Source organism: Phragmites australis, chromosome 7 (genome assembly GCF_958298935.1).
Source record: "Phragmites australis chromosome 7, lpPhrAust1.1, whole genome shotgun sequence".
Taxonomy (NCBI): Eukaryota; Viridiplantae; Streptophyta; class Magnoliopsida; order Poales; family Poaceae; genus Phragmites; species Phragmites australis.
The window spans coordinates 20764737-20836825 of NC_084927.1; the positions used below are offsets into that span (position 1 = coordinate 20764737).

Genomic DNA, 72089 nt, shown 5'->3' on the forward strand with positions numbered 1-72089 from the left:
CTCATGTTGCTTACTTGTAGATGGCGAAGTGGGCAAAGGCTTCTTCTTCTTCTCTGGGCTGCCCTCATGTTGCTTAACTGTAGATGGTGAAGTGGGTAAAAGCGACACAACTAGCACATCTCGAGGCTAAGATTGGGGTAGGGAACTTGAACGTCCAGGCGGATCGCTCCTAGATACCGTGTGCACCAATCTCCTCCCTCTTCCATCGGATCCTTTGAAGACGGGCTTGACTCAGTTTTTTTGATCTCATCATTTGGGGGGGGGGGGACGGGCAAATCAGTGTCCACAACATTGGCATGTACAAAATCTACGAATACCATGGCATAGCCAGGACGTATCAGGACCATATGTAACACCTGGACATTTGAATGCACCTGGCCCTTTACAACCTCAATATAGTAGCCTCCAGGTCTTATGACCAGCGAGCATGGCTTGGGCCCATCGAGAAGGTCTATGGTATCGGGCTAAACAGATGGAGAGAAGACAGATTGTTCAACCTCCCTGAAGGCTTGACTACTCTTGTGTACAGCAACAGGGCTACCACACACTAGTGTACTAGTAATTACGACTCCCTGTGCCGCAAACCTTTGCATGATATCTTGATAAATGATCTCCCTGATTGACTGGGTCAATGCTTCCACATCTATTGGGACCGACCTCTTCCTTTTTTTATACATCCCGACGTGTTTGGGGAAACCTAACTTCCAGCCCTGGGAACTAGACGCGCCTTGAACGCGACCTGGTTGCTCAGGGTTTCCCAGCATAGTGGAGAGCACATCATGTTCCCTAACCCCGATGAATGAACCTTCGGAGGAGTAGGTTGCTATTTCTTTCACCTTTTGAGCGACTGTCTCAGTTTCGCTAGATTTGAAGATGATTTCTCCACTATCTGACAGTGTACCCGTTGCGCGCAAATACGATTACGATCATCCCGGGAATTGCAACTAAGAATTCTCGCAGCCTTCGTTGGCTAACTTTACATCCTCCGCTTGCCATTTATCCCTTTTCCCCACGTACCCGCTTGTGCTCAGGTTGTGATTCTGCTTGTTCTTTACCCGAAGCTGCTTCTTTGCTGAACTCTCTATTTGGAACGTCTCAGAGCTCTTCAATGGCACAAAAGTTTCCCAATCCTCTCTTTTAATATATGGGTACTTGCTGAAGGGCTCCAACTCTTTTGCTATATACTTGTTCACAAACTTGCTCTTGTGGCTTTTCCAAAGTTTGACGATCATTTTCATAGCAGTCTTGCAAGCGGTCGTCTTCATGTTCTCTGGGAACTCCAAAAACGTATTGGCACCATCATTGAACAAGACGTTCTTTTGATCCACAGTGAGGTCATTGAACTTCCGAAGGGTCAATGGCACCCTCTCCCAAAGCATTAAGGCCTGCGAGCTTCCGCAACATCTGCAGGGCCTTCTTCTCCGTAGGCATGTCATCATCATCAATTTCCATAACGGTAATGTTTTTAGTTAGCCACTTTGCTTGTACCCTTGCCTTTCGTACTGTTGCTCCACTAGGACCCAGTTGCACAGACGTCTGACTGGGAGCTTGTGCTTTGTCACAGGATCCTGATGACTCGTTGGCAGACATCTAGTAGATCCGAATATGCATATACAATTGTATAAATCTTAGTAAATGTATTCGCTTTTATATGAATTTATGAAAATATGATGTATTTCTTATCTAAAGCGAAGGATCCTACCTAATTTCTAATAGGAAAAGATATGTCCTAATCCTATTAGAGATATGTGGTTCGAGTAGGTTTCCATACTCTTGTACGGTTCTGGAGAAAATTTTGGCACCTCCTCCTCGCTATTCTCCAAATACACGTCTCGACAACGAGCCAAGAGGGTGTGTATCCGAAGAACAATAGGGAGACGCTACTGAAATTTTCTTTAGAACCATACAAGAGCACAGAAACCTACTGCTTGGGCCACATATCCTCGAACTCTCCAAAGTACGTGGACAATTCGGAAGCATCTTCTTATAAATATGACGAGTTGCCAAGTCATATATATAATCAAACACTCCCGAACGGGAGATAACGTAATAGGTTACGCAACCTAAATTCATTTTTGGGATATTCTTATAAATTTAATTTTAACCATCATGAACTTATTATGCAATATGCATACATTAATGACAAGAATATACATCTCTGTCGATCTCCAGCTATCGTGGTAGTCGAGGTGGAGCTCTTCTCTCTCCTCCGGCTTGGGTCTTGCTCCAACGAGGGCAAAACTTGGGACGAGTTTGGGGACGATGTAAGGGACGAGCTCAGGGACGACGTGAGGGACTCGTGGATGACCATCTCCTTCGATCCTCGACCTTCGTTGAGCTCGAGGTGGGGGATCTTTCCTCTTCTCCTCTCTCTCTCACTCGGGTTAGGGAAGAATGAAGGAGTGGGCGAGTGGATAAGAGTTGGTCGATGGCTTTAAGTGGACGTTCTGGGTTCTGGCGATCAGACTGCGAGAAGTCCCAGTCAGACTGCCCAGGAACAGAGGCTCTAGGGGTTCTGCATGCCTCCGATGGTCAGACTGGTACGATTGAACTGCCGGGGGAGGGTCTTTTCCGGTTTCTTTATAAAGGGTTTTGGATCTTCCTAGCTGCTACCAAACCATTTTCACCCAAAGTAAATATGGTGGAACACACATAAACTAAAGACATACATTTGCAAAACGCTTTTGAACACTTAAAATATGATTTTAAGACGCCATGATGCTCATGTACGCTAAATGACTGGATTATGATTTTTATGATGTGACACTAACAGATCTTCCTGGCATCAAAGTGAATGGCAGTAGCATTTTACAACACATATCCACGTTTGTGATGGTATTTTCCAACCCGTGACATTTGTGATGGTATTCTCTAACTCGAGCTCTTTTGCGATGGTATTTTCATAATTTTTCCTTCATTTTTTTAGGAATTCTACATTTCACTAAGTGAACCATTTTCCCTTGGATATAGGAGGATCCATCATGTGTAGTTTGAGGAATATGAAAATTTCACTAGAACATGTAGACACATGATTTATCAAAACTGTTCATTTGCATTGAGATTTGTATTAGAGATGAATATGAAAAAAATATAAGATATATGAGAGAAATAACAGATATATAAATATTAAATAAAAAAATAAACGGCCGAGATAAGCCGCATGTGTCCAAAACATGCGGGGTTGCATTTCCCGCGGTATGAGCTAAAGTAGTAAATGGGTCACAAATGTCGGCTGGTTCATGTGCAGTATGGGCTATACTGGGCCCGATCCAACACAACCGTGCTCCATTCGGTCCATCTTGACCCCAAACACGGGCCGGATGATGGGTATCTTATAATCCATCCTGGCCCCTTCACCTTTTTTTTTGTCTTTGTTTTGCCTTTTTGGCCTTATCGTCTCCGAGAAAAGAAATCCCAAATCCTCCGCCGCCGGTAATCCCAAACTCTCGAAGTCTCGATCAGGAAACCGCAGAGAAAAGCGGAAGCCGAGCGGTGCAAGCAAAGCTTGGCCTCCTCGATTCCCTCCCCACTCATCCCCATCAAATCAAAAATTCGAAAATCAAAAGGACACCCAATCTAATCGCCGGTTCGCCGGCGGAGGAATCCGGAGCCGAGCCTATCCGATCGGAGCGGGACGGAGCGGGGCGGGGCCGGTCCCCTGCGGCATTTCGTCCCCACTTGGGGGACGCTGTGTGGAACCGCGGGTGCGGGGGGCGCCCACGGGCCTGTCGCGCAGCGCGGCGCCTCGTTGCGCGTGCCCGCCCGCAGTCAGCTCCGTAACTCCCGCGTCCGGCGTCCGCTGCAATGCGCGCTAAAGGCTTTCGCTCGCTAAAGGCTTTTCCCTGTGTGCGCTGCGAATTGGCCTGACTGCTTTGAGTTTTGTCCAAGTTTGGATGGGCCAGATGGTGAGTACACATCATACCGCAGCTGCCCTGTCGTATCATACCTTGTCGTGGTGTTGTTGTTTCTTGGCTGATCCGTGAGCTCGGTGCGATGATGCCTCTGAATTCAAATAATGGATTGTGCAGGTTTCGGATGACAATTTCGAAGAACAAGCGGTCCGCGACGGTAAAGGCGTAAAACCTTGCATCGTTCCTTTGTCTATTTTCATGTGAATGATGTGGAACTGTGGAAGTTTGGTGTAGTGTGATGCTGAGTTTGCTGGTTGCTACTTCTAGCTTGTTGCTTTGACTGTTTGATCGAGCTTCTCATGTCTTGTAATTATTTTGACAGGTGGGATCATTAAGAATGGAAGGGAAATCTTATTCCAGGTGAGAATATGTTTGACTATTTAAGCACATCTTCTTGCTATCATGCTCTGGATCAAAGTTAGAGGTCTGAATCTTTAGAAATGCTACTGGATTAGTGATAAGAACAAATATGTGCATCTTTCAATTGATGCTTCAGCACACACTTGTGAAATTGCTTCTGTTCATGTGGAGCAGTAACTAGGTGTGCCACTTGTGCAAGCACTGAGAGAAGTTACTATTTGGTCAGATATAAGTGTGATCATGGTACTTGTGATTTTTCACTTATCCAATCATGACTTGTGTTTACCTGTATATGATTCACTTACCAGTAATGAATCATAGATGCTAGTGTTTCCTGTATGACATTGGCAACACAACTCTGCCTTTGGAACAATCTTAATTCTCTTACATTTTGTGCTGATATCAGTCATCACTTAGGCTTACGGGAATCCCATAAGCTCAACTGGTGGAATAATTTAGAGGATAAAGTTACCGACCTGGCAAAATCTGGGTTTACATCTGCATGACTCCCTCCACCGACACAGTCATTATCTCTGGAAGGTAGGCTAACCAACATTACGTTTTCTTACCCAAAGCATAGTTGCAGAGAGAAGAGGCCTGATATGTCCTTCTAAAGGTTATCTACCGCAGAACCTGTACTGTCTTGACTCTTGTTATGGTTCCCTCCACGAGTTAAAAGTGTTGCTTCAGGAAATGAATGAACACAATGTAAGGGCTATGGCAGATGTTGTTATTAACCATCGAATCGGGACTACTCAAGGATCCAATGGGATGTATAATAGTTATGATGGTATCCCAATATCATGGGATGAAAATGCTGCTACATCTTGTTCTGGTGGCAAGGTAACTAAATTGTCTTGTTTTATGCAAGATATTTAGGTTTTAATCTTCTACTTGCCACCATATCTTGTTGGATCAGTTCTACTATTAAGCTGTACTGAACTTGCCTGCAACTTAATTGTCTGGGAAATAAAAGCACTGGGGATAACTTCGATGGGGTTCCCAACATAGATCATACACAGCTATTTGTACAGAAAGATATTATTGAATGGCTGATCTAGCTTTGAGAAACTGTTGGTTTCCAAGATTTCCGCTTTGATTTCACGAAAGGGTAAATGGTCAATTGGCTAGACCGCTAGACTAATATCACACTATGAAACAATGGAATTTACTACAGACCTGATATTTTGTATTGCTGACATGCTGGTTTGTCAATCTTTTGGTTATTGCAGTTACGCAGCAAAGTTTGTGAAGGAATACATTGAAGAATCAAAACCTCGTTTTGCGGTGGGGGAATACTGGGATAACTGTGAATATAGCCCCCCTGATTACCGTCTAAACTACAATCAGAGTAAGAGATTTGTAATAACATCCTTACTGACTACTTACACCATAATGATGTAATTTCTGGCCTAAGTACTCTAAAGTCAATTCTTAGATTGATTGACAATCACTAACAAGGTTGAATTTTAAATAATCCTGTAATTTGAAATTTTTGCCTCAATGAAATTTAATCAATTTTAGATTATTATCCCTTGTCAGGGTTGCCTCTTCAACTACTCTACTCCTACTCTAGGAACTATGCCTGACATGTTGGGATTTATTTACTATTGTAAGTTCAAGGCACTTAATATGATTGTCCTTTTGGATACGGATATGGATGCAACCAAATAAAATGTTAAAACTACATCCTCAAATATGTACATCCTTCCTACTCTTTGAGACAGTAATACAGTCTATGTCTATTTGTTTGGTAAACTCAAGGAATTTCTTTGGCAGATAACCATAGGCAGAGAATTATTAATTGGATAGATAGCACTGGAGGACTTTGTGCTGCGATTGATTTCACAAGAAAGGGCATCCTTCAGGTTAGAAATCAGCTTTATTCTACAGGAGCAAATTGTTTTAAGTCATTCGTTTGAGCATCTAGTATTTTTAATCAGGAAGCTGTCAAAGGTGAGTTGTGGCGTTTGCGAGACCCTGAAGGAAAGCCACCTGGTGTGATGGGATGGCGGTCTTCAAGATCAGTTACGTTTATTGAAAATCATGACACAGGGTCAACCCAGGTATACTAGAGTTATTTTTCTGTTCCTTTGGTTGAGGTAAAGCTTAACTGTGTAAATATTTGCCTGGGAGTGTTCAGAATGTGCTAAGAGGAAAATCTAATAGAAAAGGTTCACAATTTCAGGGTCATTGACCTTTTACATCTGACCATGTTATGGAGGTAAGGTATGCTTTATGGACTTTGTATTGCTTCATTTCTTCACAGTCCTCGTTTCATCAGAATCCAATAATATGTATTTATGAAACTGAATTACCAAAATAGTTACCATTGTGATCTTGAAAAGGGTAATTTCCTTTGCAACGGCTGTAGCAGGTTTTAACTCTTAAAAAGGTTCAGAGTCGCTGGTTCAGTCAATAATCCTGAACCGTGAAGACATGATACTCTCATCAATTGATCATTAAAAGATGAACTTCCTATTAACCTTTTCACTCCCTGAATCATTTGGTTTAGAGTTAGCTTGCTGTTCTTTTTTGGACATCTAATAGTTGATTGACACATGCATAATCTGATTGTCCTCACCCACCCCAGGATCCCCTCTGTGTTCTATGATCACTTTTATGACCAGGGAGTTTCCTTCCATGACGAAATTGCTAAACTGGTACGCTACTATATTCCAACCCTTCCCTTCCCTAGCTGCCTTCTCTAACTTCCAATGCTTTTTACTCAGATGGAAATCAGGAAAGTCAGATATACACAGCCGATCCACAGTCAAAATTTTGGAGGCGAGGTCAGACCTGTACTCCACAATCATAGATGATAAGTTGTGCATGAAGATCGGGGATGGCTCGTGGTGCCCAAGCGACACTCAGTGGAGATAGATATGCTGTGTGGCACAATCCTGAACACGAGTAATTAGCCTTTTAATGAATTGAAGACGTCAAGGGGCCCTTGTGCCATAGCCAGGTTTGAACCTCATAAAGAGTCCTCTTAACTGAACCACACCACGGTAGACATGTTAGAATAAGGCGCTTGTAGTTGTAGGTTCACCTGTGCAACAGAAAGAGTGGCTCCTGTGGTTGTCAGTGGAGCGGGTAGTTGCGTAATGTGAGCTAGAAACAATTGATACGTGGCTGCACCAGAGATGAGGAAAATAGCACTAATTGTAGTTAGTCGGGATCACTTGTATAAGAATGTACATAGGATAATAAGGTATGTAATCACGTCTATGTGCATTATTTTATTGTAAACTGGAAATTTGAATGTTTATCAGAAAACACAGTCCCTTGGAATTTGCACTTCGCATATGGCTGTTTGTTTACACACAGTGCTTAATCCTGACGAGCTGTGAAAGTAGTCAAATATGATCTGTATAGTCCTGAGTGCTTTTGGAATTTAATCTTGTGCGACGTGACAACCTTCAAAACCTGACAATCTTCGAGGTATTTTTTTTAAATAACCATTTTTTAGGAATTGCATGAATAATACGTGTTTAAAAAAAAAGAATAATAAAAAATCCCAAGGGACTTAGTTTTGTAGGGACACGTATCTTTGTTGCTCTGTGGTACCACGACAATTCTTCTATAGTAGTGTGACAATAATAATGTTGTTGTACCGTGCCTCAAAACTTGTTATTGCTCTACCATAATGTGACATGTGCTATTGTCGCGGCACGGTAGCATGACAATGGGTCGGTTTTAACCCGAGCGCCATTGGCCCTTCTCTCTCCCTGGCCATTTGTTTGGTTGCCGTTGCCACGCATGCGAGAGAGAGGAAGGCCAGTGCACTTGGTCGCGGGAGAGAGGGGAGAGGAAGATGGAGGCTAGGTGGAGGAGAGGGAGGCCGGGTGGAGGAGGAGAGGGAGGAGGTTGGGTGGAGGAGAGAGGAGGAAGAGTGAAGAAAAGAAAGGGAGGAGGAAGGAGGAGAAAAAAGTATGTAGTTTTTTTTCGTTCTAAAATTTGATTTGATGGAAATATGGTAGGTTATTTAGGGTTAGAATCTTAGTTAGGTTAGGGTTTGAAATAGGGTTAGAATTTAGGGATGTGTTAGGCTTAGAATTTAGGGGTAGGTGAAGGTAAGAATTTAGGTTAGGGTTAGAATTAGATTCACTGTTTATTATTGAATTTTATTTTAATAAATGTACATTTTTTTATTGTTTGTGGTTAGGGTTAATGATGTACTAAATGTTTAGTTTTTTTTCAATGTACTAAAATTTGTGTCACGTTACAGATATGTTAAGTCCTACAATACTTAAGGTTTTTATGGTCATGGTGAAGTTTGTAATGGTGTTGACTTGAGCAACTTTCCTATTATTCTGAACGAGCATCCGATCCTGAGGGTACAAGGATGAAGGGTATGATGAAATGGTTCACCTGCCATTTTTGGTTGGACCCCTAAATACCTTTGTTAAGGTGCAATGCTTGTTGACTCGATTGTTAGATCCAATTGTTTGGGAGTTAAAGCATGTGTACCAGATAGACAAGCATGCTAAATGGTTGGAGTGGTGCAGCCGATGTGAGGTTAAGTTTATTATGCTAGTGTAACCATGTTCAAGAGAACTGTGTGATGACAGTCACGTGGGATAAGTCAGCGCAACAAGATCGATAGAAGTAGATGGCCGGGCTGACGAAGGGGAGGAAAATGAAGCAACTATTGCTATTCTGGATTTAGTGCACCGCAACGCGATGCGTGAGGAATAAGCTTTGGAGGAGTCTGAAATCGGGGAAGGATGAGGAGGAGGAAGCTGAGGAAGAAAGGGAAGAAGGTGACGAGGAGTGTTCTACCATTGTAGTAGGTTGCAAAGATCATATGCCTGGTGAATGGAACAAGCGTAATAAAGCGACGATGGATGTTATGGAGAAGCATCATTTCCCTTGAGAGTATGATTCAAATAGGGTCTGTCTTAATCATGTGTTCCTAAATAAGCTTGAGTTGCAGGATGTAGTGAAGCTATACGTGTTATCATCACAGAGGGAGTTCTGGGTTGCTTGCTCAAGCCAAGAAAAGTACATTATGAAGTGCAGAACTCAGGGATGCCAATTTTGTATTCACGCGTACAAGCTCAAGCATGTGGCACATTTGAAGGCGTCAAGAGTGGTGGATCATAACTACAAGATAGAAAATGTACTTGCAATGCACCACAACCTCACTTTTGCACTAATTGCAAATGTAATGTTCAATGGGATCATTGAGAAGAGGGATCTCGAATATTCATATATTGTGTAGGAAATCTTAAGACAATTCTAGTACAAGATTAGTTATCTAAAAGCTTGGCAGGCAAAGCAGGAGGGCTTGGACAAGTGGTTTGGTACTTTGAGCATACATATTACAACCTACCTTGTGTGCTTGGGGCTATGAAGAGAAACAACTCTGGCACATACACCGCTTTCAAGGAGAGCGAACAAGATGACAATGAGTTTACAATCTTTTGTAGGGTTTTACGTTCTTTGGGTCCATGCATTTAAGCCTTTTGCCACTATCGCCCTTTGCTTTGTGTGGATGGTACATACTTGTTAGGAAAAGTATAAAGAGTAAGTTCTCAAGGTAGTCGGCGTTGATGCAAACAACCATATTATTCCAGTTGCCTTTGCATTTGTTGAGAATGAGAATAGGATGAGTTGGCTATGATTTTTAAGGCATATGAAGTATGGGGTGGTTGGTGATTAGCCCAACGTTTGTATCATATATGACCGTTATAAAGGGATCTTGTATGCTATAAAGAGTCTGCAATAAAATCCAAATGTAGCATACCATATGTACCAGGACCTATAATATATGGGCGGGAAGAGGGAGATAGATGTCGCAAAGAATTCCCCACATTTGCACTTTTGAAGAATTGTTTCACAACTAACTTAAGGTAAAGCCTCCACTTTCCCCATCGGGCAACAGAAGGAAGCCCAAGTTGGACGTGTAGAACTAGCTTGACGATGACTACTTTGGTAACAAAGGGAAGGCCTTCGAGGAGTAGAGACTTTAATGTACCTTGGCAATCTACTTTGTCTAAGGCATGTCTATATATTAATTGTAGTTCTGGTACATAGTTAGGTTAGTCATGATGTGTACCGTAAATGCAATTATAACTTGTGTTACCTTGTTTAGGGTTAGCGTAAATAATTAATGCATGTTGCCACTTGTACCATAGGAGTAGATAGACAAACATTTGCGCTCATCTACTAATGCTAATGCTGAGGCTATCAACCTTCATGTTCTCACTTACGGATTTTTATTTTACAAACTGATTAAAGCATTAAAAAAACAAATAATGGAAAAAAGAGAAAAAGTAGTCCATTGTCGGTATGCAGTAGCGCAACATCATATTGTTGCGCTATGGAGTAGCGACAAAATGTTGTCATGCTTCGGTGAAGTGACCACACTATTGTTGTGTTGCAGCAAAGCGACAATAGCTTGAATAATGGCATAGTCGCTCTACTGTAGTGCGACAAATCCTATTTTTGCTCTACATTGGCGTGATAACTTAGGGACTATTTGGTAGGGCTCTAGCTCTAGATTTGCTCAACAGATCCATAGTGGAGCAGATCCATCAGTGGACTGATGGCACAAATGGGTAATATCCCTTCAACTCGGTGGGCTGGTTGGTTTCCACAGGGACGGATCTATATTTGGGGCAATGCTTTAATCGCTCCGCATAATTGCACATGAAAATGGGGAGATCCATAGATCAGACTACCAGAAAATTGAGTCGCTCCGTTTGGCAGGGCTTTACCCAGATCCATCGTGGATCTTGAATTTGGAGCCCTACCGAACATCCCCTTATTTTCACGCTACCATAGAGCAAGTTATTATTTCTGCAATTCTTTCAATTCTTATATTATTTATGCAATTACTAAAAAATATATTATTTAAAAAACATCCTCCGAGGGAAGGAGGAAATGAAATATTGACCGAAAGGTATAAGTGGCCTAGTGGATATTGGATAAGCTGCCTCCCTGCCTTCTTCCCTCACAAGGAGCCATTCTTGCAACTAAGTCCCTCCATTATCTCACATTTGCTCCATTCTTATCTCCACTACAATAAAAAAAATCCCTTGTCTTCTCTAGCACGTCGTGTTGCACAAGCATAATTCGATCTTTTATCGGGAAGAGAAACATACATTTTACCTAGTCCTACAAAAATACATGGTGGATCAGATACAAACCTTCCCGCACCTTGACTCCTCTCCTGATCCCCTCCCCTCCAATATCGCCGTTGCCGCTATAGCCCAACCACCCCTCCACCTTCTGCAGCCTGGTCTACTTCCACCTCCGCCTCATGGGATTTTCAAGCTTGGGTGCAAATGAAACGGCCCTGCGTGCTGGAGGTGGTCGGTGTGCAATTGCGTTACGCCACGGTGAGGGATGCCGTCGTCGCCTACCCCAACCTCATCAACCTGGCGCTGCTTGGCTGCGATTGCTCCAACGCGTGTTAGATTCTCGGTTTTGTAGTCACCATTTATGTGCAAGTCTTCTAATTCTCGGTTTTGTAGCCCTTTGCAGTGCTTATTGCATTTGACTTTTGTAATAAGGATTAGAGAAACAAATATTACATCTTTATTTGTCCTCCCTACCCTAAGGATCTAGGATAACGACTAGGGGGTGTGAATAGACGATTTTAAAACTTACTGCTAAGCGATCGATTCTAATTGCAGAATTATATCAATTGACCACTAAACAAGATAAATAGGGCTAGACCTAAGTTGATACAAGTCAAAGTTTTGCAATCCTAGGGTGACATGCAACAATTCAATTTGAATGTAAATAGTAAGAATGTAAATTTCACAAATATGAATTGAACTTAAAAGATACCACACAAAAGAGACAATGAATTTTTCCCCATGGTATCGATGATTAGCCGGTCACCCCTAATCCATGTTAAGGCAGGTTCAAGTCTCTAACACTTCTTTACCAAACAACAAATTCTCACAAATAGATGGACTTAATCTTTGAGCCGGATTAGTCCAATGAACCACTCAACATCTTAATTTCACTAGAGTTGCACTTGACTGCTTTGGTGAGGCATGCACAAGACCTCTCACAATCACAAGTGGGGCACCTTCACAAGCTTCTTAGGGCTTACCGATTCTACCACCTCCAAGCCGTCTAGGTGGAGGCAACCTCCAAGAGTAACAAATCGATAACACTTGCTTAAAGGATCACTAGTGCCACACAGCTCAAACTCTTAATGCAAAGCACTAGAATGCTCTCACTTTCACAAAGAATGTACAACTAAGCAATGAGAGGGACAAATGGATTCAAGGTTCTCAAGTATGCAATTTCAATGGTCAAGAGAGTCCCCTTGCACTTGGTTAGGGACTATTTATAGTCTACACCTTGAAAAATAGCTGTTACACAAGGGTTCATGAGTCTCTCTATTCCTAGCAGTCAGATCGCCACCAAGCCCAACGGCTAGTAAGTGCTTTAAATGCACTTATTTTTGAATCATTGCACATGCTGGAGATCAGATCGTGAGACCCCATGGCTAGACCGTGAATCAGTCTAGAGACCACCCTTGCTCTGGATTCATGGGCGGTCAGACCACACCATTTGGAGGTTAGACTGCCAGACCTTTAATTAAGGAAAACATCGTGTTCAAGCTCCAGTAGTCAGACCACCCACTTTGGCGGTCAGACCGCCCAAGGATTTACTGACTTTGCCTTATCTACGCAAATGATGGTCAAACCGCCACCTCTGGCATTCAGATTGCCAAACACTGATCACTTGGAATTTTCTAGGGCAAAGTTTCTCACTCTCTCAAACTAATCTTTCATCTAGAAATGACAACTATAGATACCTCAAGTAAATGTACACCAACCCCTCTTAATAGTACGACATCTCTTCTTAACAATCTGGTCATTTTCTCCTCTAATCACCATTGACAAGCAAAAAGAAAATGCCTGATTTTATACTTTTGTCTTGAGCTAGACATCTTCATATGTACTTCACACATGCATATTCTATCTCTTTCACCATTTCTAGGGCTAACCTTTCTCATATCCCAATTAAACAAGTTAGTTCACAAATAAGTGTTGTCATTAATTACCAAAACACCAATTAGGGGTCTAGATGCTTCAATCTCTCACTTTTTGGTAATTGATAGACAACCACGATAAGAAGTGATGCAATAGAATTTTGAGTTCACTTTTAGCATAAAGCATAAGGAAGACTTGAGGGTGAGTTTTGATGGTAATTAATCTATATGAGAGAAAACATGAATATAGAATGGATAAATACTATTAAATCTCAAGGTATAAGATAAGCTCCTTCTAAATATGTGCATATATGATTTGAATTTGAGACCATGCACATATATAAAAAATGAAAAATTTTGGACCTGAGGAGGCAAGAGTGTTAATGATTCCACAATTAAGCATATCTTTATGTCATTCACACATGCATCTTCTAGCTCTTTCATCAATTCTGGGACTAACCTTTTTCATATCTCAATTAAACAAGTTAGTCCATAAAAATAGTTTCATTACTTACTAAAACACCAATAAGGGCCCTGGATGCTTCACCTCCCCCCCGGTATATGGACACGCAATGCAATATGGTGCTCATAGTTTCTAAGGCTCTGCTTGGAATGGAAGAATTTCACAGAAACAATTCAATTTCCACAGGGATTGAGGAAGATTCCCGCATTCCAGTCAGGGCCTAAAACAGAAATAGAACAAAAATTTCATCGGAATCAAATAAGCTTTTACACATATTGCATGTTGATTTTATCAGTTTGGGTTCTTGGTTTACACTTTCTAAGTTGGTGCATGACTGTTCAGTTGATAGTGTTAATTTAGTCCATACCCCTCTTCTGTCTACTGATATTAACCAAGTTTTGGTAACTGTAATTACATTGATTTTAAATAGGTGTTGTCAAACATTAAGTGGCCTGAAACACTTGAGAGTGATTTTATCTACAGTGAGAAAAACAATCATACTTTCATTACTGAAATTAGTTATTACATTGAAGTTTCTTACTTCGGATTTTGAATTATTTAACAGGTGCTTCATCCATTGGGACGTCAATTAATCCACATTTCATTGCAAGCTTTGCTTCTGCCGCTGTTAAAGGATGACATCAGGATTTTGACTCTCAAGAGTTTGATCCGGAGGTAACTCTTAACTGTTTCTTGAAGCTTACAATATTCTAGCAAATTACTGGAATCTTTTTATCTATTCTTGATTGATATAATCGTTGTGTTACTTAATTTTCCTAGTGGGGTTGCTGGACAGCAAACATGAGCTAAAGAAGTCATCAATCCGTCTGTTGTTTCCAACAATTGACACGGTGAAAAAAGGGGCTTGCGGAATTCAGTTGTGTAGGCATTTGCTTTCTCTACCTGAGGTGGATTCTCTTTTGACGACTCTGATTTTTTTGAACAATTTAACAATAAGTGTTCATGATATATTTGCACTATATTCAATCTGGAAAGTTCTGCACACTGAAATAGACAGGGCATACTTTTCTAGTTAGAGAAGTAAGTGCTAAAAACATTGTTAATTTGGGGACGACCCTTGTATAGCAGCTCTAAGGCGTAGGATTTATTTCTTCTGCCCATCTCACATGCTTTCTTTTGTCAGAAAACATGGCAAAGATTGAGATCTACCGGCACGATGCAATCCTGCAACCATATGCCAGGATATGGCATCCTATGCATGTTATGGTATGATCTTTTGGGGAATGTCATAGATTTAAACATTCTTAGCCTTCTTTGGTTATTGTAAAGTATTGCTATGATGTTGAACGATGGTTCAAGGTAAACAATGGCAAAGAAGTGATATTTACAATGACAATTCTCTCAGACTATTATGGTTGGTAAGGACATGGATAACATGTTAGAAATAGCCGATGATTCTGTGTGTGAGCTGTCGAGTGAAGATGTTAGTGAGAAAGAGTCCAATTATGGTTTTGCCTATTGTCTAAAACAAAACCTTAGTTGATATTAACTCTTGCCTACTAAGTCTTCAACTGATGGATAATACTCTTAATTAAAAGTCACCTATTTTGGATAAGCTGTCTACCATCAGCTTGTATAGACCGTGATGATTGCGTCCTATATGACTTCCTTGCCGCTATTCACCTTGACTCATCATTGCCTAATACAAATATTGCCTGAAAAGCTACATGTTCTGGAGAACAGTTTAGTCCATAAACTTCAGCTATGATAGTGACACTATCCTCTATACCAGGTTGCTCAAAGAGCTTTGAGTCTCATCTTGGTGGACATTATTTCGGCTGGACTTACTATGGGTCTCACAATTTCAGTCCAGCTGCATGGGGACAACTTCTACCTCCAGCCTCCTCCCTCCAAAGCTAATCCTACTGAAGCCAGAGAGTAGTTCCTTGTGGTCCAAAGCTACACATTTGCAACTATGAGCTCGACATCATACTCATTGTTCCACCACTAGGTATGTCAAAGAATGCAAGTGAAAGGAGGCCCGAGATCAATGACGTTGCCCTGCCATTTGTCGTCCCTCCACCATGATATAAGCAGAGTGATAGACTAACGAATCGGTTTGCCATGCGCGAGACCATGTCTAAAGCTTGTGGGCTGCAGAGCAACGATCCAGTAAACTTGTCAGAAGAGATCAACAAGGATATACCAGATAAAGATGATGAGCATGTGGTTGAGCTATCTGATTGTTATCAAGAAGAGAAGAGGAGAATATTTACGCAGAGGCGCTATGGGGGCAGGTAGACTCTTCTCAGAGCCAGGAAAAGGATTAGTGAAGCTGTGAATCTAGTTGGCCGTAGTCGTACTGGAGGTTGACATGACAATATGTTCCAAAAATTGTTCTTGGAAGCTTCGGATTCGCATATTTCAGTGAATTGAACTTTCTGAAGGAGAGAAAGAAGTTGTATTGAAGTCTGATTTCTGGAGCAGGCATTGTGTGAAGAGAACGGCCGCCTCACGATTCTTTCTTACTGAAGCTGATTCCATTAACATATGTCAGATTAGATTCATAGTTCGTACATATCCTGTGGTCATTCTTTTTTGTATTGAAAAAACCGGTGTTGTTTGCATGTTTTCTGAAGAAATAGCTGAAGATTTTAGCCTGAACTTCACAACGTGTGTGATCATCTTCGTCAGTCTATTACTCTACCATCTGTTATTATGCTCTGATCCCAAAATCATCACACTATTTTATAGCTAAAATCATTACAGACCCTATCCATAGTCCCACCCCACCCGTCCATATCTTGACCCCGCCGCCACCTCCTGCCCCTATCCCCTCCTTGCATGCCACTTCCCGACCCCTTGCCGTGGCCGTCCTTGGCGCCAGCGTGGCCTGTTGGCTACTGCCACCTATGTCCTCCACGCAAATTGGCTTCCTAAACAATAACAAATTCGTCCATGCACCCTCACTGTCAATGCCACCCCAATTGGCTATGACGGTGCCACCACACCGAAGCCGTTGTCTTCGACCACTGTTCTCCACTAACCTCTACGAGTGCCATGTCCCGCCACCATCACCGCCCACCAGCAGTTCTTCACCACCGCGGTTGATGTTGTCTCTGCCAGGGGCGGAGTCAGGGCCAGCGCGTCAAACCCCAGGTACCCCTATGTAGTTTAGCCCATGAGAAATGAGTAAGCCTAATAAAAATAAAATCCATCATAGCTGTTGCATTCCTAGCTTGCAATAACGCTAAAGGCAACCATTCGTTTCTTAATGTGCGTTCCATTTTCAAGCGGCACTTATGCAAAGCTTTTCACTCTTCATTCTTATCTTCATCATCTCACCGTCCTCTTAGCCACCACCGCTAGGTCAGCTGGCCTCCCCAACTATCTAAGTTTGGTGTCCTCTAAATCTTAAATCTTAATATTGTTAGAGAAGATGATAATATTGTTGAAGTAGACGGCTACTTGCCTTTGAGCACAAATCTCCTAACAAATTATATGGCTACAAATTCTAAGATTTTTTTTAATTTTCTTTCGCATGTCATTTAGCCTTTCCGTTAATTTTTTTAACATCCGTTAGCTGCAAATTAACAGCATGAAAAATACTATTTTTAGTTTTGTTTCCAACTGAAGCCACCGTGTCACCCGTCTTACGGCACACACTGGCCACAGCCAGCCACAGGAAAACAGGGCACACAGCCACACCTCCAACTCCGGCAGCCCCACAACTACACCACAAGACACAACCCACGCGGCCGCGCCCCGAGCCACCTACCCGCCGTTTCCGACGCTGCGCCGCCATCCACCGCCGCTGCCGCCGCCGACGTCGCCGTTCCCGGGTCTATCGAGCGACGGAGCTCATGTTCCCCTCGCCGCTGCTCGTCCGGCCGCCGACGCCGGCGAACCCTTCCCTTCCGTCTTGCCGTTGCGCGCCCGCTGTAGCGGCGGCGGTCATCACTACCCACGCCTCCGCCGTAGTGTCCCCATTCTCTAGGTTATCTCTCGAGCCCCCTCCCTCCCCTCTACCCGCCGTCCCCGGTGCATGATCTTCTCGTTTTCTGCAGATTTTGTCTTAACAATTGCGGTGACATGGTTCCTCTTGATCGCGCAGGCTGCGTACCAAGTGTAGGTTCGCCGCGTCGGATGTGAGAGAGGACTACTCTTCCACTCCGATAGATATTGTCGCTGATGTGAAAACCGAGAAGGCATGGATTTGAGCTGCTGAAGTTCAATAGTACCATTCAGTACTTGTTAGGTTAGGCTGATTTCACCCAGAGTTCTGAACTGCTTCTCAACGGTTGTAGATTGTGGTGTTGGGAGGAAATGGATTCGTTGGTTCTGCAATTTGCAGAGCTGCTGTCTCTAAGGGCATGGAAGTTGTGAGCATAAGCAGGTATACATCGTTTTCTCTTGTATGTTACGAACGCTTTTGTGCTGTATGATTGTGGAAACAATTTGGTGATTTCTAAATCAATTCACTATTCAGAAACAGAAATTTTCAACATTTTCCTTCATATTTTCAATAATTGTTCTGTCTAAATTCCCCATTTATTGATTTTTTTAATCAGCCCCCTTATTTTACTATAAACTGAGTCAATCAACCATGTCTTACAATGAAAAATGAAAAGTTACCCATACAGTATTCCTGGGTACCAAACCTGCATTGTGTCAACATTTACACATTCTGCTTCATTATGCATTGATGGCAGGTCAGGAAGACCATCTTACTCTGATCCCTGGGTTGATCAAGTCACTTGGCTGGCAGGTATGCTTTTGGAATTAGGTTGTTACCAGCTTGGCTATTAGATTGAGCTCTCTCATATTAGTTAACAACTTAACTCCCTAACTTGTAATTTCTAGTTTTTACCGTTGATTTAAAATGAGTTGATGCTTTGACTTGCAAATTATGACTTATCAAGTGGTTGGGGATACAGCTGAAAGGAGAATGACAATAATAAGATTCTCATCCAGAGTAATAGCTTTTCTGTAAGAAGTATGTTATATATAATATCTATTGTACTCAACAAACAAAATTTTACATTGACATCATTCTGTCTTGCTTCGTTTGGAGAGTTTTGGATAGATTCTAGATGAAAATTTCTGTAAGTTTATATAATCTTTTATTGTTGGCTGATAAAACCTGCAACAATACATTGCTGACCTGTTGCTTCTGAGACAGATGTATATTGTTGATTACAAAATAATCTCTTTATTTTGGCATTGCTCACTGGCATATTACTCATCTTTTTATTCGTGAAATATATATATTTTTACAAAGTGCAATACAGACTAAACTGGATTTCCTTTTACCAACTTGTTCCTATAAATATGTGGCATACCCACATGGTGATCTTTGATTTTCAGGAGTTTGTCATTTACATGTTGTGTGGAACTCTCGTATTCAGTTAAGCATCTTAATGTGATGTAGGGGATGTTTTCTATGCAAGATGGGATGAAGTATTGGTTGGGGCTACTGCTGTTGTGTCTACCATTGGAGGATTTGGCAATGAAGAACAGATGAAAAGGATAAATGGTGAGGCGAATGTCATAGCAGTAGATGCTGCAAAAGAATATGGTAAGTACTATGTAATGCACTATGACAGCAACATGCCAATTTGTATGCAACTATGTTCTATATTGATAAATTTTCGGGAGATTGATGTGACTGAACTAAGACTGTTTAAGCAGCCACATAGAAAGACATTTTGGTTTGCTTTCATGGGCCTATGCATTTGGCACCAATAGGATTTTGACTTGTGAGTTTTCCCAAATGGTCCCATAAACCCTTCAATTGAAAACTCTTTGTAATATTATTTGGTGGTAATATTGATTTCTCTGTGTTAGCAATAAAGTTATAGGAGCCTAAAGGAAAATTTTAACAGACCTACTTGCCCTTAAATAATGTCCATTTAATGCAACTAGCACATCTACTTTTAATTTCATTGGAACCTGAACTATAGGAATCTGGTAGTCTGGAACTTTGAAAATCTCAGGTATGTCCAGTACAATATCAAAATTTAAGTTATATTTAGTAATGGAAATTGTTATCTTGATTTAATTGTCTCAGGGAATGATATTAGACCATTCTTTCTTTCTTCTTTTGGTTGGGGGAGGGGGGGGGGGGGGATGCGACGAACAATTGGATTGTTGTTTTATCTTACCCTTTCTGTTTGGATTGAAATAAATACAAGAGCACATAATAAACTCTTCCTGTGTTTTTTTTTGCAGGAGTCCAAAAATTCATTTTAATCTCTGTTCACGATTACAATCTTCCATCCTTTCTTCTTGCCTCGGGTTATTTCACTGGCAAGAGAAAGGCTGAGTCTGAAGTCCTCTCCAAATACCCAGCCTCAGGTTAGAAATACTTAGCACCATTTATGCACAGATTTTCTTTCAATGTTCAATATATTATTGTCATGTATTGAATCTACCTTTTCCTTTACAGGTGTTGTATTGAGGCCAGGCTTCATTTATGGTAAAAGGAATGTAAATGGGTTTGAGATACCACTCGATATCGTAGGCCAACCAGTAGAGAAGTTACTTTCCTCTGTTGAAAATTTCACCAAACCGTTGAGCTCATTGCCTGCCTCCGACCTAATCCTTGCACCCCCTGTGAGTGTGGATGATGTTGCCTATGCTGTAATCAACGCAATCATAGATGACAGCTTCTTTGGGGTGTTCACAATTGAGCAAATCAAGGAAGCAGCAGCCAAGGTACGAGTGTGAACCTGGGATCTTGTTTCCCTCTTGTCAGTGAAGGTATTATAAATGGAAGGTTTCTAATCTCAGCAGTATCTTTCAAATGCTCACCTTTTCTCTTTCTGAATCTTGGATCATAGTCAATAGTTCGAAGTTGATACAACTTAGTGCTTTCCGTATCCCCTTCCTGATAGAAAGAACATGGTCTAAAGAGTGACATATTTTCCCTGTAAGGCTGAAATTGCCACTATGATGAAGGTTATCTCTGCCTCACCTCAAGTAACACACTTGAACTAGCAAATCTGGGAACGTCATAGGGCACATCGGTTTGAACAGCCTGCACTTCAAATCATGTTTCAGTCGGGAAATGCAAAACATAAACTATAGTTGACTTGGCCGTACAATGACATCCGCTGACCAATTTAAATGAGTTCGAAGACCTAAACACAAAGTTTGCGAGTTTGATGACCTATTTGATCTGATACAAACTTTTATTACTGTAAATAGATCGTTCCTCAATGCCTCCTGGACTCCTAAGTTAGGCCTTGCATTGCATATGCCTTGCCTCCACGCCCTTTCAACCAGTGGGGAATTGGGGATTACTCTAAAAGTCTATATCGCAGTCCTGGTTCAGTCAATTAATGAAGGTCTTGGCTTCCCTAATGAAAAAGACAAGCATGCATGTGTTGATCTGTTGATACGTGGAATCACAAGTTCATTAAACTGGACTGCAGATCTACATTCCGGGGGACCAGCTTTGTGTAATTCATCCACTTCACAACGTAAATGGTTAAGGTTTGTCACGTGAATAAGCTACCAAATAGATCATATGGTCTCAGAATATCATCCCTCTACTTTCCTCTCACTTGAGAAGGCTCCTCTCCCCTTCCTCCAGCCCGGCCATGATGTCGTACATGGGCCTGTTCATCGTCAGGTATGAAACCGTATGAAACCAGCAGCGCGGCGACGATGCCTGACGCGCCAAACACCGCAAACGGCGGACCGAAGATACCCACCACCCTGCACGCCATCATCACCACCCTGAATTCCATGAAGAAGATGCTAGTCCACGTCAATGGCAATTGGTAGGACGTACCACGTCAAATGGAGAATCGAGGGTTACGTTACCTCATGACGCCTACGCCGGCGATGAGTCTTCTGGTGATGCAGATGATGCCACTGAACAGCATCGTGCCAATGCCGGGCCTCTGGCCCAAACGGTTAAGGAGAAGCTACCGGGACTGATTCAAAAAATAAACCAATCTCATCTATGTATTGTGCACAGAAATCAATTTTAACATATAGTGATTGTATTAATAATAATCATTACAATATCTAAATTTAATCGAATAAATCGTCTTACAAAAGTGACATTCGAGTATCAAAAAGTCAATTAAACTCTATAACAGAACTAAACAAACTATTAAGACTTTAATCCTTTACGATTCTTTTACAGGCATCGTCGACGTAGAAAACATCTTATAACGATCCATCTTCAGTGTACTCTTCAATACCTTCTTTAATAGAGTGTTTGATGATAGAAAGAGTGAGCATTTATCGTACTCAGTAAGTTATATAGAAAATAGTATACATATGAAGGCTTGACAAGAATAAGGCTAATATGACTCACTTGCATAATCAACATTTAAGTAAAAATATTTGAAAAATAATAGTAATTAAGTAAATAACAAACCATCTTAACATTCCCTCCATCTTGACTTAACCAACTAACCAATACCTTAACCCAAAGTTCTATTTACTAAGGTTAAACCCTCAATCATAGTTCCCACCACTATGACTGACCTTCCTTATGATTCTCACCATCACAGTTGACCCTACTAACCAAAATATCAAGTTATAATCATGGTAGGTTTTCAATACTGCTCATAACCGTAAGCACGACTGAATATTCAGTTTTAACTCTGTAGAGGTTGTACTTTATCCACAAGACGTTTCATCCAAATTTGCTAAGCATCCGTTGGCCAACGAAGAACTCTTACACACTACCAAAGTGTACGCTAGGAATTCACTACAAAGCCTTTACAATGCCCCCTCTCAGCACATATCTACCCACTAAGGTTTCACTGCCGCGTGATCCCACCTCAACAATGGAAGCCCCTATTGCACATTTTGGATCCCAAGATATCGTTCATTCACCGTTCTTCTGTCTGGTCTATACTATGCTGAGAGTAAGCAAATTACTTGGCTAGATCCGTCCCATATTAAGCTTGTGGTTGTATTATAAATACGGAAAGGTCATCCCATGAACCGGTCCTTAGATTTGAGCAAGACTACTACTTTTTCAACCATACATCTTATCATACCACCTGCTAAATCATTATACCATGTTGCTACAAAAATTATTTCATCATATTTCATCATTGTTGCATAAGACCATTATCAAGTTTGTGAAACGATTATCATGATTACCATTCAAAGCAAAGCTAAGCATCATCTGCCCATCTATAACCTAAAATCATATTATGGCGACAAGGATGATAGACGAAAACTAGGGTAAAGTCTAACTCTTGGGATTTCTATAAATTATTAGCATGCATGTTTATAAAATCAAATATTTCTAAAACTAGGATAAACATGATAATAATACAACTTGCCTTCACTGAACTTAGTTGGTTCTTCAAAATCTTGATCCTGCAGATCTTCTAGCTCCTCCTAAATATTGGCTTCTACTCGTAACATACGTGTAAAAATAACAACACATAAATACCAAGATCCAAAAAGAATCAAACATCACACAACAAACATCATTATCATCATAAGATTACACTATTCTAGGCAATTCGGCGAAAGAACAGGTCAGAACGGAGCTACGGTTGATAATTTATGATTTTCTAAAGATTAAAACATGACTAAAAAGATTATTTACAGATAAAATTATGTTGTTAGGAATTTTCTAGAATTTTTTCAAAGCCATCTTTGATTTTCTAGGATTTTTTGGAATTTTGTAGCATTTATTTAAATTATAAACTATTTAAAACTATTAAACATAATTAAATATACCTATAAACATTATTAAACATTTTTAGTACCTATAAAACATTATTAAACATTTTCAGAAATCAATTTCCTAATTATTATGTTTTTCAAAATTATTTTTAAATTAGAAACCTATTTATTGCGCAATATTTACTATTTTTTTATGTCAGCAAAATAGATAAAACAATTAAACAGAAAAATAAAAGCTGACTGAGTTGCTAACGCTGATGTGGCTTGACACGTAAGCAAAAATGCTGATGTGGTTGGGTGACTGGGCAAGTGAGGTGGCGGACCGGCAGACTGGGATTATGTAAGCCATGTGTCGCGCTTGGGTTGGTCGGCGAAGGGGTACGAGGGGTTCTAATCTGTACCGTTGGCTTCGGATCGGATGACTATCATGCCTTGGCGCTCGGCTCCAGTGGAACAGAGGGCGGCGATGTCTCTCCCACGGCGGCTCACGGCTGGAAACTCGCTGGAACGACCCTTTGATGCTCCAACTACTCTGGCGAGCGGCGGAGAAGGGAAGTATGGAGATCATACCTAGGGGACACATCGACATCAGAGAGGCTCCAGGGAGGCGGGCGATGGCGCACAGCGGCTTGAAGCTTCGGTTCCTGAGGGCGATTAGCTTTGGCGACGATTTCGTCTCGGTGAGTTGGGTAAAGGCTTCCGGATGATCTAGGGAGGCTCTATAGTCGCATATATATAGGCGGGAGGCTACCTAATCTCTAAATCGAATCAGATATGAAAAGAGATGGTGGCGGTGGCTCAAACTCGAATTCGACGATTCAACCGTGCTCGAGACTCTTATTTCTTGGGCAAAAACTCACACATAGCACCTAGATTCTTTCCCCTTTTGATCTATTGCTCGCCTCTAACTCTATCTCATGAATTTGGTTTGGATTTTGGGTGACCGACGGACTCCCATGCATGTTCATCTTAGATTTGGCTCGGGCTTAGGCAAAAACAACGCGGGTTTGAGCTTCTAGATGCTTAGGTGAACTCGTTTGGTGGTTGGGTGCTTGCTCTTCGGCTCGGACATGACAACGGCAGCGCACGCTTGCGGTGGTGTCGGCTGCTACTACTGCGCTACGCTGAGCTGAAGCAAAGAGGGAGAGAAGAGAAGAGAGAGCAGTCTAGGCTGGCTTGGTTGAATGGGCCGAGAGAGAAGAGAGAAAGATGGGAGGTGAGAGCTGGACTTTGGATCTAAAACATTCAAAAGTTTTTCTTCTCTTTTTTTCTTCTATCATGTATATTCATATGTATTGTTATACTTATACAGTGTATATACCATATATAGACTCACCTAAACAAGCAATCGAGCAAGCATTCAAATATATACACTTAAGAATTATTTAGCTTAGTAAATTATTTTATATCCTTGAATTTTTTTTTATTTTTTCTTGGTTTTAGGATTTTAGGCTGTTACGGAAGCGTGGTGAGTAGGGAGGCCGGCACTCGGCGATCGAGTTGAAGAGAACACTGACGTAGGGGTTGGTCTTGAGGTTGACCACGTTGAGGCTCAGGCCGTAGTACACCACCAAGTACAGGAGGTTAATGAGCACAGAGAACACGAGCCGGACCTACGTTGTCGGTGACCGGAGCACGTCAACTATGGAGGCCAACGACGACTCTTCGACGTTCTTGCCTACCTCATCTTCGTTGTCTAGATTGATGGTGACATCATGGGGGACGTGTCAGCCGTTGGTGGATGCGATGTCGCGCACCACGCGCATGGCGTCGTTGACCCGCCCGCGCATGAGGTACCACCGCGGCGACTCGGAGACGAACGACATGACGGTGATGAGCACGAAGAGGAGGGAGGTGGCCACGTAGAGCAGGCGCCAGGTGGAAGGGAAGAGCGCGGCGAGGCCCAAGCACGCGGCGATACTGGCGGAGAAGAAGTAGAAGGTGGACATGCCGGCGGGCTCGCGGCGGGATGGGCCGATGAGCTCGGTAGCGAGGCAGAAGGCCAGGATACTGACGCTGCCGATGATGAAGCCAGTGAGGAGGCGCAGTGCGGCATAGGCCCAGTAGTTGGTGTAGGGATCGGTGATATTCTAAGGGGTGGGTGATTTAGAATATTTAAAACTATTTTGGCTTTAAAAATAACACAAGATAAACCTATATCAAATTCTATCTAAATGTGCTTTAGGTTTATCTTGTGTATCTACTCTACTGATCAAAACATTTGCAATCTATCTAAGAAGGTAAATTGCAAGTAAATAAATACGGAAACGTAAATAAGGTAGATATAGCAAACTTGACACAAGAATTTTTTTTCGTAGTATCGATGGCATGAATGCCACCTCTAGTCCACGTTGGAGCTCCACAAAGAATATGCTCCCTGTCGGTACTCGGTCACGGCCTTTGAGTCACCAAGTTACAAAGATAAGGCCTCCACTCGGATGAGCTACCAAGCCACCAAGCCAAGATCTCACCACTAGCTTCTCTTCCAGTTCCTCACCGCCGTAATCACTTCAGAGCTTGAGCCACAAAGGTAAGAGTCTCCGTGTCCTTGCACAATCGCCTTGCCGTCGCTCCACACCAAGTCAGAGGGTCAACAAGCTTACCGGCGAGTCACCAAGACGCCAAGGTGTCAGCGTACCAAGAGGTACACTGTTGGATCACTCATTGATCCACTCTCTAGGCAGCAATCACCTAGCAACTCACTCTTTAGGCCTATAAGCACTAATCACTCACTAATCTTGTGCTTAATCATCTTGGATGATCATTTTAAGCACTTTGGTGTCTTGTATGTCTTCTCAGGTGTACATGAACTTCTCTGAACTGTAGCGTGCTCAAATGACTGAGTGGAGGGGTTTTTATAGCTTCAAACTCGCGCACTAGCCGTTAACCCAACGGCTCTGAAAAGTTGTTAACACCGGATGATCAGATGAGAATAATAGTACTAACACCGGATCATCCGGTTAGTACTTCCTTAGAAACTAGCCGTTGGAACCCCACTCAAGCCTCTGTGAACACCGGATACTCCAGTGTGTACTCCATCTTCATCACCGGACTTTCTAGTGAGTATACCTTAGCCATCCGAGCCAACATCTTCTCTGTGTAACTTGCTTCGGTGTATTCTCTGATGCACATCACTTCATCACCGGACCATCCGGTGCGTTATCCTCAGCCAGCCGAGCCAATGCAACCGTCTCTAGAAAATATGCTCCGGTGTACATATCTTCAGAGCATCGGACCTTCCGGTAAGATACTGCATTCTCCCCTTTGTCAACAATGCTTCGGTGTGTTCAAATCAATCACCAGACAATCCGGTGAGGTCTTCTGCTTTTTTTTTTCATCTTTGCACTGTTCATTATCTAGTGTATTATCCGGTGTTGTCTTGCTTCATCACCGGATTATCCGGTGAGGCTTTCATGCCTCTTTCCCCCTTTGACAGAGATACTCCGGTGAGTAAAAATACCTAGAGTACCGGACCATTCGGTGTAGTCATTTCTCCTGGGACTTTTTTAATTCAACCAAACTTTGTCCTGGCTTCGGTGATTTCTTCATATATTGCATCTATGAGACCTACTAACATATATTCTTGACAAACATGTTAGTCCCAATGACTATATTGCCATTAATCACCAAAATCACAATCATGGTCTAAAAGGGCTTTTTCGCTATAATCTCCTCCTTTTGGTGATTGATGATAACACAACCAAAGTAAGTGGCAAATAACACATAATTCCAAATGTAAAGATCATAAATGAGCATAAAGTCTTACTACATTGCTTGGATGCATGTTCTTACCACTTAGTCCCCTTTTGTTGTGGCTCCCCCTTTCTCCATTGCCACTATCTCCTTTAATTTGACATAAGCAAAAGCTTCTCCCCCTTTGTTAACCTTCATGTATCTTACACTTACTACAGTCTTCCCACATTGTTCATCTTGCATTCCTTGCTTTGGTTGTCAAACTTCTCCCCCTTTGTCAATAATCTCCCAAAAAGGACTATATACACATGTTGAACTTAAAGGAAAAATATTAGAGCATATGAGAGAGAGCTTCATAAATCATGATCCAATTAAAAATGATATCACTTGTAATGATACCAATTGTAGGAATCTCACTACAAAAGAATAATACCAATTGAAAGCTTGAAAGTACATGGATCATAATTCATGAAACTCACATAATATAGTCTAAACTCCTCCTATATGTATGCATACATATGATAAGAAAGAAACATATACACAACTAGATAATATGTCAAGATAGGAAGTTTAAGCTATATTATACACGGAGGTAACTTAAATGAACAAATATTTGACAATGATATCAATTGAAGTATTTGAGTATTGCATACCTTTGGGGATATGTTGATTGCTCTATGAGACTACAAAAGCTGCAACTTGAAAACATGTTAATCTCAAAATCACAACCTATAGGATATACTTCCCCTAAATATGTGTATACAAGTGTTGAATACTTGTGAGATATATGTATTTATTATTGATAACAATGGAGACTTATCCTATAGATTAGATCATGTCACATAACAGATATCAATTGAAAAACTAGTGCCATGTAAGGGACCTACAACTAATAAACCATGTAGGTTGCTCATGGATAAGAGAGAAATACAAGCAACATACCATATGAGATTTACACTAGGCATTGCAATAAATTGAAATAAGCACATGGAATCTTAGACAAGGCAAATGAGCTAGAAGCAAAACAAAATGCATTGAACAAGAATCTAGCTACACTTACCTCTTTTACCTTTGGATGGGGATTTGGGTATGTGATGATCATAATCTTAAACAATATGTCCATCTTGTACACTTGGCTTCTTTGCTTGAATCTTCACTTCATCTTGTAAGCCAAGCCTCCAAATCCCCATAGCCGTCTTAGGCTTCAAGTCTTCTTTGGAACCCAAACCGATTAAGGCCCTTCATGTTGGTGATGACTTTCTTGGCACCCAAATGGGTTGGTTTCACCTCCGATCCTTCTTTCCTACCATGTGTGCAACCACCTTACCATTTTCCTTCTTCTTGAGCTATTAGTGGTTGCTCTTTATCTTGTTCTTATAGTTGGGCATGGTGTAGAGGTTGGAAGTCTTGTTGGAGAGATTTACCATCTTCTTCTTCTCCTTGGTCTCCTTTTTTACTTGCTTGCATTAGAAGGACTTGTGGCCTTTTTGATGGTATTTGAAGAATGTCACAGTTGACCTCTTCTCAAACTTCTTTACCATGAAAGCACACCTATCATGAGGAGGTTGGACATGTCCTTTGCTCTTCAATCTCGTCAAGTCCTCCTTGAGCTTCTTCACTTCTTGCTTGAGCTCATCATTCTCTTGTGCAATGAGTTCATTAGATTTTCTACAAGAATACTCTAAACACAAATTTCATTACAAATGGGTGAGCTAGATAAGGCATATAAATCACCACAAGAAGTGGAAGTATCTACCTTAAGATTGAAATTAAATAGAGAGATAAATTGCTTCAAAGGGACCTTAGTTTGAGATTTAATGCACTTAAATTTAGTCTTACGCTTTTCATGCTCCTTGTTTAGCAAATTGAATTTGCATAGTAATTGTTCATAATTAGAAACAAAGATAGCATGAATGTCATTAAGTGTATTGAATTTCTTAAGCTCTTTTGATTGTTTCTTAAGAGCCCTTTGTTGTTCATTGATCAAATGAAGGAGTTTATCATAGGAAGGAAAATCCTCATCGGATTCATCATCACTTACATTGCTATCCATACCTTTGGCCATAAGACACTTGTGAGATAGTTTGCGAGACGAGTTGTGTGATGATGACCTTGAGGAAGAGCTTTTCTTGGATGGGAGGATGGTGAAGCTTTCATCACTTGAGTTTGATTCTTCACTGCTGCTCACCCATCTTCCTATGTTTGCAAATGACTTGGCTCTTCCCCTTGTCTCCATCTTGTTCTTGGTCTTTTTCTTCTCCTTTTTGATATGATCAATTGTTTTGACCAAGTCCTTCATGGAGATTGGGTGATCAATCTTTGCATTGATCTTCTTGATGTTCTTCTCCACTTGTGAGATGAGCATGACGACTTCAGGATCCATCTCTTCATTGTTTAAGGTGCTTTGCTCATCTTCTTCATAGCTCTCTTCATCTTCATCTTCATCATCTTCACTTGAGCTTGACTCTTACTCTTGTCTCCTCATCTTTGCCTTTATGTGTTGACATTTAGCTTGCTTGCTTGTGAGAGCAAGGTTCTTGGTGTCGGATGAGGAAGAAGCTTTCACCCCCATGTTCATTGTCATCTCATGGGCAGTGATCTTGCCGAGCACTGGACTTGGAGTCATTTTCTTGATGTCATTGTTGTCGTAGATGATGGAGACGATTAACGTGTACTTTAGAAGAAGAGCTTGAAGTATTCTTCTCACCACTTGATCATCTTCAATTGACGTCAAACCTAACCTATTGATCTCATTGATAAGAATATTCAAACGTGAGTATATGTCATTAGCACTTTCATGGGGTAGTTACTTGATGCCATTAAGCTTAGTAACAAGCACATGATATTTCTCATTACGCACATCCTTTGTGCCTTCATGTATTTCAATTAGACTATTCCAAATATCATGTGCATTGGTGAGAAAATAAACACGATTGAATGCATCAATACATATAGATGATAAAAGATACTCTTTGCCAATGCATCTAATTGCATCTCCTTGTTGGTGATGTGAGGTTTCATTCCTTCCTCGGTGACTCTCCAAACATCTAAGCCTCTAGCCTGCAAATAACAAGACATTAGAATTTTCCAACACGGAAAATTTGTGTCATCGAAAAGTGGAGCACTATGAGAATCCATCCCAACCTCAGACGTCAAAACTCTAGGATTTTATGCCTATGAAGAGCACAAGGCTTTGATACCAATTGTAGAGATCGGTCACATCCTAAGAGGGGAAGGGGGAAGGGGGTGAATTAGGACACTTAGAACTATTTCGGTTCCAAAAACAACACAAGATAAACCTATATCAAATTCTATCTAAATATGCTCTAGGTTTATCTAGTGTGACTACTCTACCAATCAAAGAGCTTGCAACCTATCTAAGAAGGTAAATTGAAAATAAATAAATACGAAAATGTAAATAAGGTAGAGAGAGTAAACACGACACAAGGATTTTTTCCCGTGATATTGATGGCATGAATGCCACCCTTAGTCCACATTGGAGCTCTACAAAGGATACGCTCCCGATCGGCACCCGGTCACGACCTTTGAGCCACCAAGTCACAAAGACAAGGCCTCCACCCGGATGATCCACCAAGCCACCAAGTTAAGATCTCACCACTAGCCTCTCTTCTGATTCCTCACCGCTGTGATCACTTTGGAGCTTGAGTCACAAAGGCAAGGGTATCTACGTCTCCGCACAATCGCCTTGCCGTCGCTCTATACCAAGTCGGAGGGTCAACAAACTTACCGGCGAGTCACCAAGACTCCAAGGTGCCAACATATCAAGAGGTACGCTGTTGGTCACTCCTTGATCCACTCTCTAGGCAGCAATCACCTAGCAACTCACTCTCTAGGCTTATAAGCACTAATCACTCACTAATCTTATGCTTAATCGCCTTGGATGATCACTTTAAGCATTTTGATGGCTTGTATGTCTTCTCAAGTGTACATGAACTTTTCTGGACTGCAACACGCTCAAATGACTGAGTGGAGGGGTTTTCATAGCTTCAAACTCGCGCACTAGCCATTAACCCAATGGCTCTGAAAAATTGTTAACACCGGATGACCCAGTGAGAATAATAGTATGAACACCGGATCATCCGGTGAGTACTTCTTTGGAAAATAGCCGTTGGAACCCCACTCAAGCGTCTGTGAACATCGGATACTCTGGTGTGTACTCCATCTTCATCACCGGACTTTCGGTGAGTATACCTTAGCCATCCGAGCCAACATCTTCTCTGTGTAAATTGCTCCTGTGTATTCTCTGGTGCACATCACTTCATCACCGGATCATTCAGTGCGTTATCCTCAGCCAACCGAGCCAATACAACACTCTGGAAAATATACTCCGTTGTACACATTTTCAGAGCACCGGACTGTCCAGTGAGGTCACTGTATTATCCCCTTTGTCAACAATGCTCTGATGCATTTCTCCGGTGTATTCAAATCAATCATTGGACTATCTGGTTAGGTCTTCTGCTTCTTTTTATCTTTGCGCTGTTCATTGTCCGGTGTATTATCCGGTGTTGCCTTGCTTCGTCACCGGACTATCTAGTGAGGCTTTCATGCCTCTATCCCCCTTTGATAGAGATGTTCTAGTGAGTGCAAATACCTGGAGCACCGGACCATTCGGTGTAGTCATTTCTCCTGGGACTTTTTTCAATGCAACCAAATTTTGTCTCAGCTTTGATGGCTTCTTCATGTATTGCATCCATGAGACCTACTAACATATGTTCTTGATAAACATGTTAGTCCCAATGACTATATTGGCATTAATCACCAAAATCACAATCATGGCCTAAAAGGGGAATTTTTGCTACAGTTGGGCGAGAGCGCAGTGAGGAGGCCGCAGGCGGCGTTGAGGACGCAGACCACCTGGAGGAAGCCCTTCCAGCCCAGAAACGAGGTGCCCGAACACGCCGGCACCGACCATGCACCTGACGAAGAAGATGGCCTGGACAATGCCGACCTTGTACCGCTCGCCACACACAAGGCCCCACTTGGCCATCGTCTACGAGGCAGCGCCACCAGCCCACTCAAAGCCAACCGTGGTGCCGGCGCAGCGGTCCCCGCACCAGCCGTCTCCCGCGGGGCACACCATGACCGGTTCCTGGTGGGTGAAGACGATCACCGTAGTGTGCAGCGTCTCCAGCGCCCATGCTGCTGAGACTAGCACGAACTGCCGCAACTGCCACTGCTCAAACTCCCTCGCATGGCACTCTAGCACGTCGTCCATAGTCACGCACTGGCTCTTCATGACCCCACCGACACGGCGACACCATCGATGGAGGGGAGCGCCTCTGTGGACATGTTTGGCCACAGCACGCACGCAAGTTGGTGTGACTCTAGGCACTTTTGTGGCGGGATGTGAGTGTTTTTGGGCAATGCATGCAATCGCTTGACGCTATTTGTAGGCAGAGCGAAGCATACGTGTGTGTTTTGAGACTGATCGAGCATGTGCAATCGTTCGTGTTTGAACTTTAACCCTTCAGCACAATTTACAAAGTCTATAAATCTCAAGGTTGTTAACATAGAAACCAATTATCTATTTGTTTAAAATGTTTATAGCATATGTTTGCTAGATTGTCGAGAAATTTGATGTGTTCAACCTTGACTCAGTTTCTATTTCACATATTTAGAGATCACATGCATGCTGCATATGTTTATGCAATAACAATATAGTATAGCATGCAAGATTCCGAGTGTTTGTTAAGAATCAACCAGGATTTAGGAAGTTTATTCTGACTATGTATTCTAGCTCTAAAAGTAAAAACAAAAACAAACGATCACAATATAAAAACCGATTACCATACTTGAAAGTGTGATAGATGAGATGCAAAACACGCCATAATCATTCATTTGGCCGGGATCGGCATATAAAGGATTACACGGTTACAACCGAACCAAAAAAATCAGGGATACATGCAAGGAAGTTTAGCTATAGATGGAAAACATCCGATATATGCTGGTGGTTATTGCCGTGTATAGCTTGGGTGCGATCCTTGGCATGCTTGCATGGCGCTGCTGCGCATGGGCATGCAAGCCGTGATGAACGCATAGATAGGTGCAGCCGTATACGCGTAGATGAGCGAACAGAGATGCATCACGTAGATGTATCGTCTAACAACCCCCCTCCCCCCCCCGTAATCGGAGCGGGAGCGTCACAGATGCTCAGGCTGTAGCGAAACTCACCAAAGGTAGCCGCTGGTAACCCCTTTGTAAAGATGTCTGCCAACTGCTGAGTGGTCAGGACATGAAGCACCTAGATGTCACCCAGTCCGACACGCTCACGCACAAAGTTAAGATCAATTTCGATGTGCTTCGTGTGTTGGTGCTGGACCGAGTTGTTGGAAAGGTACATGGCAGAGACGTTGTCGCAGTAGACAACGGTGACGTGACGAAGAGGGTGGTGTAACTCATGCAGGAGTTGGAGAAGCCAGCATGATTCCGAAATAGCATTGGCAAATAGCTCGGTATTCTGCCTCAGCATTGGAGCGCAACACCGTATGCTGCTGCTTGGAGGACCAGGAGACGAGGCTGTCGCCGAGGAACACTGCATAGCCAGAAGTAGACTTGCGATTGTCCGAGCAGCCAGCCCAGTCAGCATCCGAGTAGGCCACAAAGGAGGTTGGATCCGTGCGGTGAAGACACAGACCGAAGGACATTGTGCCCTTGAGATAGCGGAGAATGCGCTTCACCAAGTTCAGATGAGGCTCTCAGGGGTCATGCATATGAAGGCACACTACTGAAAAGCATAAGCAATATCTGGTCAAGTGAAAATCAAGTACTGGACAGCACCTGCAATGCTATGGTACTGAGTGGGGTTCGCAACAGGAGTGTTAGACGATACATTTACGTGATGCCCCTCCGTCCACCCTTCTACATGTATACAGCTGCGCCTATCTACGCGTTCATCACCGCTTGCATGCCCATGCACAGCAGCGCCATGCAATGATGCCAGGGATCACGTCCAAGCTATACACGGCAACAACCACCAGTGTATACCGGATGTTTTCCACCTATAGCTCAACTGCCTTGCATGTATCCCTGATTTTTTTCAACAATCTATCTACTCAGCACGCCAATTGTTATTATCCTCATTACTAGACTATTCATAGATACTGTCTTTGGAACCCATACCGTATTTCCGCTATAATTGACTTCAACAAGAACACCAAGAAAGAAAAAAGACTGAACTGAAAACATCCTCTATTATCCTACATGGATCCCCCAAAACACAGCACAAAACTCGCCGCACTTTTCTACAATCTTCCTTCACTTCAATCGCTTCAGAAAAAAATATCAATTTTCATGGTATCAATTAGCAGGTTAATCCTTCAGCTTCTGCCCATGTAAATTGATTGCAGGATTCCCCCTGTTGATCGCCACCTCCATGGCCAGTTCGACACCTTAAGAGCTCGCTGCCACCGCCAAAGTCGATGCAGCCACCCAAGTTGGTGCCAAAGCCAAGGCCATCCTTTGTGCGCAGGCGGTGGCCGTCGTGAACATCAAGACGCTCCTTCCGATGACCCTCGATCTCCATGCTGCAAATTTCTTGAAGTGGCACGGTCTTTTCTGTCTTACGCTTTGCAAATATGCCCTGGATGATCATATCCAGGGAGCTCCCTCCGCGCTCGATGCGACATGGTCTCACCTCGACGCCACGGTTGTCTCATGGCTATACAATTCCATCTCCCTGGAGATCCTTGAGATTGTGATGGTCAACGACAACCCCAACGCTGCAACCATCTGGGCAAGCATCGTTGAGCTGTTTCAAAACAACAAGGAGAGCCGCGCACTTTACCTTGAGGCCGAGTTCAAAAACTTCGTCCAAGGTGATCTCTCTATGTCTGATTATTACCACAAGATGAAGACTTCTGCTGATGCACTGGCCAACGTCAACCAACCCATCACCTACAAGAGCCTTATCCTCAATACCCTTTATGGTTTGAATGACAAGTTCGCTTATCTCCATCTCATCTTCGGCGCCCAACGTCTGTTCCTATCGTTCCTCAATATACAAACCACTCTGCTGTTGGAAGAGATTCAAAAGAATGCTGACGCGTCTCGCCCCACAGCCCACCTCTCTGGGACATTTGGGACAAAGGGCTCCGGTAGTAGCCAACAGTCCCCCACCTCCGGCAGGTTTGGTTCTGGTGCGCGCATGTTTGGTAATTCGGGCTCCAGCTCATACGGCGGATCTTCCTCCAGCTCCTACGACAGCAACAACCGGTGTCATCGCAACCGTAGCTACCAGAACAATGGTGCCTAGTGCTCCAACAATCGGGATGACAGCGGCCAGAAAAATCATGGTCCACAAGCTTCCTGGCCCACGATCTTCAATCCTTGGACCGGAACACTGCAACTATGGTCTGAGCTTTCCCAAGGTCAGGTGGCCCAAGCTGGCCTTCTTGGCCCACGACCCACACAATAGCAGCAGCATCATGCGCTTCATGAGCAGGACACTGCACCATTGGTGGCGCTGGTCCCTGCTCTGGCCGTTCAGCCTCCCTGGACCCCGTGGCAGCAGTGGCCGACCACGCCCACGGTGTCCTCGCCATCATGGGATCAACAATCCCTCATTAACGCCTTCAACACCATGACGATGGCTCCACTGGAAAAATCCAACTGGTTCATAGACTCGGGTGCCACCGCTCACATGACCTCTGATGCCGGTACACTCTCCTCCTCCTCCCCCCCCCCTCTAGTCATACACCCACAAATGTCATCGTCTGTAATGGGTCTCTGCTACCTGTTGCCTCCACCGGTCATAAATCTTTTCCCACTTCTGTGTATTCATTTCATCTCCACAATGTTCTTGTCGCACCCCATATTGTCAAAAACTTGATCCTTGTCCACAAGTTTACAACTGATAATCATTTTTCTATCGAATTTGATCCTTTTAGTATTTCCATGAAGGATCTTTGCACCAAGAACCTGATGATCAGGTGCAATAGCTCGGGGTATCTCTACCCTTTCCGGCCTTCGGCAGCCCCATCTCCTTGCGCTCTTGCGACCTCCACCTCCGCAACATTGTGGCACTGCCGTCTGGGACATCTTGGCCATCAGGGCCTCTCCCATTTAGCCTCCCTTCCGCCATGTAATAAAATTGTGCACGATGATGCTATTTGCCATGCTTGTCAACTCGGCCGTCATGTTTGTCTTTCGTTTTTGGATTCCATTTCTAAAACAACCAGTTTGTTTGATCTCCTACATTGTGACTTGTGGACGTCCCCTGTTCTAAGTGTCTCAGGTTTTAAGTATTATCTTATCATCCTTGATGATTTTACTCATTACCTGTCCGCCTCAAGTCCAATGTGTTTCCCACTCTCACATAGCTCTTTGCATATGCCAACACGCAGCTTAACACTTGCATTAAAGGCATCCAGTGCAACAATGACCGTGAGTTTGATAATGCCTCATCCCGCACATTCTTTCTTACAAATGGGGTCACTCTTCGCCTCTCTTGTCCCTACACATCCCAGCAAAATGGCAAGGTTGAATGTGTCATCCGTTCCACAAACGACATCGTTCGGTCCCTTCTATTCCAGGCTAGAATACCTCCCTCCTATTGGGTCGAGGCACTCCACACAACCACATACCTTCTCAGTAGCCACCCTAGTAGAGCTCTTTTGTCCTGCACATTGTTCACTGCCCTTTATGGTCGACCACCCCCTCTTGATCACCTCCGACTCTTTGGGTGTCTTTGTTTTCCTAACCTATCTGCCACTGCCTCTCACAAACTTGCTCCCTGCTCCACTCCTCGCATCTTCCTTGGCTATCCAGCAAACCACAAAGGCTACCGCTGCCTAGATCTCTCTATATAGCGTGTCATCATCTCTCGTCACGTCATTTTTGACGAGACATCCTTTCCATTTGCCTCACGCCAATTGGCTCTGCATGCGCACGAACTTGATTTTCTCTCTCCACCTGACTTAGAAAATCCCACTGCCCCGCCCATACCATTGCCCACTGCCACAACCACTTTCCATGCCGTGCAACAGCCTGTGCCTATGCCTCAGGTGCTCGTGCCCCCAACCGACACCACAACCGCTACGCCACTGCAGCTCACGCCTCTGCCCAGTGTGCCAGCCACGCCCACTCCACAACTTGTTGCGCATGCGCCTGCACACGTTGCGCCGCCTACCGCACCAGCGCCTGTTGCACCCGTGCCTGCACCAATGCTTGCCTCATTGCCTCCCGCAGCTGTGCTCATTCCATCGGTGGACAACGACCATGCTATGGGCACCCGCGGTAAAAGCTGGTTCCGATAGCCGTTGCACTGCATGAACCTCCATGTTGAGCCTATCTCCCCCATCCCAAAGACGTACCGCTCCGCATTTCATGATCCGCATTGGCACGAAGCTATGCACTCCAACTACGATGCTCTTCGTGCCAATCGCACCTGAGATCTTGTGCCTCGTCCTCCTGGTGCAAATGTTGTGACTGTCAAGTGGATCTTTCGCTACAAACTCAAGCCAGATGGCTCTTTGGACTGGTATAAGGCTCATTGGGTTCTCTGCGGTTTCACCCAACAAGGCATTGATTTCTCTGAAACTTTCAGTCCTATTTTTTAAACTGGCCACCATTCACACTGTTCTCACGTTGGCCATTTCCAGTGATTGGCCGATTCACGAACTCGATGTAAAAAATGCATTCCTCCATGGTTCTTTGGCTGAGACTATCTATTCTCTGTAGCCTGCTGGTTTCCTTAACTCTGTGCATCCCGACTACGTGTGTCGCTTAAACCGATCACTCTATGGTCTTAACTAGGCACCACACGCTTGGTTCAGTCGCTTTGCCACATTCTTGCTCTCTCTTGGCTTTGTCGGATCAAAGGCAGACACATAACTTTTCAGTTATAAAAGAGGTTCAGATGTTGTTTACCTTCTTTTGTATGTCGATGACATTATTTTGACTGCCTCCACATATGCTCTTCCTCGCTGGACCATCTCCTCTCCCCATCAAGAATTTTCCATGACCGACATGAGTGCTCTCCATTTTTTTCTCAGCATGACTGTCACTCATGATGCCACTGGCATGTTTCTCTCTCAACGCCACTATGTCACTGAAATTCTTGATCGTGCGGGCATATCTTCATGTAACCCGTGCGCCACCCTAGTCAACACTCATGCTAAGCTCCCGGCATCTGGTCCTCCTTGAAAACAGTGATGTGCATGGTTTTGATTTTGAAAGTTGCAGTAGGACGGCATGCAGATATGTTCAAAGCTGATAAGATTGCACAATGGTACATTTTAGAATGGAACAAGAACACAGGTAATAAAACCATAGATGATAATATAGTACCAACATAAACATCCTACATGACATGCGAGTCACATAATAAAAATAATATAAATATATACAAGTACTGTCTAATGGCACAGTCAAGAGGCATCGCCATGGCCACGAGCGCACTTGATGTGCACAGCCGCCACCCTCCATCTACCAGCTGCTCTGTGATGCACCTAGTCGGTGGAGAATATAAAGGGGTCGCACGGAGGGTGTTGAGGTCGTGCAACATTGGCAGGGGTGGCAGGGTTGGTCTACGACGACTGTGTCGGTGGAGGTGCCACCGCTGTCTGCGACGGGCCCTCCTCGTCGGTTGGCTCTGTCAACAAGTTGTCCGTCATGGAGTTAGACAAGCCGGATGTTGTATCGAAGGAGGGTGGAACTATTGCATGGTACAACTATGTCAAATGCCATGCATCACAATATAGTTGACTTGAAAGATACAATCCCGAGTGATACCATTAGTAGTGATGAACCTGAAACAGAAGCACCCGAGCGGAACCAGGAGACGACATGTACCGTAGTCATGGTGGCCGTTACGACGAGGCTAGTTCCATGTGGAAGTGTGGTTGTCTAGCCCAAGCGCGTGATGGTGACCTCTTCTGTGTGGTAGGATCGACGACGTCTGGTACCCTCTGGCACGAAGCACATTGAAACCCATCGAGGCAATGCCGTGCCAGCTGATGTAGACCGACCATCAGCTCGCCCGGGTCAACCCGCGATGGGACCAACTCTCAGTAGTCCACGAAGTCTAGTAGCTCTGTGCCGATGTCCCTACACGTATCCGCCTGCAATGCCTGAGAGAACACATTTAATAATAAGAATGAAAGTCAATACAATGAAACATCATCACGTACAATTGTGTGGTATGCCACTGTTGGCTCCATAGAGAACGTGTCAGTGACCTCAAGCTCGTGCTACGGTGGCTCCGGAGGCACTAGGAGGCACCTAACCCGCATCACCTTGTGCAACCAATGCAAGTACGCGTCTTTCGTCCTAGGGTCGTAAGACTTGCTGGAGACGTAGATGTGTGCAGCCGCGTCCGCCTACTCGTCCACCCACGCCTACAACTTACCCCTCCAAGTTGCATCATATGCGATGCTCTGACCCTTTCATGTCATCCTGCAAGACGAAGTTATGATTATGGAACTTCAAACATGAATAGTGTAGAACCTGTAACAACAAATACTTACAAGTGAGTGTTGTCCGTCGGTCGTCATGGTAGGGGAAAGTGCTGGTGATACCCAAACTACCTGAACACTCTGTCTGGGTAGTAGAGCTCGACTGTGATGTCGAACACCAACCATCGCCGTGTAAGCCAGAAAGCCTGGTCCTTGTGGCAGAAGTCGAAGAGGCCAAGAGGCGCACACGTCGTGACCACCTTGTGATCGTATGGTGTCCAGTGCACCCTGTTCATCTGCAACTGGTTGAATGCGGCAACGAATTGAGGGTACAAAGATTGTGTCGTCGCCGTCGCCCACCTCGACTACATGAAAAAGAAAAGTGTCAGGCCTATAAGCGTCATGAAACAACAACTTGTATTACTTACATTGCGCTTGTACAAGAGCGAAACCATCATAGGGCCGTCCACTGTGTCGTGCAGGCCAAACTCATCAGGGAAGTAGAAAGACTTGTCGTATGCGTCATACGAGCTCAGGTGCATGCACCCAATGTCAAAGCACTTGTACGACCACAGGGTAAGTAGCAAAGGACAACCTGTGATCGACCCGGAATCACTCCTCCTGCTATAGTCCTCGCACAATGCCTGGTACGTCAGTGCTAGGACTGCAGAGCCCCAACTATACTGAGGGACCTGCTCCAAAGGGCCATCTGCAATCTGCTGCGTGAAGAAGATGAACTGCCTGTCGACGGTGTTCGTGTGTGTGATGGTGAAGAGGACCCACCCGAACAACCACATTAGGTACGCCTCCACACATTAGGCTTGTTACCAACAACACCTCTCATAACCCACTGCAAGAGCCACATCCAATTGTTCGTAGATTCGCGTTCGACGAATGCAAAAGCCAAAGGCACAACCTAGTTCTCACCATCTACCCGGTAGCTGTGAGTATTTGCCTGTGAGGAATGTCTCGTCCACGCACATCACCGGCTGGCAATGTCAGAATGCCTCGATCATACAGCTGAACGACCAGAATGCCCGCTGAAGGACTTGAGCTCCATCCTGATTGAAAAAATCTTGAACAGCAATGCAGGTGTCCATGTTCCTGCCCTAGATAACATTTAGCTGTGAAAGTAAATGTGGTATGAGTCCTTATAAGTGCCAAACTTCTTCTCTAACATCTTCTGTTTTGCTCTCCATGACATGTCTTATGAAATCTCGTATCCAAATCTGGTGTTGATAGCATGCATAACTCCAAAAGGAGACATATTAGTCTTCTTCACAATCTCTGGGTACATCACATTTGCAACATAATCAGTGTTCATGTTCCTATGTGTGTGTAGAGGTCGGGTCAAGTTGCAAGTATGTGTCTCAACATAGACGCTAACCATACTGTGTCACACATCGGCAAGAATCCATGAACTCGCCAAGTGCAACCTTGAGCTAAACATTTGATGTCGTATGTTTGAGGTTTTTAGATATAACCACCTTGAACTCCCTCGCCTTTGAGAAACACTATCTCTTCACTGTATGTTGCAGATAGACCTTGTCATGAAACATCTGGCCTTTGGTCACCATGATGGAACCATACTCTCATACCGACTCGTGTCCATCGTTCACCGTCAACTTCTTCAAAGCAAAATTCGACCATTCTTCCGGGATTCTTGCACCTGAGTCCACAAATATGCAAAACTCATCATTATCTACCTCCATCTGGTCCACTAATGCCTTGTCCTGCTCTCCCTGATCAGCACGCATCATGGCCTAAATTTCTTCCCCGTCATTACATTCTTCTCTTGCAGTCTGTATCTCAACCGATGCACTAGTCTGCAGGTGTACCTTCGGAACCACACTCTCTTGCACCTCCTCATGGATAACATTTTCACCAATAACTTCTACGGTGCTAGATCCAGCTTCTGTGGACCCAACATCGGTCGCTTCTACAAGGATACAGTGGGAAAAACCCTGTCTCAACCCTAGTGGCACAAATTGATGCCATGGCTTCGAACATGTAACCTCGAAGATAATTATCAAATTACCAAAATAACATATTTTAGCTCTACATTACCAAAATATTTGAACTTTTCAACTACTCTACATTTCCTAACTAACTATACTATATTTTCTATATATAGCTAATTTCTGAACCATACCTACTCTACTCTAAATTTTATATCCTTATTCTCCTAAATTATCTACTCTACCTGATATTTCTCTAACTATTTTCCTACTATTTTTCTAATTAATTTCTAACACTAAATTATCTAAATATTCAAACTTTTCATGAAGTTTCAGAGTTCAAAATGGCCTCAAATGCAAAATTTGAAAATATCAAAGTTGTAAGTCTCGTCGAGAGCTTTGATTTGAACCTATGGAAGTCCCCTTTTGGATAATGGAGCTAGGAGTTATGGCCCCCGAAATCAGTGCTACGCAGATAAGTTTGAGTTCAAATAGTTTATCTTGCGGTGTATTTTTTAAAATCAAGATGGTATTTTCAGAAGTTGTAGATCTTTTCAAGTACTATAATTTATAGTCCAGAAACATCTAATTTGGAGTCCGGACGATGGAGATATCATCCTCGGAATAGAGAGTAACGAAAAAGAAAATCCTAACCGACTCGAACTCGAACCCGCTTCGTGTTTGGCTTGGACTCCTCCTTAACCAGCCGCCCATAGACCTATAAATAGGACTTGCACACCCTCTCCTATCCTATTACATGCCCCTAAACCCTAGATGCCATTGCTGCCCTGTTTGTGCGTCGCTCTTCGCTAGAGCCGTCGCTGCCGCCACCCGTGATGCGCTACCTCGTCGTCTCCGTGAATCCTCCTTCCTCGACCATCGAAGCAAAGTGAGGACCCTTTCTTCTCCTCCTTTAGTACTGTTTTACCATCATACTAAGTCCCTAGCCAAGCCCTAGCCCCGGCCAAGCCTGATCTACGCCGCCACGAACAGCCGCGCCATCACCAATTGGCATCGACGTCCCCAGCTGACCAGAGGTCAAATCGCCAAGCCCATTCACCAGTGAATGACCCATGATGTTCACCACACCCTCACCAACTAGGTCGGCCAATAGAGCAGCCAAACCATTGGAATCAAGATCGACATGCCCACTGTCCGGTTTCTGGACAAGTTCTACCAGCGCACCGGATTTGCATTCGCGTTCCCTGTCAATCCGAAAGCCGTATTGATACACCAACCACGTCACAGCATGTCCCATTAAGTCTTCTACGTGACCCTAGGAGTTCATCTCCATTTGTACAGCGATACGACCGGAACATGATTGCCAACTACAGCATGTCACAGCCATCACCCGTCTCATCTCTGCAGATCGTTCTTCCTCTCAGTGGATGATCTACCAAAACCCATGTTGTAGCATTGTGTTCCCAGGAAATATGAACATCTTTGTTTAAACGGTTTCTTAAATTTTATAGCCAATCTCCTATAACGCGAGAGTCTTCATTGCTGCGTCTGTTCGCGGTCACCACCAAACCTAGCAGCAGTCATCGCTATGTTTCCGCTACCTCGGATGACCTCTTCCAAAACCAACCATACCGCTGAGTTAGTATTTTCATGTTCTACGCTATGCTTCCCTCATTTCACTGAAACACCATCGAAGCCCACATCGATGTCAGTGGCTATGCGCCCGATCGCTATCTCTGACGAAACCCGAACCACTGTCACTACATAGAGTCACCAGTAGTATCCTTAACCTAGAAGCGCAACCTCTGGCTATTTGATCCATCATATATGGTCAAGACTGGACCTTAATGTATCCCTTCTTTAATCCAAGACGGTACTTGCATAGCATGCCAAGTCAATACCACATCATTCTTCTTAGCCTAATCAGTGAAGTCTGGTCTGCCCTACACTTCTTGAATCCTGTGCAATGATGTTGTCAAGCCTGACGCAGTGATTGTGCAATAAAGCCTTTTCCCATAGGAAGATAGTTCCGGTAAATCAGCATTTCCTTTTCAGTCTAATCCATCTCCTAAAAGATGTTCTCTTTTCATCTTAACTCCGATTTAGGCGATTCATGCATCTAAATGTTCCTAAATTCATACCCATCCAACCATAGTATTTTCAAAGTATTTTAATGATGTTTGGAATGTTGTTCTTAGTGTTTTCCTTTGTTTTGTTTGTCGGTAGTTCTCGCAATTAGTCGATAACATTCTAGAGCAGTTCGAGAGATTTCAAGACCAAGATTTCGACAACATTGAGAAACCTTGGGTAAAAGACAAGTGTCCTTGATCATCTTGAACCTATGATTTAAATTGTTTTGTTTTACAAAGTTGCATGCATTGTCTGTCAATATGATGGGTAGTCACCTGTGTTAAGGTTTTTCCTAAATTTTTTCTTATCATCCCTTGGAACCTTAATGGTTTATGGTTAGGTATCTTTGGTAGGTAGCTTGTTTAGCCATGCTTTTAGGATATTGGGAAGTGTTATAATCTTGACTAATAAACATATGTAACAATGGTGGTTAATTTGTTAATAGTTTAGCAACATGGAACGTTAGACCTTGAACAAAGTAGTTTTGGTGATTATCATGGTTATGTTGTTGGTTTAGTGTTTGCTCAAGTAACCTAACTAATGACCGGTTTGTGGAGCGATAACCCAAGAAATATCGTACCAACAACAAGACCTGGTATGTGACAGGCTTGGCCTATTAATTAGTGGATTCCAGTTTTTGTGCATGCCAAACAGAAGAGTGGACGTGTGGGGATGGCTAAGGCTAGAATTATTTGGTTAGTGGTATCAGATGTGTAGTGGAAGGGAAGGGTGAAAACTTACTGGAACTACAAGGCGCAAAAGTGGCTTTTGGGTGGCGTGAATACCACTTTGATGGCGGTGAAAGCTAGAGGGCATGCACATACTGGATGAAACTTTGTAACGGCCTTGTAGTGACTTTCCGGGCGACACACCGTTGATGTGTGTTAAGTGTTTCGTGGACATGACAACAAGGAAAATCACGACTCGTGGGGAAAGATGGACAACCTCTGCAGAGTGTAAAAAGTGTTATAACAGTCATGCTCATGGTTATGGGAGACTTGGATCCTCACATAATTAGTGGGTGTGGTTATGGGTTTGGTTGTGATTTTGGTTATAATATAGGGAGTACTAGACGGTAATGATATGCAAGATGGAGAGCCTTGTATACTGGGTGTTGGACTATATGGGTTACATCCACTTAATAATTGTTTAATATTTTTTAAGTCCAAATATCTTTTCATTACTCGTATTTACGCAAATATATCATGTGTTAGCCTATTCTGTTGAAAGCCTACATATCATTATCTTTTCCATATTTGTTGAGCGCGTCATGTGCTCACACTTGCTCTTTTCCTATGACATGTGACATGTATGGTGCTGCTCAATGAGTGAAGATGTTGAGGACTATCAAGACGATGTTGTGACGTTCTAGACGTGTATCTCCTGGTCGGTTGCATGTGGTGTTGTTGGGCACCAGTGCTTCTGTTCCGCTGCAGGAATCTACATAGAAAACAATATATATCAATTGATGTAAGAGTTAATATTAATTTAATAAAAGTATTACTTTTATTATTTCACCTGTGATATCCTTATGTGTATTGAACATTCTGGGCACACATAAGCTGCATTTGGTTTTATCTGTTAAAACTGGGTGTGACACTTTTTTCTAATTTTCTACTCTATTCTAGATTTTTTTCTACTCTATTCTAAATATTGTATACTATTTTTTCCTACCCTATTCTAACTATTTATTATTATTTCTTATAAAAAATACAAGATCCTCACCATCGCCGCCGGGTTGCTTCTCACCGGTCAAGGTCGCCGTGCGTCGCCAACCATTGAAGCTAGGTCGTCGCTCGCCGGTCCGCTCCCACCCGTCACCGCCTCACTCTTGCGCATAGTCGCCATTGCTCTCGCTCGTCGCCGCCGCTCTCTGCTCGACCGCGTGTGTGGAAGACGAGGAACAAAAGTGGAATTAACGGCCAGACTATGCCGATAGACCTAACGTGGCACCTGTCGACGTTCTATGTGCCGATAGGTCATGACGTGTCACCTGTCAGCACGCGAAATGCTGACAGGCTGGTACGCTACACGAACATCCTACGTGGCACACTGCTTTAGCTAGGTCTACAACCTGTCGGCATTCCATGTGCCAACAGGCCCTTAAGCCCAGTGCTACATAGGCTATCGGCATACGGAATACCGATATCCCGTATATGTATTCCGCGTGTTGACATGTACCTATTTTTACAATTTTTTAAATTTAACTATTATTTTTACAATTTTCTAATAAAATAATATTATTAAAAAAATTCTCACCCTTCTGTCTAGTACGGCTTGAGGCAGTCGAAGAGGTGATGCTCCGCCGCCCAAGCGGCAGCCTCCTCCGCCGCCGCAGTCGGCGACGCGCTCGCCGCGGGGGACCTGACGCTGAACGACGACACGCCGGTCGGCGTCAGGCACTGAGCTGGCACCCTCGGGCTCTCTCGGCGCGTCGGCGCCGGCCGGGACGCGTCGGGGTCGCCCTCCACCTGCAGCACGCGCAGCTGCTGCCTCCTCTGCTCCCTCCTCACCTCGTTGCGCTTGTTCACGTAGTCCTCGTGGATGAACACGTCCATCCTCTCCTCTATGTCACTAGGACCAGTCTGAATTACACTGCTCTTGAAGACTCATCAAGAACTTCTAAGGTCCTAATGAAATGACACTTAGAACTGAAATTACTACTAGTACTAACAGCAACACAAGGACAGAGGAGGAAGAGGCGGTTGCACTGAAGAAGCTGCACTTGTATATATGGGGACTCATTCAGGTGTCAAACCATGGAGGTCACTGTCAGTCGCTTTTACCCTTTAACCAATGCCACAAGGCAGCCGCAGCTGCTGCTATTAGTCTATGCCAAGTGTGAAGTCCACAATGCTACAAAAAAGAAAAACGCATGGTTTCACCAGAAAGGTGTAAGCATGCATGGCTGCTTCTGGAAAATAAAATGAGAACTTTGTAATGCCATTACCCATGGCGGTTCCTTGGTCACATCTACTAGGAGCCTTGCTATTTTTTGTCTGCACTGTTATGGTAGTTTAACCAGGACGTTGCTGTCATGCTTGATGTGCCAAAACACAAGAACTCGTGGTGTACAACGGTGTGTTCCAGGTTAGACTTGGACGCCGGTTGCTGTCCCAATCTTGGGAATTTTCCCTGCAGAGAATGGGCAGGTGGTTGCCTGCCTGCTTGCAGCGACATGGAATTATGGATCAGAAAGCACAAAGAGAATTAGAGATGTGGAAAGTTTGGTATGTGGAATGTGCGATGGATGGTACCAAGATTCATCACCCACCACATAATATCTTCTTCAGATTAGGGCCGATGGTATCAACAAATCCTCCACATTGGACTGGCTTTTGCATGGATCCACTCCACATTTAGATGTATTTTCTTCTCTTTTTTTTTGGTAAACGACCACATTTCGATGATATATTAGATTAATAACCAATAACCAGAGACTTCGATTCAAGCATGCCACTCTAGGATTGACAAACACCAATTGTTTTCCAAAGAAAGATTAGCAAATGAAAGCTGGAAGGGTTTACGATTCCACTCATGGAGTCCACAATTTCAAAGAAGAGCATTTATGTTTGAGTCATGTGCAAACATAAGACAAACAAATCTACGTGCACCTTTTGATTTGACAAAAGGTTTCGTTCACTCCCAAAATTCCAAACGAATATATACAGATTTTAGGTTTATTGACTACTACACCACACTCATAAAAAACATCACTGGAAATGGTCGTACGCGAACACCCACAAAATTTTACCAGCTAATAGCTCGTCTGTCTAGCTCTCCATTCCTTCACAAGGAAGTTGATGCAGTCATTGTCCTCTGCGCATTTCCAAGGGTGATAACAATGATGGTCACATCATCGTGGTACTTTCTCCTACTCCCAACAGGTATCCTCATCAACTCTTCAGCTGTTAAAGCTGGCAACACATAAGAATAAAGTGTAATTAGGAGTTAGCTTGAATGCACGCTAATCACAATGTATCGCTCAAAGGATTTCAAAGATGATAATTGTAGGAGAAAAAAAATACAAAATTACGAATTGTCAATGTAGCAGGTTCCTCCTCCAGAAATCCTACATGTTTCTACAAGCTACAAGTCCTTAAGTGCGATCAAAGACTGATGGCTATGATACCTGTTTAGAATTTGTGGTATCTTTCGAGTTTTGAGGCCTAGATCACAAGGAACTACTTACAGAAATAGATAAAAAATCAAGTCGAAATCAACTCCAATCTTTCTATTCTAACATAATATGAAAAATACATTTGCGCATTTAGGCTATAAAATTACAGGTCTGCAGGGCAAAAGTGTCTAACCACTCATTATTTGATATTTTAATCATTCAAATTCATAATATATTTTGGAGGATACCTGCTTCTTTGGCCGCTTTGAGTAAAAGTTGTTCGATGAGATATTTTGCAGGATCCCCAATTGGATTATCATGCATAAATCGATAAACCAACTGAACAACTTCATCGTTGCTGAAGAAATCAAATAAGCCATCACTACCAAGCACAACAAACAAATCATCATCTGTAACTTTGTGGCTCAATGTGTGTGGATTTGTATTAACGTAAGGTGGGCTGCACAAATCGCGAACTCGGAGAATTCCCATGAGTGCATCATTTAACTTTTTCTGCAAATTGACAAAAAAAAGGTATTAGTTACAACTGTAAGAATGATATAAAATTTATTCGCTTATCTAAGTTTAATATGTTACCTGTTTTAGGTAGCCAACTCCAAAAGCACGAGTAACCTTCAGCTTTCCTTTTATTTTGTTACCCCTTACAACAGAAGAATCGTTGGGATGATCTGCTAAAAGTTTTTGGTACTCCAATGGATTTTCGAGTGAGTGGATCTCCGTCAATTGAATGGCCTTTAAGGTACCATTTTCTGCATATGGCATGGAAGCCAGCACAGCTCTACTATCCCCAAGATTTAGTATGCACAGATCTTTTCCATGAAGAAGTACAACAAGAACACAAGACCCTACTGAAACTAAATCTGGTCTATCATCCATCTCTTGTTCAACCATGCATAAGAAGTCATTCTCAGCTTGCTCAACAGCAGTAGCAAGGCAATTAAGCACACCAGCCCGAAATGTTTCAGAATATTTCATGTCCTCATTTTCTGCAATTCTCATGGTTAGCGTCAACTCACTTTTAACACCATTAAGAGAGCTTTCTGATGAATTATCCCAACCATTTTGTTGCTTAATCCTTGACTCCAACAAGTATAAGTAATATACTATGTTATCATATAGTGTTACTGCTAGAAAATCAGCAGCATCTCTCCCATTAAATCCATCATATATTCCACAAATCAACCATCCATTTTTCTCAGAGCACACAGCTTGGACTCTATCCTCTCCAGCAGCTCCACCAGCCATTTTCACCTCTGTACTGGTTAGAAAATTAGATGATACAGTTGTTGGAGCGCTGGACCTCCAAAGATTTTTACTGATTTCAAATATAGAGCTCTCAGTTGATACAGGGCTGCCTTGTGAGGTGGATAACAAGTCCAATCTTGACATTGATGGAGACGAAACAATTTTTCTGAAAGAGTTTGGAGAATCTAGTTCTGGTAAAATTTCTTCACCAATAAGACCCTTGCAAATATTTGTATTGGCCAGTGTGAAATTTGCACTAATTGCGGCACCAGATAAACAAGTAAATGAGCCATTTCGTGACTCCATCATGGCATTAGTTCCAAATTTCTTCTTAAGAGAGACATAATCATTTTCAGGAGAAAAGCTCTGATACGAATCACAATGGTATCCAAAGCTGACATTGAGATTGCTACAACTCCTTACAAGCATATCTTCTTCATCAGAGCTGATGTGATCATTAGTGCTCTTATAAAACAATTCTTCATCCACCATCTTTTCTATATAACACCAATATAATGTGATATTGCAGCAACACTTTGTTTTCAAGGTTCTGATGCTATTCAAGTGTCATGTAAAATAGAGCTCCTTTTATACTTGAATGGGAATGCAAACCAAACCTGCAATACTAAGCTCAAAATATTGTCCAAGTACTGTATCGGAAAATACATTATTGATTTAGTGATGAAACCGATGCAAAAAAATCTTTAATCTCATGTTCTGAGATAATGGAAGATGTGATTGTCAATCTACTATATTCTAGCCTACTAACAACATAGGAATATAGATGTGGACACGAGTTGTAACTGATGGCATGTAAACAAGGCTGCTTCTCTAATCTGGTGATAGCACGTTTGTGTAACTGGTAAGTTGGTTTGACTATGCTTTCAAACATGTAAGCAGGAAAAAATTGCATATCCCGTTACATGCCAATCGCCATGAAAAAAAAATGAGAAACCTCGAGTTTGACTTGTGCAGGTTGTATTACTAGCCTGTTTTCCAATCCCATGAAATTTTCTTCGAGAAAACAAAGCCCGTGAATATTTATATGACTACTTGAATTGTACAACCATACTTTCTTACCAAAAATAGATGCACTCATTTTATACTCGCTAGTTCCTGCTGTTACGCTACCAGACATGACACAGGACATCTCACACGCCATCAAGTTCCACAAGATCCACTCTAACAAAAAAATATTCTCCCACCAAAGCAATCAAGATTCAAGAACACACACTCCGGACTCATGAGGGGAACATAAGGGTAACACTCTTGATTCTTGAACAAGACAAGTACGCGCAGGAGGGGCACAGAACAATAACCTGAAGTGAGAAGGGGTTGCTTCGCATACGACAGGAGCACACAGGCGCTAGATAAACTTCACCACAGCGGCTATGACCCGTGCTTCCACTACAAAAACTAACCTCCTTTGCGTTCACCTACGCTCCACAACACCATAGAACCACATGAGAAGAACGATCGAAGAAACCAACCGGAAAAGAAAAGAGGCACATATAATTCATCATACGTACATATGCATCCATCTAAGTTCAGATAGATGGGAATCGAGCCTGGTGAAGTAGCCCCTCCTGTCCCCCCATCCCTGAAGGCCTGAACCCACCCCCAATGCGCAGAAAGGTAAAAGAAAAAAAGAAGAAGACAATTTGGCTCGGAGAAATCCCGTTCTTGAAGGCCCTATAACAGAACACGAATCAAGAATCAGCATACCGGGAAAGGGAGAACAAGTGAGCCTACATGTACAGACCACGGAGGAGGGATGATTCGTTTACCTCTCCGGCGATGATCGACTGCGGGAAACTAAACAAGAAGAGCCGAGCAGGTGGAGGAGTGGCAGGAGGATTGGGAGAGGAGGAGACGGCTGCGGTGCGCAGGAGACGGGGGAAATCTGGAGGAAGGTGTGGCCTGCGGCGAATATATTGGGTGGTGGGAAGGAGAGAGAGAGGGAAGCAACAGATTCACCGAGAGTTTTTCTTTGTTTGTTCTTGTTCTCAAGCTGAGATCTGACTTCTTCCTGTAACCTGATTGGATATGCGAGATCCAACCATGTCATTCGCCACCTCGCAATCACTTCACCCTTTTATGCGGGGGGAAAGCGTGTGGCCAGAGGATGGCCCTTTCATACGAGCGCGGAGAGCAAGGAAATCTGACGGCCTGGGAATGGCCACGCCGGTGCTGTAGCCGTCGCCACACCCCCGCCCCGAGCATGATAGCAATCAGGTGCAGCGGTTAGGGATAGCTCTGGTTCCTATTTGTACTTACCAGTTTTTATTCGGTCATAGATATATCTACTAACACTTACGGATGAAAATAGGCATCAATTCTGTCACTATGGGTATCCGTCACCCGTAGGTATACCCACATATATGATTGGATGGATGGACGGGGTGGCATGGGGCATGACGGGATGAGGCGGCGTAGGGCGTGTCAGGGGCTTGGGGCACCACAATGCGAGGCAGGGTGGCATAGGGTGGAGCGGGGTGGTATGGGCGTAGGGTGGTGAGGTATGCTCGGAGCTCTGTAGAGGAAGTGGTGCGCTAGGAAAAGAATCGAGATTTAGAGGATTGGATTGGCCCATTTGTTAAACTTGTTTCACGGGTATGAGTATGTCTTATTCATACCCGTACTTGTTTACTCGTCAGGTTATATTTTTTATCCACAAATGTCTCGTACCCATACCCGTTTACTCGTCAGGTTATATTTTCTATCCACAAACGTACCTATAGGTAGCGAATACTATCCATATCTTACCATATTCAAGTATTTATTTCTTGCGGGTAAACGAATAATCGAAATAAATTACCATCCCTAGTCCCGAGTGTTCGCTTAAGTCGTGGAACGTCTACCGATAGACATATCAATATTTTAACAATGAATATACATAGTTAATTTTTTAATAATTATAAAATTTTCACAATAACAAGTTCAAAGTACAAATTGTCTTCGCAGTTGTACCTCATATTGTTTTCAAACCAATAGTCTTTCTCTTGATTTTTGAGTTCTGCACAATTTGCATAACATTTATTTTCCAAAATAGACCATAAGTATATAGATCAAGTATTTGCGCAAAGAACTTGTGCTATGTATTGAATCAGGAGATGCTCTGCATTGAAGTATATAGGTCTTTGAAAATAATGATGTGCATTGAATCATGGGATCTCTATGTGAGGTCGTCCGCTGAACAAAGAATCAAGAGATCTCTAATTCACTATGTGCGCTGGGGCCAAGAAAGAACGGAGCAACCGTCGGCGTCACCGACTCACCGCGCAACAGATTCAGTCATTCAAATGTTCTGTACCAAAGAAAGAAGATGATGCTCATTTGTGTCACCGCGCAGCCGCGGTGCCCCGCCGCGATCTCGGTCGAGCCCGAGCTGCCGCGCCCCGCCGGCGTTGCTGCCTCCATGCTCGGATTCCATCTCGAGACTCGCGTGAACACGTGGGAGCTACTGAACTCTTCTGGGCCAAGTCAGGACTTGCCGATTCGGTCGTTGGGCTAGCCTTGGGCCGTCCGGCGGTAGGGCCACCAAGAATATGATATATAGTTAATTCTTTTAAAAAAAATAGATGTACATATGTATACCTATGACATCAAATCACATCACATATATAAAAATTGTCCAGCCAGTTGACCTAAACTCATCATAAACTATATTGTGCTTGCAAGTGTCACAAATTATTGATCAACCAAGTGATCGACTTGAAAGCGATACGTGGGGCTTGAAGCCTTGAATTCAGTCGGCTCAATTATTCTTGGCGTCATTCAGAAAAACTAAGAACTAAATTATGCTTTTGAATCATTCATGACAAGGCTGAAGTGGCTAACGTGCCAGTAAACAGTATACTACATGCATGTCTGCATCTGGCCAATATTTTCTCCCCTGCCTACGCCATCATATAAGGACTACACCAAAGCTGGTAAAAATAAAAAAATAGACAACATACATCTAAAATAGATAATAGATTGGCGTATTTGTAAATCTAGCACATGTATTCGGTACCTCAAAATCCAAAAATCTGATTTTGGGACCTGAAACACCCAAAAAAGACTAGCCCTCTCGTATTCGGTACATGAGTGCCGAATATGCGCAACAGTACCGTATTCGACACCTCAGCCTGTGCCAGCGCCGTGCTTGGGGCCGAAGCTTAATTCATGATTTTTAGTAAAAAATAGTCCAAAAATTGTAAACATTTTCACGAGAAAACTAGAGATCACTAGTAACACATTTTAATTGGTTTGATCCAAAAAGATCTAGAAAAATGTACTAATATTCTTCTCATGTGATTTACTAATTTATAAAAAAAATTCAACCCTATGTTATTTAGTGAAAAATGAATTCCTTTGTAATGCTCTATTTATATGTATTTTTATCATTTCATGTGATATTCTCTTCTTAATTCAATTTGAATAAAAATAATTTAACACGCACAAATCCTTGGTTATCATATTAATATTAAGCCTTTGTAGTGTTCCATTTATATGTATTTTTATCATTTCATATTAATATTAAACCTTGTTGGAAAGAATTCTGATAAACCTTACATTTGATATGAGGTTTTTCGTTGGTGCGTGAATGGATAGTAACCATAAAGAGATAATGACAATAAATATTGGCATGTATGGTACGTCTAACGGCTAACTTAATAGAGTGCCACTGCTAAACCTAACATGCCTTAGAGAATGAAAATAATCCGGGTTACAAAAGATGGTCTCTACTGAGTGCACCTAGGATATTTACCCTTCCTTAGAGCATTGGGGCCCGAAACCTTAACGCGACAGGCCCTCTCCTACTTCCTTTCCCTCTCATCCTCACGAGCTTCAGCCGCGGCGCGCTCCTCCACTTCCCTCCTCATGCATTCCCCCTCCTAACGCTTAAGCTGTAGTTCCTCCTATTGTTGCTCGTACTCTCGGCGTTCGTACACTTCTCTCCTCCACCGCATGCTCATTTGAACCCACTGCTTCTGGTTGTCACTTTGCTCCATATCTAGCCATTCCACGAAGTCTCATAGAGGTGGAGGAAACTAGACAAATGAAAGAAGATGAGAGATTAGTAAGATAGTGCATAAAATCATAGGGAAAGTGCCACATTAGTGATGTATGTCGCTATACCAGTGGGTACTCATACGGTCTATGTCGAGGCTTATCGTACTGGTAGTTGGCACATATGAAGAAGCGTAGACCATAGGTGTATGAGATGTCCTGGGACTCACGAAGCCTACAAAGGTCGCCACAGAAACATATCGGTGGTTTGACCCCCTGTGGGATGAAAATCCCCCAATATTTCTTGGGTGGGCTTGGTGGAGCTGAGTAAGGCATTGCAGTTGAGAGAGCTGAGGATGGACTGGTCTATCCACGGATGAGTGTGGGGTTATTTATAGTGGCTGGGGGCTGGTGCATGGATTGAGTACATGGGCATGGCTGGGGGCTAGAGCATAGGATTCCATGTGAAAGCTGGAAAAGTTTCGGCACTGATGCTTTGTAGAGATTCCCTACAAAAGCTGTTGTTTGGTGTGGTCATTTCATTCTGCAAAAGTTCAAGATGAGTTATTGTTGCCTCTGCATGGAGGTATGGATTCCTATGAAAGCTGAGTCGTGTAGTCACTTCGTGTCTATTGCATGACTCACGATAGAGGTATTGTCATTTCATAGTTAAATCTACGTCATGTGGTCACTTCCTATCTAAAGACTAACTCATGATAGAGATATTGTTATTTCATGGTTAAAGCTACGTCATATGGTCACTTCCTGTCTAAAGACTAACTCACGACAGATGTATTGTCATTTTATAGTTGAAGCTGAGTCGTGCCATCACTTCGTATCTAAAGGATGTCTCATGATAGAGGTGTTGTCTTTTAATGCTTAAAGCTCTGTCATGTGGTTATTACAAATATTAGATAAATTAAAGTTATGTGCCAAAATTATTTGACAAACATTAGATAAATTAAAAGTAATTACAACAACAATAACAATGAATGAGACATAATATGGCTAACTATTACATTATAGTGAATAGTACATGTGTCATAAGGAATTACAAGTATGCCAAACAACAGTATTGCCTCCTCAACGACCATGACTGCGACACACGCAGTCCTCAGGAGTGTAAGTGCCTGGCGGGTGTATGGTCCTCATCCAAGCGGCCTGCGCTGGTCCCTACCTTGTGTCCACCTTGACCATTGTCATCATCGTCCTGCCCTGTGTCACCCCTATTGAACGTGTATCCAGACCCGCTAACTCGGCCCTGCATGTACCATGATGACGGATCCTCATACGAAAGTGTCGACGCCCCTAGAACGTGCTCCGATGGAGTCCGGTGTCCTAAAGGCTCGACCTGCTGGTACCACTGTGAACCACCAGGTGCATCGGGATATTGGGAGTATTGCCCGCTGAGGAGATCGGTGAAGCTTGTGGCATACATTGCAGCAACCCAGTCAAAATCATGTGCACCGCTCCAGCTAGGCATCTACTACGTACAGTCAACGATGTCCTCATGATGCGTCAAAGCTGCAGGCGGAGGTGTGATCATAGTATGAGGAGGTTGTATCCACTGGGGGGCCTATGAATGCAGTGTACACTGCTCGGGCTTAGGTGCCTGCGTGCACTCCTCGTCCTCAGCACCGGAATGTGACACATGATGTTTCGAAGCCGAAGGTGCCTCTCGCGACTATGCGCGAATGGGTTCATCGTGAGCACTGGACGAGTGCCTGCTGTGAGAGGCACGGGACGGGTCCATTGCTGGTACGTCATACCCCCTCCAACGCGGGTCACAACCACCTAGATCATGTATAGCGGTCAGGAAGCGGGACCCTCTCGTCCGCATGTACTCCCGGAGAGGGTTTCGATCCCTCCACGTTGATGACCCACTTGATTCTCCACAAGCTTGCTCCGCCTACGTATGCATCTCATACGTCTCTTCGATCTGTATGAGATGAGGGACATGTTAGTAATACGGAGGTTTAACCAATTAAAATCGTTATAAGTAATGCATCACCTACCACAACATGAAGAAGGCGGGCACAATTCTCAGGGAACGGTTTGGGGCCCGGCTCCACAAGTCCGCTGAGTAAGGTGGCACGCGTGCACGAACGGTACCACGAAAGATACTCCTAGTAGGTGCCACCGTCGTATTGTCCAGCAGGAACAACGACATCCAACACGGCTGACTAAATGTGCTTGGCATTCACGGATGTCCAGTCCTGCATGCCTTTGGTCCCGTATGCGCTCCTCCTGTACGTGACATACACAGTTATAATATATTAATACTGATCACCTTTGACACTAATGCTACCTACAATAACACACTTACTCGTGTTCCCGACCGGCGTCTCGTAGGGGAGGTGCTGGCACCACCTGTCGGTATCCGAACTGCCTCTGTACACGCTCAGAAGAATATACTTCCACATTGTTCATGTACAATAAGAAGCATCTAGTCATCCATAAGCCTGAGTCTCGCCAACAACACAATGCGATGAGCCCACCAGTCACAATTTCGGCCACTCGTGCTATACGTCATGGATCCCACTCCACGAGATCTGCGCTAAGGACGTCTAAATCACTGATCACACAGGAGTAGCTACCATGGTCTTATTGCTGACTCCATCTCAGCCTAGCATGCATCCACCAATATCCCATCATAGGTCTCATGTCATCTGTAATGCCATCAGAGATGGGGACTGGATAGTAGCTCTTGAGCACCCAAGGTCGATAAGCTGGGAGGTACTCCCAGCTCCATAGCTGTAAGAGGTGTAGACAGCCTGTTACAGATCCTTTCTTCGTTGATCGTTGGGTTGCATCACACAATCCTCTGTAGGTGGCAGCTAGCACAGTAAATCTCTAACTGTAAGATGTCGGCTCATAAGGATATAAAGCGATCTGACTCGCAAACCATACAATATGGGGAACAACATAATCATCTGCCGTGTTGCAGAACATGATGCCTCCTAGCAGGACATACAAGTACACCTTATAGTGTTGTATTACTGTAGCCTCGTCTATATCCGGTGGGCATAGACCGAACTATGGCAGCCCATAAATCCAGGATATGGAGAGTCCAACATCCTTCTTGTCATATGGCACATCAAACCTACAAGATGCAGATGGTCAATGAAGCTTGAATAGCTATACACTATTTGAATTGCAGTACATAAAAATAATTACCTGCCCTCAACGTTACCCTTCTGAAAGTGTATCTAGCCCCTATGTGTGGTTTTGGTAATTAATGACAATACCTATGGACTAACAATTGTGTTGAGTTTGTTAGTAGGTTGTTCTATAGGTGATGCATGGATGAGAGATATGTATGGGCTCTAGGTAAATAGGGAGATTGAAAATGCATCAAGATGAATGAGCTCTAGGTGATGCTCGGGTAAGTGATGACAATGCCTATGGACTAACAATCATATTGAGAATTGCTATTAGGTTATTCCATAGGAGATGCATAAATGATGAAGCATGGATTCTTTGAGAAATGCCATGAGTTCAAAGAATTGCATCAAAAGTCATTGAGATTTTAGTGATACTCATAAGAAGAAGAAGAAGCTCAATAAGATTAGCAATAAGCTTAAAAGCTAAGTTACTAGTGGAGATCAAGTAACTAAAGGTATGACTTGTCAATAGAGTTTTATGGACTAACCCGTATGCTATGTGTTTAAGAATGAGTGGGGTTAAGTTCTATATGAAGATTGACAATATGCATGAAGGCTAATAAGTTACTCATGGAGATTAAGTAACTTAAGGTATAAATATTGTCATTTAGATTTTATGGACTAACCCATCTGCTTTGTACTTGAGAGTGAGTTGGGGTTAGGATCTATAAGAAGGCATAAGTTGAATTTAAATCATATATGCCAAGAGTGAAGAACAAGAGTGGACTCCATATTTGATAAAATGAATTTCTTGAAGATGTTGAATACAAAGTGGTTTTCTATGGCAAGATGGTGAAGGGCAAGCAAGACTCGGCTGCGATGAACCATCCATGGTGAAGGGCAAGCAAATGGCTTGGCACCGAAGGACCAAGGCGGTGGTGAAGAGCGAGTGAAGGCTTTGCGCTGATGGACCATGCGAGGCTATGGGAAGCTATGGATGATTCACATCAATCATATGAAGAATCAAGTGAAGAATATGTGGAAGTTGGCAACACTCAAGGTTTGAAAGAAAGAAGCGGTACTTGAAAGTATTCAAAAGGCTCAAATTGGTTCAAATGTGTTTTATCTTTGAAATTGAGTCTAGGTATGCCGCACTACTAAGAGGGATGCAACGTGAGCTAATTGTCGTGTCTCAGTACTCAAGAGTTCCCAACCAAACCCAAAGTGAGAGTTTCTTGTTAAGAGTCCGGAGCGGAAAGTGTGGAAGTGTTTAAAATGGGTTTTGGAGTGTTCCTAGTTTGATCCTATGTGTTTTAGGTCATGAATTTAGTTGGGATGTGTAGCCCTCTGAATAAGCTTTTCATAGAGTCCAAAATCGTCGAAATCGGACTCCGGGATCAAAAGTTATCGCCGTTTTTCGGAGGTCAGCTGTGTTGTTCTTGGAGACTTCGGTGAAGTCCGGATACTCCGGTACCTGGAGTGGCCGGAGACTCCGGTGAAGTCCGGATACTCCGGTACCTGGAGTGATCGGAGACTCTGGGAAGTCTCCGGGGCTGTTTTCTGTGTTAAGTGCCGACCAGAGACTCCGAGGTAGGCTGGATACTCCGGTGAAGTCCAGAAAAGAGCCTAACGGCTAGTTCTGACACAGTTCTGTGACCGTTCTGACGCCGTTTTGGATTTTAGGCCGAAGACTCCGGTGTTCACCGGATACCCCGGGGTAGGTGTGTCAGAACAGTAACGGCTAGTTGTTTGAAGTGGGCTATTTATCCCCACTCACCCCATCCTTTGGGGCTGCTGCAAGGGGCACGAAAAAACACATTTCTAGAGCCAAAAGAACCTCTCGCACTCCATTCTAGTGTGTGATTTGAGAAGAAAAGTGAGTTGGGTTGAGAGATTGGATGATTGAGTGCAAGTGAGCTAAAATCCAATCTTGAGCACTTGAGTTCTCAGCAAGAAGTTCATCGTCGTGTTTGTTACTCTTGGAGGTGAAGCCTCCTAGGCGGCTAGGCATCGCCGATGAGCACCCAAGGTTGTGGGTTGCCGCGGAAATTTGTGAAGGGCTCGATTTCGCCTCCACAAGGGAAGAAATCAAGAGTGGATCAAGGAAAGTGGTTGAATGAAACCTGGCTCATTGGAGCTTCCTCAATGGAGACGTAGGATTCACGGTGGTGAATTCGAACTTCGAGAAACAAATCTTTGTGTCTCCTCTCTTGTTTCCTTACTTTTAAGTTCTTGCTCAAATCTTTGTGCATATTGCTCGATCTACGTGTTTGTGTGTATTTGAGTATAGGTTCTCCCTGGATCTACTTGAAATCATCTCCAGGAACACACGGTATCACTTGGTTTGAGCTAGAACTCTCTACCCATTCTTCATATTCAGTTTCGGTCTTAGTTCTATACAGAATCCGGAGAATCCGTATTTTACCGGAGATTCCGGACCTGTACAACCCGGAGACTCCGGAGTATCAGGACGAACAGTAATTTCAGGCATATGAACAGTGTTTTCAGTCTTTTTTAATTTAAGTCTTATTGCATATCTTTCGCTAGATTTGAGTAATTCTTGTCACCCTAGGATTGTAAACTTTCACACTTATTTAGGGTGATTGTACACTAGTTGAGCCTAGCATATTTAGGTTTTTCACTTGTGAAAAATCCGTTAATTTATATTCCGCTGCAAGTTTAGGCCAACGGTAAAAGAGAACGAATTTTTGTAAAAATACCTATTCACCCCCCTCTAGGCGACATTATTGTCCTTTCACCTTCCACTATTCCTTCGCTGGTCACGAAACTACTAACGGGGCACCCCTGATTGGCAGCCCAGTTAGCATGGCCACATCCCTCAATGTTACGGTCATCTCGCCAAACGGAAAGTGGAACGTGTGCGTCTCAGGATGCCACCGGTCGATGAGACCTGTGAGCAGTGGTTCCTCAATTGGCGGGAGAGGTACCCTACCACCACCCGCTATGGGAGCTACGACCATCATGAGAGCGAAAGGTAGTAAGCCTACCCGTGCGAGTGGCTCGTGGAATCGAGGGTCCAACTCCTTAATCGTGTGGACACTCCGGGCTCACAATGGAAGTAACTGTAAAAGGTATCCAATAGATGTATTGCGTTATAGTAAATTATGTTAGCAATTAAAAATCACATATATTCGTGGTACCTGTTGCCCTGTGAAAATCATCCACCCTCTATGGTTCTCATCGTACCACTGCTGAAGAAGCTCGGGAAGACCAGCATGAACCATGACAATGATTTCAAGCTACATAGTTTAATAAGTGTGAACAACAAATATGAATATATCACAAGCTTCATGGTTTAATAAATAGGTGAATAACAAAAAAGAATATACTACGCTCTTCATGGTTCAATAAGTATGTGAATAACAAATTAGAATATGTTACAAGCTTAATGGTTCAATAAATAGTGAAAAACAAGCTTCATGGTTCAATAAAATGCAACTACTCTAAAACACTACAGTTTGATAGTGCATGATAGTTTACTGTCGGGTCAGGCATGTCCTCCTATCATGGCTAGGTTGTTTGCAAAGTTTGCACTTGCGTAGGCTGTCAATGGCACCTGCTTCATCCATGTTACCTTGCAGCCTCGTGGATCTAGGCCTTCCAGGATCCATGTGTCGTGCTCGGGGATAAGGTACCCACGTAGGCCCCTCGATCGTTTTGTAGCTGCTTCCAATCTTGAATGATCGCATCTTTGGAAGCCGTGTGCTCCTCAATGCATCTATCATGAAGTACGGTGCTACGTACTGTGATCCGTCATTGCCGTCTATGTCTCTGCAAGCGGCTAAGATATGCGAGCACGAGATATGGTGTAGTTTTGGCTTATTGCATGTTCACTTCGCCTCGTGAGGCCCAACTTGACATTGCTGTATAGTATCCCCTGTGCTATACCCTGAAGCATACCTGCAGCAGCACATGACCTCAAAGTCTTTGTTGGCTATGTCATAGATCCTCGTCCGATGAAAGTGTGCCTTGTTCCTCCTTCTGGATAAGATTGCCTCTACCTTAAGTGCGAACCGTGTGCTGCAATTTATAGCAGCATTACCACGGTCTCGAAAGTAGTCCACCATTCTATAGAATGTGAGCTCAATGATGGAACACAACGGGAGGCCCTGTACTCCCTTTAGGATATTGTTGAATGCCTCCGCTATATTTGTTGTCATGATGATGTACCTAACATGGGATACAAAAATTTAGAAGGCCTATTTGCATAAGACAAGGTTCAATATGTAATTTAAATTCTAAGTGCTAACCTGACACCGTGAGTGTCATGGATTAGGGCCCAACACTCCGTCGGCTTTCTCGCTATCCATTGGCTAAACGTAGTACGTGAACGGCTAACGATAGTTTGTCCCCTAACCATTTGCTTTCACAAATGGTCATCCTGTTCTTGTTGATCTGCCATCATCTTGCGAGTGGCCTCATTTAACTCTCTCCATATCTCATTGAACTTCTGCAGACACAAACCTTTGAATCTCTTTACAAGAGACTCGCTGTGGTATCTTGTGTACAGGTTAGCTCCCGAGTGGCGCATGCACCACCTTCTCTCCACATCAGGCCATGCAATGGCGTAGTTTGTGCTATCATGCAGCACGTCCAATGCATGCAAAAAGCCCTTGTTGCGGTCAGAGATAATGCAAACTCGTTCCCTATTGCCCATGACACGTGTCCTCAACAAAGTGAGGAACCACAAACAACTATAATTGTTCTCACTCTCAACCATTGCAAAGGCGAGAGGAATAATCTGATTATTTGCCTTCGCCGTCATCGCTGTTATAAGGGTACCATGGTACTTTCCGCTCAGAAATGTGACATCGATGCATAGAACTGGCCTGGAATGTCTAAAAGCTTCAATGCATTGTCCAAAGGAACAAAATAACCTAATGAGGTATCGGTCAGTGGTGTTATAGGATCCATCCTCTAGCTTGATCGGCTCATCCGACATCGCCCATTGAGTCCCTGGATTCGTCATGGCAATCTTCTGCAGTAGCCTTGGAGCATAGTTGTAAGACTCCTCGAAGCTTCCAAATAGCATCTTCAATGCCTTCTGCTTTGCTCGTCACACGGTGTGGTAATTGATCATCATACCCGTCTTAGTCTGCACCTCCTCCATAATGGATTTTAGCAACAAACAAATGTTCGTGCCAACAAGGGTAATGAGGAGTTGGGCTATGAACCTCACATCAACAACGTGGCTCACATTCCTAATAGTCTCTTCGCTGCATGTATGTGGGGTGTGTCTACTGATCATAAAATAGTTATCATATTTAGGCTTATGTGCTCGTATGAAGTAAGGACAAATCAGGTGTTTGAAACACTTGACCTCATACTCTGTAAGGTTAGACTGGACACACTTGTGATCTCTTCTTGTCATTATAGCATAGTTGCTAATAAAGTGGACGACCACCCCCCTGTTACGAAATTGTTGCCCGACCTGGATGTCTCTATTATGGTATCCCTAGTTAGATAAGGTGTTATACTCAACGACAACACAATCCAGCAAACCAGCACCACGAACGTACTGGATCGCCGGCACCGAGTCATCATTGTCAGCATCTTCTTCATCCCCGCTACCACCGGCTTCATCATCCATGTATCCTGCATCTACATCAGAATGGTCCACTCTAGCTACATCTCTACCGGAATTGCCCTCCCCGACATGCCTTCCATCATCTTCATGCATCACCTGCTGGCCTGATCCTTCCACGGTACTCACTGCATCACCATGCACCAGTCGTGACACTATATTTACGTACACCCCATATCAAAATTCTCCCCCAATGCCTTGCGTGAGTACAAAGCCCATGCATTATTTCTTCTCATCTTGAACAACGTACGGACAATGACCGAGCCATTTGGAACAACCCGTGGCCGCACACCCTCCAGGACAACATTATGGATTGCTGGTTTACACGCAAAAGGTTCATAACATGTGATTTCATGTCATCTAGGTCATTAGGTATCTCAACCGAGCTCTCTATGTGCTGGCAGTTCTGAATTGTTACAAGCCTCCTGTGCAAAACTGCGGGACGTTCTCCATAATAAATATGGAAAGTCATATCGTATCTGGTAAAGACAAGCCTCTCTTGCATCGTCCTCCTCGTCCAGTTTTCGGCACTGGCTATCGCCACACTAACCCGATTTCGCCAAACATTATGTTTGCTTTGCCTATTGCCGACCTATCTCTTCCACCACTGCAGTTAGCATTGCCTATACCGCCTAACCGTCCCACCTGGCACATGCCACTGCCCGGCTCGACCTTGGATCCAAGGAGCTCCTCTAAGCCTAACATCTATAGAACCCTCCTTGACCCGAACTTCCAACCTTAAAACCCTAGCCTTGGTCATAATCTAATAAAATTACTACTTATATGTTTGCACGATACATGTGCTAAATATGTAAGTAATTAACAATGCTAATTAAATTATCATTATTAATAAAAATGAAATAATTAATATTCAATATTGAATTAATATATTATTTAAATTAACATAAAAGTTACATTGAGCAAATATTCAATCTCCTTATAAATTGACACTGCACTATTAACCTACTCATATATTTCTTTGCGCTGAGTGAGCTTAGCTGAGGTGCCCTGAGGTTTTTTTGACTAATCAATTTCGTGCTAATTACTATTATACAATATACTAACCTAAGCAAATAATTAATATTACACAACAACACGCTAATTACTATTATACAAATTCACGCTAATTACTATTACACTACCTAAGCAAATAATCAGATTCATATAATCAAACTAAGCAAATAATTGAACAAATGTAATTAGCGGGTTAAACACTCTAATCACTATTATTGCTGCAAGTACTAATTAAAAACATAATTTAAGTACTTAATGTATATCGCGCTGCTGCTCCTCCTCGTCTCGGGCTGATTCTCCTCTCCTCGCGCTGCTTCTTCTCTCCTCTCCTCTCCTCTCACGCTTCTACTCTCCTCTCACACTTCTGCTCTTCTCTCGCGCTACAACTGCCCTCATTTTATAGCGCAGAGTGGAGAGATAAAAGTGACACGATTTGACCGATTTGACGAGACGTCAGAAGCACAGATAACACCATGTGGGCAGTCGAAAGCATCCCGGCCGTATTTGGCACCTACCAAATACGGCAGGATCAGTCTTTTTTCAGTGTTTCAAGTCTTGAAATCGGATTTTCAGATTTTGAGGTGCCAAATACATGTTCTAGATTTGCAAATACGCCGGTCTATTATCTATTTTGATAAATACACCGACGAATGTTATCTATTTTTCCATTTTTGCCCACCAATACTCTATCTTTGTACTTGCACTAACATATATTTGTTTTCATCGATGCTGCCAGCTTCAGCATCGCGCATAGTCCTACTTTTTTTTTTTTCAGAAATTAAGGAAGCTAAATATGGCTGGAATTGCCATGACTTGACGATTGACCACCAAATAAAGGAGGGATAGATCAGATACGCAAAACTACGATACTTTAATAGTGAGGTAGGATTGTTTGGATCAAGCAGATCACACCAATTCAAAATTAAGTCTTAATTCAATTCTTTTGATGGTGAGGGTTGCACAACCTGTTGTGCCTCCAACGCTACACCCCGAGGAGAGATCTCCCAACGGCTCTGTTATCATATCTCAGATAGTGAGAATCTCTCTGACATATATTGGTCAATTGGGTAGTTGTCATTCTCCCTCTAATGGAGTTTAAGAGTGAATTGTACTAAATTAAAAGTATTATGTTATTTGTAACACAAAATTATAAGTATTATACTTAATAGTATAAACTATAAATATTGTACACTAATTCACACAATATCTGATTTTAATTGAATTCACCTAAAAAGTGGTCTTACATTTCATCAAAAATCCTAAATTTTTTTGTACATGTTCTATAATTCATGTGTAACCCATTTTAATTGGATTAAAAAAAATAACTGTGTAGAATTTAAACTAAAATTCTCAAAAAAAGACTACTTTTATAACTCCTAACAATTTTTAAGGCCTCAAATAAAATCTTTAAAAACTAGAAAAATTCATTACTATTCTTTTACATGATGAACTAATTTTTAAAATTATTTTCAGCCCCAGTTTATATGGTGAACAAATGAGTTCCTTTGTAAATATATAAATAGAGCATTACAAAGGAACTCATTTTTTTCACCATATAACCTAGGTATGGAAATAATTTTAGAAATTATTTCATCATATAAAAAGAATATTAGTAATTTTTTTCATATTTTGAGATTTTATTTGAGGCTCTAACATTTATTAGGAGTTATAAAAGTAGTATTTTTGGAGAATTTTAGTTTAAATTCTACATAGATTTTTTAGCTAAATCAATTAAAATGGGTTGAACATGGATTATGGAATACATATAAAAAGTTCTAGAATTTTCAGAGAATATATGACCATTTTTTAGATGAATCTAATTAAAATTAGGTTTTATATGAAATTAGTGCACAATATGTGTAGTTTTATGTTACAAATAATTTTTTTTTTGAAATTGATAGTATTCTCCTATTTGTATTATCTAACTCATATCAAAACTCAAGCGAAAGCAAAAATAGAGAAAAATTTTAACAAGAGAAAATCGAGATAACACAACTCTATGGATAATATATGAACTATAGGTTCCATTTAAGATCAATTCATATATCTTATCACTCGAACGATCACAGCTTAAAAAGAAACAAGAAAAGATAAACACCGAGCAACAAAACTCTCCAAATTAATTATTTAGAGGCAAGTGAATTTAAGACCCCGTCATATAAGCGTATGTATACGAATTTTATGTCTAGTAATAAGAATAATGACCTCACAATGTGCTAAAATTTTAGCCAAAAAACCAAAATAAAAATCAAAAATAGAAAAAAAAAACTTACAAACTTGTAAGGGAACCAATAGAGAGAAACTAGAAGAAGGGGAATTCAAGCATATGCAAAAATATAAACTTCATTACTCAAAGAGATCAACCCTATTTTAGGCGGATTACAGAGATTTATCTCTCAAAACTCTCACCTATTATATTGGCTAAGCACTTATACTTCTCTCATATAAAACTCTAGCTCTAAGCTCTAAAATGAGTGGCAAAAGGGACTCAAGTGGTTGGTTCTAACTCTCTCATAGCCCTACTATTCTATTTATAGATATAAAAAATTTGACATCTAAGATTTTTAACTTTTTTTTAAAATACTACTCTCTTATAGTACACTCCTACCTACCATCGAGTGCATTTTGGTTCATTTTCTTCTTCATTCATCGGATGGCAGCGACGCCTTCATGACTTAGATTCGTCACGACGCAAGCTTCAAGATGGTGACACGTACTCCTCCAGTCATCCTACGATTTTGAGACCAAACCGCGAAACCGCCTGCACGCTTGTCAAAGCGTGACTCGCAGCCTTGCTTACACATTAAGCAAGCGTTTCAATGTCGACGTGTGTACCCCGTCATGCGATTCTGACTGCCGGCAAGTCTCTTCCGCTCCCGATTCCTCGGGCTGCCTTGTCACTTGCACCGGCATCCCCTACGCTTGACTTTGTCAATACGCCGTCTCCATCTGCCTTCCATGTTTTGGTTGACCTCCACGTGTTCAGCTAGAATAACCCTGGACTCCGCTCAGCCTCCAAGATCGTCCAGCATCAAGCACTCTGTTTAGCCTCGATCATTCTACAATCGACCGCTAAGTCACATCAATTACCTACACACCATGAGACAAGCATACACATATCTCCAACTCTAATTCTAGTTAGTCCATAATCAATATGCTCAAATAAAATCTTAAATCAATTCAAATCACATCAAAGCTCATGTAAAACCGAATATCATCAAGCCAAATAAATATCAATATCAATTACTCATCACAAATAAACTAAAACACATTTTAACTTGATTTCTCACAATAACGATAAAGCCAACTACAACCTAAAATCACCGTATTCCGTGCTCAACTCAAGAACGGCGAATGCTGATATATCAGCATCTCCGTGTAAGGGATCCCAGAATTTTTTTAATATTAGTTTTTCACGGAAATTACAAAAAATAAAAATTCTTTCCAAACAATTTGAATTCAAACAAATTAATCATGTTTGAATTTCCGTAAAAAAACTAATATTAAAAAAAATTCAAGGATCCCAATCCAAAGCTGCGCAAATTCTCAACACCAAAAGCTCAGTGCACGCCTAGGCGGCCGGCTCGTGATCATGCATGCATGTCTCCCTCTCTCTGCGCCTTTTGATCGCCATTGACCAACAGGCAAAGAACCGGACGGACCAGCAGGGCGGCGACAAGGACGCCCGGCCGCGTCTCCGTAGGCGTGAGAGCAACCTCTCAAATTGCCGCGTCGCTTTCAGTTTCACGGCTAAGCATACGTTGGATCGTGCGCCGATGGGCGGTGACGAGCGACCGATGGGGACCGACCGGGGGACCTCTGCGCAGCCACCCGATAGGCCAAAGGTCAACAAACTGAGCAGATGGGGCAGGCACGCGCGGCGGGAGCAAGAAGAAGACGACAATGAGGCAACGAGAGAGAGAGGAAGAGAGAGGCAGAGAGAGAGAGGAAAAAAAATGGTCTCTGGAGGAGCAGCATCTTTCTGTCTGCCTGTCTTCGCTGCTCTCCTGGAGGAAGTTGTGTACAGAAATCTCGTGAATCACAAGAACGTGTGGTGCGCGATGGTACACGCAGCTTGTACGACCGTCACTTAATATTATTTTATTGAAAAATAATAAAAATAATACATAGATTTATAAAATTGAAAGAATACATACCTGTCGACACTCTCCTTGTGCTAACATCATACGTGGCAGTAGGCCCATCAACCTGTCGACACGCGGAGTGCAAACATGTGATGGGCACAACGAAACAGGGTAACACATAGCCTTTTGGTGTACCGAGGGGGCCTGTCGGGAGTGCCGACAGGCACCACGTCATGGCCTATCGGTAATCCACATGTTGACAAGTGCCACATTAGTCCTATCAGCACGTGGAGTGCTGACGGGTCTATATTTATTCCCTGGCTGCTGATTCATCTTTGACGTGCGACCGGTTGAACAGAGGCAGGTGCGGCGGGCAAGCGGCTAGTGGCGACATGTGGGCATGCGGTGGCCGTCCGACAAGCAGTGGCGGGCGATGTTGCGCGACGGGCTGACAAGCAGTGGCACAACGTCGAGCATGGTGAGTTTGTTTCCTTTTTTAGAAATAGTTAGAAATTAGGACTAGTTAAAAATTTAGGTATAGTTAGAAAATAGAAATAGTTAGAAAAATTAGAAATAGTATGAAATAGTTAGTAATTATGAATAATTAGTAAAATTAGATATACTTAGAAAAATACTAGAAAATTGTTAGAAATTAGTAATAGTTAGAATAGAGTTTTTATTTGGAAATGTAGAGTAGAATAGATAATTTAGAAAAATAAGGATATGTAATTAAGAATAGGGTAGACATGGCTTGGAAATTAGCTATTGGTAGAAAATATAGTAATAGTTAGAATAGAGTTTTTATTTGGAAATGTAGAATAGTTCAAAAAGTTCAAATATTTTGGTAATTAATAGCTCAAATATGTTATTTAATGATCTTCAAAAAATTATATGATTAGACGTACACATTTTTCGTCGATGTAGGAATTGTACAATTGAATTATTGTTAATTTTTGCAGTATTGCATTTAGAATGGTATAGGAAAAATTAGATACATTTGGAATTTAGTAAAAGAAAATTTAGATCATGGTAGAATAGATAATTTAGCATAGAGTATACCTAGTTCGGAATTTTTCAATAGTTAGAACAATAGTGTAGTTAGGTAGTTAATTTTTTTATTATAATAATTTGAAGTTAAATTGTTATGAATATATAGTAGAAAAATTCCATAGTTGTAGGATATGTATAATAGAAATAGATTAGTTTTTTTGGCAGCATTAATTTAGAATGGTATAGTGTTAACAGAAAGGGTATAGTAGTGATGGTATTTGATAGTTATGTAGAATACAATTGTTGAGGTTGAATAGAATTTGTTGTTAGAGATGTTTTATGCTCACCACAATTATTTAAATTTATAGAATATAGTATGGTTGTTAAATCAGGGATGTCGATCATAGTGGGGTTCAAGGTTCTTAGACCCTGGATATGTTAGGCATTGTGACAGTTGGGTGAATTTGAGTAACTTTCAGTATATGGACACATAATTGAATAGTCTGGGAAAGATGAGGTGGACCCAAGTATTAGGTTGGCTGTGTAATCTGTTGCAAGTTAGTCCGGCACATCAGCGTTTGACGATGAATGTTCTGATTCCTAGACGTCATGAAACAGGGTGGTAGTGGGAGCTCTGGGAGTTTACATGTTCGAAGCAATGACAACAATTTGTGTCACTAGGGTTGAGATGGGGTTTTTTCCCACACATCCTTGTAGAAGCGAGCGATCCTAGTTGAATAGAAGTTGGCCCTAGCACAATAGAAACAATTGGCAAAAATGTTGTCCATGAGGAAGGGGCAGGGTATCGTGTACGATCCAACCTAGATGGTTAAGATGCATCTATGGGTGGAGTGGGTGGACGCGGCGGCAGACATCCACATCCGTAGAGGCCCTTATGACCCTATGACGGAGGTCACCTACTTGAGTTGGTTCCACCGTAGCATGAGCCAAAGATCACCGACACTTTTGCTATGGAGCTGGTGGTGGCGTACCACGCCATGGTACATGAGGCTTGTTATATTTTATTGACTTGTATTCTTATATTAAATGTGTTTTCTCGTGTTGCAGTCGGACATGTGCAGGGATGTCGGCATGGAGCTACTAGATTTTGTGGACCGGTGGGAGTTGACTCGGGTTGACCTAGTCGAGCTAATGGCCAGTCTACGTTGGCTCGCACGTCGTTGCCTCGATGGGTTTCGACGTGCTTCGTACTAGAGGTTACTGGATGTCATTGAGCCTAGCATACAAACGAGGTCTCTGGCACGTGCTCAGGCTATGGTGCCATGCTTCTACATAGAACTAGCATTGTTGTCTCAACCACCACCTGTGCAGTACATGCCGACTCCTGGTTTCTGCTCGGGTGGTACAGTTCCAGGTCCATCACTATCAATTTTATCACTCGGGATTGCACCTTACAATTTAATTATTATGTGATGCACGATATTTGACATGGTGGTACCATGAAATAGTTCTCGGCTCCTTCAACGCTGCGTCCAGCTCAATGCACTCCCAACTAGACGACTAGTTTGCCGTCATGCTCGACATGGAGGGCCTGTAATAGATAGTGGGGGCACCTCTACCGACACTGTCATCACAGCCTGACCCTAACACCCCTGCAGACACTGCACGGACTTGGCTCACTCTGCATGAGCCCCTTGACATACTCCACTGACACGTGTGTCACAGAGCAACTAGCTAGCGTAAGACAGCAGGCGTGCCCAACAAGCGCACCTGTGGCCATGGCGACGCCCCTTGACTGCTCCATTAGACAGTATTTCAACATGTTTATGTTATTTCTATTATGTGGCTGTCATGTCATGTAGGCTTTTTTATGTCACTACTATGTTATCAGTAATGTTTTTGTTACTTGTATTCTCGTTCCATCCCAAAGCATAGCATCGTGCAATCATATCCGCTTTTGAACCATTTCAATATGACGTCCTATCAGTCAACAAATTGTTCACTTACAACTTTCCAAAAAAAAAACTCTTCGCATTACAAACCCTACTACTATTATGCGTGCAACCAGAATACAATGTTACATGATGATGTACAATTTATTCAATTACAAACAACACGATACAAAAAATATAACATAAGGCTAAGGCAATACATCGGGATACATTGCTTCTAGTCATACTGACTTAGAATGAACTACGAAGACTCTCCTGACTCCCAACATCCCCCTTGACCATAGTGTGCCAGTGGTGGTGGAGGATGAGGAGGAAGAGGAACCTTTTGATGACATAGGCAAGGGCACCAAGGATCGAGGCATATGATAGGATCGTCGATGTGGATGATCAGCTTGTGGAATAGCATCAACCTCACGCTATTGGTCAAAGATAAAGTCTTGTAGGTGATGGATGTACTCATAGATGTTCCGTTCAACGGGATGATCTACCCATCTCGTGTAGTGGCAGCTATCGTCATCATTTGAATCCTGCAAAAACATAGAAATTAAAGACTAAAATGTCCTAAAATATGATACTGAACTTGTTGGCACTCTCACCATTCCAATAGGACATCGGAAGAATCGAAGACCTCTGTTAATACTACCATCATACATCTGCACAACATAGTCGTATGCATAGGAGCTCTTTGGCCACTCCTCTTTCGGGTAGTCGTAAGTTCGTAGATGATGGGGTGGCCGAAAATCACTCCTCTGCTGCAAAGGGAAGTTCTCGAGTGGATCCTCGTATGCACTAGGACCAAAGGAACCTGGCCATTTCACTAGTGCCCTCCCCACGCCAGTAGACCATCTAGTTCTCCCTCTCCCATCTCTAGCAATCATTATTTTGTTGTGCCTACAGTTGCAACTATGCGAACCGTTTTATAGATGCACTACCACAAATTAATTATGTTAACATTACTGTTAAGCCTTAAGTATGATGCTTATCATAATATTTAATTCTAATCCAATGATTTAAGATATAGCCTTTTTCAAACCTAGGCTTTTCAGAGGTACCCTCTTCAGATGTAGCCTTTTCAGAAGTAGCCTTTTCAGATGTAATCTTTTTAGATTCAGCCTTTTCAGAAGTAGATTTTTCAGATGTAACCTTTTTAGAAGTAGCATTTTCAGACTTAGGATTTCAAGTGAAATCTCATGGACTCGGTCCATGAACTAGCGCTGATTTTCTGTATAAATAGAAGCCTAGGAGGTAACTTTTCCCAACAAACCAAAGCCTTCTCCTCTTACCAAAATGATATCTGATCCTCACCCGAAGAAGTCAATGCCAGATCTTTTGCCTATTAGGGTTGAAGTTTGATGTGCTGATGTGTAGACCTGTGTAGGGTTAGGAAGTCCAAAAATTTCTCGAACACCTACAGTAGGAAGTTCTTCATGTGCTCCAACTATGAGTATTATCCACCAGAGGGTAGCGTCCGTGCTGCTACCATAGCTAGGTACTCACATATTGCAGAACTAAA

The 72089-nt window shown here is 42.8% G+C and overlaps 4 protein-coding genes and 1 pseudogene across 20 annotated transcripts; 2 read left to right on the forward strand and 3 right to left on the reverse strand.

Moving 5' to 3' along the window:
- The first annotated feature begins 3378 nt into the window (after positions 1-3378).
- LOC133924142 (probable alpha-amylase 2) lies at positions 3379-16271 on the forward strand. 16 transcript variants are annotated; one of them, XR_009910775.1, is made up of 12 exons: positions 3379-3905; positions 4029-4068; positions 4234-4271; positions 4678-4811; positions 4888-5382; positions 5504-5622; positions 5814-5883; positions 6051-6139; positions 6215-6337; positions 6460-6500; positions 6865-6934; positions 7004-7578. XR_009910775.1 is itself a non-coding variant. In XM_062369548.1 (11 exons), exons 4-9 carry the CDS (start codon positions 4996-4998, stop codon positions 14502-14504), a joined length of 585 nt encoding a protein of 194 aa, XP_062225532.1. In that variant the 5' UTR covers positions 3381-3905; positions 4029-4068; positions 4234-4271; positions 4678-4995; the 3' UTR covers positions 14505-14607; positions 14844-14926; positions 15453-16271. The 16 variants fall into 16 exon arrangements, 4 of the variants coding, with proteins under 4 accessions (XP_062225532.1, XP_062225533.1, XP_062225534.1 ...); XR_009910777.1 differs by having other exon boundaries at positions 6460-6495; XR_009910774.1 differs by having other exon boundaries at positions 6215-6500.
- Positions 16272-17310: 1039 nt separating this feature from the next.
- On the forward strand, positions 17311-20628 carry LOC133924143 (uncharacterized protein At1g32220, chloroplastic-like). Its single transcript, XM_062369551.1, has 7 exons — positions 17311-17657; positions 17775-17868; positions 17968-18056; positions 18373-18428; positions 19092-19238; positions 19892-20017; positions 20109-20628. Exons 1-7 carry the CDS (start codon positions 17524-17526, stop codon positions 20387-20389), a joined length of 927 nt encoding a protein of 308 aa, XP_062225535.1. The 5' UTR covers positions 17311-17523; the 3' UTR covers positions 20390-20628.
- A 523-nt stretch (positions 20629-21151) lies between these two features.
- On the reverse strand, positions 21152-32279 carry LOC133925454 (organic cation/carnitine transporter 4-like; annotated as a pseudogene).
- A 12149-nt stretch (positions 32280-44428) lies between these two features.
- LOC133924146 (uncharacterized) lies at positions 44429-46908 on the reverse strand. Its single transcript, XM_062369554.1, has 2 exons — positions 45744-46908; positions 44429-44924 (listed from the first exon to the last, which is right to left on the reverse strand). Exon 1 carries the CDS (start codon positions 46040-46042, stop codon positions 45752-45754), a length of 291 nt encoding a protein of 96 aa, XP_062225538.1. The 5' UTR covers positions 46043-46908; the 3' UTR covers positions 44429-44924; positions 45744-45751.
- Positions 46909-47024: 116 nt separating this feature from the next.
- LOC133924145 (probable protein phosphatase 2C 39) lies at positions 47025-50950 on the reverse strand. 2 transcript variants are annotated; one of them, XM_062369552.1, is made up of 6 exons: positions 50658-50950; positions 50400-50562; positions 50190-50306; positions 48202-49487; positions 47853-48117; positions 47025-47401 (listed from the first exon to the last, which is right to left on the reverse strand). In XM_062369552.1, the coding sequence occupies exons 4-6, from the start codon at positions 49360-49362 to the stop codon at positions 47274-47276; spliced, it is 1554 nt and encodes a 517-aa protein (XP_062225536.1). In that variant the 5' UTR covers positions 49363-49487; positions 50190-50306; positions 50400-50562; positions 50658-50950; the 3' UTR covers positions 47025-47273. The 2 variants fall into 2 exon arrangements, with proteins under 2 accessions (XP_062225536.1, XP_062225537.1); XM_062369553.1 differs by having other exon boundaries at positions 48202-49520.
- Between the last annotated feature and the right edge of the window lie 21139 nt (positions 50951-72089).

Excerpts from the sequence above, each read along its gene's own strand:
- LOC133924142 (XM_062369548.1), top strand. The coding sequence starts at position 4,996 with ATGTTGTTATTAACCATCGAATCGGGACTACTCAAGGATCCAATGGGA. Across the intron at positions 6,338-14,264 it reads ATGACACAGGGTCAACCCAG|GTGCTTCATCCATTGGGACG; the intron begins GTATACTAGAGT and ends ATTATTTAACAG. Across the intron at positions 14,375-14,479 it reads CTCAAGAGTTTGATCCGGAG|TGGGGTTGCTGGACAGCAAA; the intron begins GTAACTCTTAAC and ends TAATTTTCCTAG.
- LOC133924143 (XM_062369551.1), top strand. The coding sequence starts at position 17,524 with ATGTTCCCCTCGCCGCTGCTCGTCCGGCCGCCGACGCCGGCGAACCCT. Across the intron at positions 18,057-18,372 it reads GAAGTTGTGAGCATAAGCAG|GTCAGGAAGACCATCTTACT; the intron begins GTATACATCGTT and ends CATTGATGGCAG. Across the intron at positions 18,429-19,091 it reads TCAAGTCACTTGGCTGGCAG|GGGATGTTTTCTATGCAAGA; the intron begins GTATGCTTTTGG and ends AATGTGATGTAG.
- LOC133924146 (XM_062369554.1), bottom strand. The coding sequence starts at position 46,042 with ATGGACGTGTTCATCCACGAGGACTACGTGAACAAGCGCAACGAGGTG.
- LOC133924145 (XM_062369552.1), bottom strand. The coding sequence starts at position 49,362 with ATGGTGGATGAAGAATTGTTTTATAAGAGCACTAATGATCACATCAGC. Across the intron at positions 48,118-48,201 it reads GAGTTGGCTACCTAAAACAG|AAAAAGTTAAATGATGCACT; the intron begins GTAACATATTAA and ends GTCAATTTGCAG. Across the intron at positions 47,402-47,852 it reads CAAAGCGGCCAAAGAAGCAG|CTTTAACAGCTGAAGAGTTG; the intron begins GTATCCTCCAAA and ends ATGTGTTGCCAG.